The sequence below is a fragment of the Eulemur rufifrons genome, chromosome 2, assembly GCF_041146395.1.
Source record: "Eulemur rufifrons isolate Redbay chromosome 2, OSU_ERuf_1, whole genome shotgun sequence".
NCBI lineage: Eukaryota > Metazoa > Chordata > Mammalia > Primates > Lemuridae > Eulemur > Eulemur rufifrons.
This window is the reverse complement of record NC_090984.1, coordinates 42,489,759-42,553,549: the sequence shown is the minus strand read 5'-3', so window position 1 is coordinate 42,553,549 and position 63,791 is coordinate 42,489,759. Positions and strand designations below refer to the sequence as shown.

The window sequence follows — 63,791 nt, the reverse complement described above, 5'->3', positions numbered from 1 at the left end:
GACAGTTGGTTAAATACGTCTCCCTTTATTCTTACTCCACACATCAGACTGTTTGTAAGGCTTACTACCTCAAGAAAATGGTATGAATAATTTACTATTTAACCAGCTGTATGAATACATATTAGGAGGAAAATAATTCAATAGATTTTTATATTTGTATTTTGAATACTTAACAGAAGCATATGACAGAAAATGTAAAAGATATAAGAATATACATGGAACTAATCGATCAACACTTATGTGTACATATGGAAGTAAAACTCAACAGAAATCAAGCAGGTGTGGGGGGGGAGGGGATGGGTAAATTCACACCTAACAGGTACAATGCACACTATCTAGGTGAAGGGCACACCTATAACTCTGACTCAAACTGTACAAAAGCAAATTATGTAACCAAAACGTATGTACCCCCATAATATTCTAAATTTTTTTAAAAAAGAGTATACATGGAAAAAAGTCCCCTCACCCCTGTGCCCCCTGTGCCCTAGCCCTCTTACTCCCTCTCTCCCTAGAGACAGCCACTCTTTCCAGTTTCTTACATATCCTTCCAGATATATGGGCCTGTGGGATGAAACAAGGCTCCTCTGCATCAGGACACGGAGGGAAGAACAGGACTTTCTCAACACGTCATCAAGACAAACTACAGATACAGATCTAGACCACTCTCATCTGAGTTAAAAAGACAATATAATAGCAGCAAGGATCTTGATAATTTGTTGGAAACATCACCAAAAATGAAAATACTAGGAGTATTCATCACAAGACGTTTTTTTACTTTCTTGGTAAAAAAGAGTCTATACATACATTAATAAATATTTATTAAAGTGTTAGTATGTATCAATATAAATATCCAGTAAACTTCAATTATGAAATCCAGGTTTTAATAATTTGTCAGACCTAGAAAACTACACAATTTTATAAATGATCATTATTATTTTTGCATTATGAACATGCTCTAGTACGTTCATGTTACTGTTAGTTCATTTTCAATTATATTTTTACCATTCAAAATAAAACAAATTCAAATTTTATTTTAAAATAGAATTTATTGAATACCATAGTGAATTACACACATGAAAAAATTATTTTTCTTGTCAGTGTTGGCACATAATGAAGATAGTTTAAAGCACTGCTAAATTAACACTTCAAAAATTTTAAATCATATCCCATAAAAAAATAAAGCCCTAATAGTGTTATAAAAGTATTAATTTACACTAATTTACATATCAAAGTGTTTTAAAAAATCCCACACTTAAGCCAATCATCTAAGAAATAAAAATTCAATCATGTTTAAAAAGATTTTCGTTTGAACAAAATTCAACAGAAGGTATAAAATATGCCAAAACTACCTAATTTACATTGACTTGTCCTACTGGAAAATGCTGCAGGCTAACCAGATAAACTTTAGACATTAGAAAAATAAATTCATATTCCAAAAGAATAGAAAAGTTGTTTACAATTACTTTTTATGCCTAATCAAAGAACCACATGATGACATTAGTCTACATTTTTTAAGTTGCCCCTTTATTGTCAGTAATGGAGAACTACTCTAAAAATTTAGTGTAAAAAAGGTTTTCCCCCATGAGCATTTTCATATACAAAAGCTGTCCTGAGTATGAAAACATTAAACAAGTCAGTTTATATTTATTGTCTTCACTATAATATGGCCTACATGTACCCTGTCAATGAATTTTTTTTTTTTACTCTGAAAATTCGGTAATTTAACACAAGTACTACAGCAGAGGATCAAATTCCAAAAGGTTGAGTAATTTGATCTCTTGAATTCATAGAGCATCCTTTCTCCCGGAAGCATAAAGTGATTTATATTCAGTATTTTGATTTTATTTGTATTACCCAACCCTCTCTAGAATTATCCTCTGAGGTAAACAGGGCACTGAAAATAAAAATTTTAAACTGTAGAATTGCTTATCTGTTATCATCTTAAATAAATTCAACCAAATTTTTCCTTGTTAATGGGAAACTATAAAGCCTTTCAAATGAGTACATTCCACTAGTCTGAAATACAATTCCTGTGTTTTTGAAATTTCATTGGCTGAGATCAGGCTGAAATTTTAGATACCGAGCTTAAATAAATTAGTTATTTTTTAGTCAAATGTAAAATTAACTTTTGCTTATACCTAAAACAGAAATTTAAAGAGCAAAGAAAACTGGAAAGCTCATTTGTATTTACTGTAAATGTACCATTTTACCAAAATCTTTACAGACATATAACTAAAATATACGAATGCCAATAGCAGATGGGTTAAAATTCTCTTCTTTCAAAAGGGAAATAAGTTGCAGGCTCTACTAACAGGGAATTTCTAATCTAAAAAATCTACAAGCTAGAAGAAAATACATTGTTTTAGAATACCAAGGTCTTCTCCCACAAGCCTCATATTTATTTTTGCTGAACTAAACTGATGTAAGAATAATCTACATGACAATGTAAGATAGTAATTTTTGTCTGATAGACCATAAAAATGTTCATAGGGATTTTCTAACTAATTTTTTTGCAAAAAGTATTAATAAATACAATATATCACTGTTTTTAAGCATGTTTAGGGAAAAAAACAGCATCTGTTTCCTTTAAAGTTATTGGTGGTAGGAGGGTAAGAGAGGAAGCGATGATACAGCTTTTTAAAGCCAAATTTTCATTTTTCTTATCTTTTGTTCATTTTGATATCCAAAATATTTCTGTACTTTAATTTCTCTAAACTATTTTTAGCTCATTGCTAGAAGTTTAACTATAATATTGACACTAACGATGAAGAAACTTAAGGAATTTCACTTTTTAAAAATTTCTATTTAATCAATAAGATTTTAATAGCAAACTAGAACAAGGTTTTACCCCTTTGATAACTAATGGATGGATAAAGTAGAATTTGTATCAAATAATTCAGATTTCTAAATGTACAAGTTAATATGCTATTCTGGAGCAAAATCTATATTATGGATTAAAATATTAATTACTACTACTCTGGTTACATAAAACCAAATTATTTTGAGAAACTGTCTTATTTAAAAAAAAACCATTAATTTTAATATTCTTTATAAAATGTCATTGAGGCTTTTGAATATCATAAAGCTGGGATGAGAGTGCAGATAATTTTACTTAAAAAGCTGTATTTTGGCAAACATTTTATTAATGTTACAAATGAAAACATAGTTGGAGTTTTAAAATGGCACTTAATCTGTTCTTCTCTCTAACAGAGTCTGCCAAATAAATTAGATTCCTTGGAAAAAATTCAAACTTGATATAGTTGTGCAAAATTAAGATTAACCCTTATCTGTCAGTTAAGTCATTGCCTTAAACAAATGGACTTATTTTCAAGAATACAAATAGGCCCTAAAAATACCCCAGAAACCAAAAAAAAAAAAAAAAAAAAAAAAAAGACCTATAACTATTATTAAGCAGAAAGAGGGGGCTGTCAACGGAGCTTTTCTATTTACAATTTACTCAGCAAAAGTTAACAATTAAAAAAAGCACCTATACCTAAAGTTCATGTAAGGTGACAACAAAACAAAACAAAACAAAACACGTAATGCTAAATTTTGTTCAAATATCAAAGGTCTGATCCATCTGAAACAGCATTAGTTTTAACCGTTAATAAGTTGAACTGGCCTTAGAATAAAAGATAATAGATCTGTTCACATATTTTGTACATTATTTACAGAGAAATGCAAAATCCTGCTGCTTTTGCAATCACCTGTTATTTGGGTATTTCTTAGAGAAAACAAACAAACAAAAAATGGCCGGGCATGTTTGAACACACCTGTAATCCCAGCTACATTAGAGGCTGAGGCAGGAGGATAGCTTGAGTCTAAGGGTTTGAGACCATCCTGGGTAAGACAGCAAGACCTTGCAGTCTTTAAAAGAAAGGTAAAGAAAGGAAGGAAGGAAAGAAAGAAAGAACATGGAAAGATAATTTGACCCAATCTGGAGAATGTTGAAGGCCATATCTGTGATTTACCAGAGAATGAGAGAAAATGTTTTTCAAGTTGGAAAGTACTAGAGTGATTAACTGATCTAACCTATGCATCTTGTAGATGAGAAGGCTGAGATACAGTGTCTTGAGCTGAGGCAAATTACTCAAACTCTTTCTTATATTGTAATTAAACTGAGACTAACATCCAGTCTCTTGACTTTTGTCTCCAATTCTTTCCTCTGATCCACACTTTGTACTTTTTTTTTTTTTTTAAGACAGTTTCACTCTGTTGCCTGGGCTAGAGTGCCGTGGCATCAGCCTAGCTCACAGCAACCTCCAACTTTCAAGCAATCCTTCTGCCTCAGCCTCCCAAGTAGCTGGGACTACTGGCATGTGCCATCATGCCCAGCTAATTTCTTTCTATTTTTAGTAGAGACGGGGTCTCGCTCTTGCTCAGGGTGGTCTCGAACTCCTGACCTCGAGCGATCCTCCCGCCTTGGCCTCCCAGAGTGCTAGGATTACAGGCGTGAGCCACCTCGCCCAGCCCACACTTCGTACATTAATGCCATCCTCTACCAAGGTTAATAGTGGTTACCTATGGGGAAAGAAGTGGGAGTCAGGAAAAAAAAAAAGGTATTGGTGGGGATAGTTATGTAGGTTGCACTCAAACAATAAGCCATATGTATTGGTATATAATTTCTTAAGAAAAATAACTTTCAAAGAAGATCAAACCTTAACATCAACTGAACCAAATTTCAAGGATCAGAAATACCAAAGTGAAATTGAATGTTAGTATAGAATTTAAGCTATAATACATCTTCAAGGAAACAGCAGACCAATGAAAACTGCATTTTAGTTTTTGTGACCTTTCAGTGACTAGTTCTATATATTATGCTTCTCTATACCTGGAAAAATATTCTAATATAATACATATGCAGTTTTAAACCTCAAGTTTAAAAAAGGATTGGTTTGTTTTTTAAAAAAAAGTTATGCTATAAAATATGCATTTATATTTATTCCAAAATTATATATTTCTAACTCTGCAGTGATTTAAGGTCCAAATTTTCACTGTTGAACTGCCTTCTTGCACAGTCTTAAACAATTATTTCTACAGAGCAGATAAAATTTGCATGATTCTTTAACAGTAAAATCTGTTCAGAAACTCTCTTTGACACTAATACTTTTATCTGGCAGAGTTGAGAGAAACAGATTTCAGTAAGAAAAAGTAGAAGGGTGGGTCAAAGCATTTTTTTGAAAAATATACTGTATATATCTTAGTAATTAATTACACAGACCATATGCTTTTATTTAATGTGAAGGCACAACTTTAACATGATTAAAAGCAAATGCATTTGAATTATTTATGATGTAATTGTCAGTACGAGCTCATAAAAATATATGTTTGCAAGCATGTCATTGAAGATTCTTTCAGATTGTCAATTCAAAAGTTGATTTTAAAAGTCATTCTATTTGTAGAAAATCAATGACACATGATTGCAGGTCCACATACTATTATTGCTGGACAATCTGTTCACCAGCAATCACAGGGTTTTCTTCATTTGTTGCATAGTCCAGCTGGTCCATCATCTAGGCATAAATAAGAGATGTTAGGAAATGCAATTTTTCAACTTGCCCCCAGTATTCATTAATTTAGCCAAAGGATTCCCAGCTTTTAGAAAAGACAGATTATTCCATGGAACTGAGTATTCTTACTGGAGCACTGTTCTGGTTCAATATCCACACTCCTAAGGAGATGGTCAGGGTGACACTGAGCCTTCGGGAAGCCTAATCATGTGACTCAGGGCCAACGTGGTAACTGCTTTCTCTGGATCTTGCATTATCTCTATTTCCTAATACGAATATTCCCCTCCTTGGCAGTGAGAATTCCACCACAAAAGGAAGATATTCCTGACACTTATCCCAGGTCCACTTGTAGAAGTAGAAAACCTAAAAATGACCCCAGGAGTCACTGTGAGAATACCTGTTGGCTCTGAGACAGTGTAATGCTGCTGACACCTCAAACCGACCTTAAGATATTTTAAGGATAATAGATGAAATTTGGGGAACATTGTAACAAAAATTTCTACTAAAAAATAAACTTGAAGGCACTTAAAAGTCAAATGATATCTGAGAACAAAATCAAGAATACATTTGCTATAGACTATTTTAAAGGGATTACCAGTTAAACTTTTCTTTTAAATGGTCACATCAGCTCTGCTCATATTCCCATAAAAATTGTTTTATATTTGGGAATGAAGAAGAAACTGCTTAAATGCTTTCAGTGTTTTTATACCTGTTCTTCAGATAAAATTACCTAAAAACAGAAAATAATGCTCAATGTCTTTGTGAAGATTGTCAAAGACTATTAGACTAGTGATTAAATTTTAGTATGGTGATACGCTTTTTTCCTTCTCCAGTGTCAAGAATTAGAAGGAAAGATCAGCAAGATAAATGTTCCTATTTTTGTAAACTCGTTGTGAAGGCTTTAGTGTTTCTGGAGAGAAAGAGGAGGAAGGAATTGTTTCCAAACAGGGTCTATCGTCAGACAAAAAGAATACAACGTGAGCTGAGGCTTTCAGCTGACAACTGTATCAACTAATGGAGACAGCTTATAAAACCCAAGCCTGCTGATACTCTACAAGTCACCTCAAGTCCAGCCAGTTTTGAGGTCCTCTATTTACCAAAGATATTCCTTAGATTAAGGTAGCTACATGTTCATAGGACTTCTAGGGGAAAAAATAAAAGCCAAATCAAGACAGGTATCATTTATTAAGCACTTTACTACATGAAACATAAGGTGAAGCTGTTGAACAGTTAATGTTACTAACAATTTAAATGAGGGAGGGAAAAGAGATGCATCTAAGATATATTTAGATTTCTTCTCTTCTAGCAATTTAGAAGCAGGGTGTGAGAGGCCAGGGCTGTGGGAAGAGAAGCAGCCTCAGCAAAATGGACGGTGGGGAAACCCTCCTTCTTCCCAAAGACTGCTTACTCTGGCAACTGTAACCTGATGAAATAATAGCCCACACACCCTAAATTATAACATGCCTCTTCTTTCCTAATCCCCAGGTACCTCATTGGCACTACAATCTAATCTCTAAATACAGAAATATATTAATTAAAAAAACACTTTCGGAGTCAATTTATTGAGAAATAAGCATCTCTAGTCCCTATTTATTGACTTTTCAATAAAAATGATATAGAAACATAAAGAGCAAACTTGAAGTTTTTAAAAACACAACAAATTAACATAAATAATAAAATTAATTGGCAAAATTGGTATAAATTTTCATAATATTTATAAATAGGAAAGCTCGGTTTGGAAAGATATCCTCTGGAATAGGGTCAGCTAACCTGGCATTTTCTGACAGCTCTACTTATTTATACTTGAACCAATCTCCAGAAACAGTCTAATAAAAACAATACCCATTCATTAATGCAGAGTAACTGGAGAGTTGTTGATACTACAGCAGAGTCGTTCTAAGTTATCTCTGTATACTGACTTGTCAGTTACAGCTTGTGACTTCTAAAAATAATTAGAAGCATTAGTGACATTTAACAGAGACAACTCACTGTTTACTGGGTATCAATATACTGAAAACTTACTACTCACCCAAAGTAAAATAGCCCATTGGAGGTTGCTACATAAATCTAACTCCACTGGTTTAGTATTAAAAACAATATCTCCTAAGACTATGATTTCTCTTCATTGTTCTGTCAAAGTAATTATGACTGTTTGATTTTTTGCTCTAGAGAAAAAATATCTTTATTTATTTACACTACACTAATTAGAACTAAGACTTCAAATACAATCAAATAAAGAGAACTAAATACTGTATTTTTTGAAACATTCCAGAAGAAAAGTTCACAAGAAATATAGTACAACTACCTTTGGGCTATAGAAAAGAATTCACAATTAAGATTTCCAAATTAGTATCAATTTAGTGAAATCCTATAGAAATATTACTTCTTTTGATGATAGAAATTCACATAAGGGCCTGAAAGAATCCAAGTAAGATACTAAAGTATTTAAATGAAGTCTCCAAGTTACAAAAACAAATGAGGTATAATTTGTCCATGGAACACAGAATAAAAAGACTGGGATACTGATGACATTAAAAAGTCTCCAATGGGAAAGTCGTTTCTATCACCGCTATTCTTACATTCAACTCTAGTATCAGGCATTAGAATGGACCAAATGATTAACAGCATAAACAAATTTGCCATTACTTTAGATTCAAACTTTATTTTATATTACTTGTTTTATATTTGGTTATTCAAAACAGTAGCAAAAACTTTCAATACCTTAAAAAAAAAAGACTGTATAGAAAGATTATAGAGATATAAGTCTAGTTTGATGCTTCAGAAGTGCCTGACTTTTACAAATAGCATGTGACAATTCTAGTAATTTTATGAGGGCTGCTGAAACACAAAAGTGACTAAATGTCCGTGGATTAAGGATTGAACATTATAGTTGCATTGCATGAAAAATTCCAGTAACACTGAGAATTTATGGTATAAAAATACTGTTATAAGCACTGTGGGTTCCTAAGGAGCTAATAACTTGGAGAAAGAAACATACATAAATACCTACACTGCAGGGCAGATGTTAATAAGTATTTAAAGTACTAAGGCTAAAAAAATACAGGGAAAGGTGAAGCTAATTTCAACAGGAAGACCTAAATTCTTGGAGGTCTTTTTGGAGAAGGTAGATTGATTTGGGAGGTAAATAAGGGATATTCTGCAAATAAAGACTGACAAAGCTTCGGAAGTGATAAAGGTTGTGGGGAGAGGGGAAAAGGATTATTACACTGTTAGCCTAAGAGAAGAACCAGGGCTGACCCTCAGGCCTACCCCATAGAGGGCTCATACCAAGTCTACCTCTCTCTTACCAGGCTTTTGAGGTTCCTCACTCTACTTTCTTCTACTTTTGAAGTCTCTGCCTAGGCCTTACCTGATTTCAACATCTACCTGTCTCACTGAACCTTGGGCTAACCCAAAACTCCAGATTACTTATTCCCCTACCTGCCTATAGACTCAATCTCATTTTATGGATGAGGAGGCAGAGGCTTCAGAGATTAAGTAATTATCAGAACTGATGTCAAATACGATAATATACTCTCTCCCACAAATGATGACATTCAAGCTAAACTAATTTTGACTTTAGAGGCTGGACATAAGCAATGGGAGACTTTCTTTTTCAGATAAACAGGCAAATAATTTGGGAAAGGCATTATATAACTTTCAAAAATGCTAAATTTCTAAAAAATACTCTCCTGGCAGCAATTTTTAATATTCTGCAACTTGCCTAAAATTTCAGCAAATGTCCATTCTTCATATTTAAAAATTTAGTGCACAATGGGAAAAATCATGGAGTCTAAACAGAATTTTTTCTGAGGATTGTGATGGCTTTGAATTTGTTCTTTTACAAGTAAGTTAAAGGAACCAGATTTAACAAAAACCCAAAGTTTCAATTATCCAAACCAGGAAAACGAAAATCTAGTTAATAAATTGAAAAGTAACAACCAAACCAACAAATAAACTAAAACAAAAAATCCTAAGTCCTACACATAATGACAGCAAATGCAGTTACAGTGCTTATGCTACTGCACTGTTCTCAGCAGTCGGCATGTATGACCATATTTGTTACAACAACCCTCTGAAGTAGGTTGCTTGTTACCCCATTCTACAATGGAGGAAACTGTGGCAGCAAGAAGCCAAGTAACTTGCCCAAGGTCACACAGCTAATAATTAACAAAATAAGAATTCAAATTTAGGCCATCTGGCACCAGACTCCATGTTCTTTACTACTATGTGTTATTTTGTATTCTGAATGCCCTTGCCTAATAAAATTAAGATACCACACTGTAAAAGTGAGAAGTTTATAACCGAAGTTAGCCTACATCTTCAGACACTTTTTAATGGATTTTCCTACAATCAATCAATTGCCTTACTTAGCTACAATGTCATATAGCAAAGTCCCTGAAGTCTGCCCTTCTGGGGCCATTACTACTTTGTGTCCAGCTGCAGTGGTCTTTTCCTTTATGATTCTGTTATGAAGCAGAATCATGATTTTTGAGAATGAGACTGGGATGATCCAGGGCACAGAATTTGTTCATAGAGAATATAAATGCACCCCTTGGTTGAATTCCTTCCTTAACTACCATCCTCTCTATCTCTCAATAACCATCAGAGAGAGACAAAGGAGAAAAGGTATTAGAATAAACCAGAGAAAAATGAGATGCAGAATATTTCCAAAGAAATGTGACGTTAATATATTTACATATACAACAATTCTAAATATTTAACTATTTCCAGAGTAAATTAGCATAAAAAGATCTGGAAGCTATATACAAATGGTTCAAAGTAGCTGCTCCTTAAGAGTCTTCTCCACTACATTCTCGTTCACTTTACCTAGTAGGCTAATGACACTCCCAATTTTTATCTCTATCTCTAGCCAGGTCTATCTCTTGCACATCAGACTTATTCAACTGCCTATTGTTTCTCTTTTCCTGGTGGTCCTATAGGTACTTTGCAATGCCCAACACTGAATTCATTTCCATTATTTAACATGCCCAACATTGAATTCATCATCTTCTTCCTCAACCCTATTGCCCTTCATTTATCTCAGCAAACAGTGTCACCATCCACCCACTCAGTTTCCCAAGCCAAAAGCCCCAGAACTCCACTTCCTTTTCCTCTCCCCATACTGGATCCATTATCAGACCCCATTAATTATGCCTCTGAGGCTGGGCACAGTGGCTCACACCTGTAAAGCCAGCACTTTGGGAGGTCAAGGTGGGAGGATCGCTTGAGGTTAGTAGTTTGAGACCAGCCTGGGCAACAAAGCAAGACCCTGTCTCTCTAAAAAAAAAAAAAATTGGCTGGGTGTGGTGGCACATGCCTACAGTCCTGGTTACTTAGGAAAATGAGGCAAGAGGATCACTTGAGCTCAGGAGGTCAAGGCTGCAGCAATCCTTCTGCATCAGCCTCCCAAGTAGCTGGGACTATAGGCCTGTGCCACCACGCCCGGCTGATTTTTTCTATATATTTTTTAGTTGTCCAGCTCATTTTCTTTCTATTTTTAGTAGAGACCGGGGGGGGGGGGGGGGGGGGGGGGGGGGCTTCTCCTTCTTGCTCAGGCGGGTCTCGAACTCCTGACCTCAAACGATCCATCCACCAGGACTTCAAGGCTGCAGTGAACTATGATTGTGCTGCTGCACTCCAGCCTGGGAGACAGAGCAAGATCCTGTCTCAAAAAAAAAAAAAAAAAAAGAAAGAAAGAAAGAAAGAAAAAAATTAATTATGCCTCTAAATTTCTCTTGACTTTGTCCACTTCTATCTCATTACCTTACTAATTTAGGCGTCTACTGTATCTCATCACAATAAGTGCCCCCAGTTTTGCTCCCTTCTTTAATCCATTTTCTAGATTAAAAAAAAAAAAAAAACCCTTAAATGAGCCTCAGTGTTCTTAGGATAGAATTCAAACTCTTTAGTGTGGCTTACAAGACCCTACAAGGGGGCCAGGTGCAGTGGCTCACGCCTGTAATCCTAGCACTCTGGGAGGCCAAGGTGGGTGGATTGTTTGAGCTCAGAAGTTCGAGACCAGCCTGAGAAAGAAGGAGACCCCCATCTCTACTAAAAATAGAAAGAAAATGAGCTGAACAGCTAAAAAATATATAGAAAAAATCAGCTGGGCATGGTGGCACAGTCCTATAGTCCCAGCTACTTGGGAGGCTGATGCAGAAGGATTGCTTGAGCCCAGGAGTTTGAGGTTGCTGTGAGCTAGGCTGACGCCATGGCACTCTAGTATGGGCAACAGAGTGAGACTGTCTCAAAAAAAAAAAAAAAAAAAAAAAAAGACCCCACAAGGCTCTTACCCTTGCTTCTTTCTCATTTTCATTTCCTGCAACTCCCCTACCCTTATTCAATAATAGTCATCCTAAACTTCATTCAGTTCCTAGGACGTGCTATGCTCTTTTCCCTCTGAGCCTTTAAAGACATGGTTCCTTAAACATTGAACACATAGCTCAGTCTTAAAGTCTCAACATAAATTTAATGTTCTTTAGGAAGCCTTCCCCAAATCACCTATGACCCTGTCCGGAAACCACAAGCACTAGATGTCCCATTTCCAGCTTTCATGGCACCTACAATTAATACATTTATCACACTTTAATAGTTAGTGACTCTATCTGCATTCCCCACTAGACTGTAATTTCAAGAGGTCATGAGGATAGGCCTGTTTCTAACTTGATCATTTTGTATCACCAATACCTAAAATAGTACCCAGCTCATAGAACTGCTCAATAAACATTTGTTAAATGAAGAAATATAAAACTATGAAGAAAGGAAGAAAAGCAATTTTTGAGATGTGACTTTCAAAGATTAGTAGTAGAGTATGTGTACTATAGGGCACGCTTTTATTTTAAAAAATCTATAACAATAAAAAAATCTGGCGGGGTATAGTGTCTCATGCCTGTAATCCTAGCACTCTGAGAGGCCGAGGCAGGAGGATTGCTTGAGGTCACGAGTTCAAGACCAGCCTGAGCAAGAGCAAGACCTCATCTCTCTATTTAAAAAATAAACAAACAAATAAATATATAAATCTATGTGGGTGTCATCTTCGTGGAAAAGTTAAAAGCTATCTTACCAATTTAGTCAAAGACCTCAAATTCTATGTACATTAGTATAAGTTGAGACAATAGCTTTGTGAGGTAGGCAAGACAGGTACTAACTAAATCTCAAAGAAATTACAAGACTTCCCCAAAAGAATTCTAAACTAGTACTTTTTCTAATTATAGCAGCCTGACACTTAATGTATTAACCATCTCTTGTTAAATAACACTACAAATGACACTACAGACCAACCACGAGATGGACATAAACTTTGAACTGTTTATCTACTATCAGAATTGCAGCCACCCAACCCAAAGTGTCTCTCTTTTTGTTCATGTGATCGCTGACACACATGAATGTGGGTGGATGCAGGAGGGCTGTTTGTTGGAATAGGGCAAAGTAGAGGCTAACTGTCTCACAAAGTGCTTTCACTTTTTTTGGGGTCGATGCCATGGCCCTGACCTCAATAGGCTATGGTTTCTCAACCCTTCTTAATTTCAATGCAAACAGATTTTACTGGAGTACCAAGAACATTTATGAAAAAAAGAAAGGAGTTTAACTTCAATGAAGAAACAAACACAATAAGATTCTGTTATCAAGAGATTCTTTGTTCTAGGAATTTTAAAGAAAGGTCCACCTTGATCCATTTAAATCTGAAGTGAGTGCCCTGTCCAGTTTAGTTAGGCCTGTTTAGATGCTGGAAAGAGTATACTTTTTATTTGCAAAACATCAGGACTCTTACTATAAGTAGCTGATGTCAGTCTCAAAATAACTATGTTATTTTAAACAGTTTCTTCTTTCATGAAGTCTAGATTTTGAAGACGCATGTTGAAATATTGTTTTGTTTCCCTGATGCTCTCCCACTGCTTTTGATAGTACTGTCTTGAGTAGCAAGGCTTTTGGTATTAACTTGCAGTGGAGGTGAGAACTGATGATGCAACAGGTGGTCAGTGAGTAAGTAGTATAGCCATCCCTCAGTATCCACAGGGTATTATTAGTTCTAGGACCCCTGCGGACACCAAAATCCAAGGATGCTCAAGTCCCTTATATATAAGATGGCACCGCATTTACATATAACCTACGTACATCCTCCTATATATTTTTAATCATCTCTAGATTACTTATGATACCTGATATAATGTAAATGCTATGTAAATAACTGTGGTACTTTACAAAATATTTGTATTATTTTTTGTTGTTACATTGCTTTTTTAATTTTTCTCAAATATTTCTGATTCATGGTTGGTTTAATCTGCATATGTGGAACCCTTGGATATAGAGGGCCAACTATAGTGGAAAAACTTAGAACATTCTGACAGATCCAAGGTAACTTTTTGGTATATAAAAGCTTTGATACATATATACAGGCTATTCCCACTCAAACTCTGTCAGTGATTTATGTCATAACTTGGTAACCAAAATAGAAGCACATACCTGATAGCTGTTACCTTTCCAGAACTTTTTCATTTCCTTACGTCTCCAAGCAACAATTGAGGCAGTAATAAGTGTGCAAGGTACTAAATAGAGGAGAGCAGGTTGCCCCTTTTTCATCAGCACCAGAACAACGAATGTAAGTATCATGCCAACAGCATAGGCTGCAAGAAGAATACCAAGTTATCAGTCATTTCTATATGTTATCAAAGGTGGGTTTTTTATCCCTCATTGAAGTATTGGTTTTCTAATATTTCTGAGGACATTTTTGTACTATGATTTCTTATCATAATTTCATTATTCTTTTAGACAGTAATATGGAGAGATATTCTACAGAGGTTTTGAAAAATTTGGAAACCGGTTAGTATTTCAATTATTACTAACCTAACCATTAATCATTGATAAAGATAGTAATTCAAGAAAGTCTCAATTATCTGTCATTGTTAAGGACGTTGAGTGGTTCCACATTTTAGATAACTAAATGTGTACCCACAGGTACTAAAGGTTGTTTTGAAAAATCTTCCTAATATTTGTTATATACTTCATAACCTTCTTTAATAAGCTCACCCCAAACATCATTTGAACTTTTCGTAATGACTCAGGGTTTCATTATGTACACAGAATCTCAGAATATTGGAACTTTACAGACAATTTAATCTAGTTCCTTGTTTTAAAGATGAGGCAATGGAGGACCAGGGAGTTTAAAGTGAGTTGCCCAAATTTACACAGCAGAATGAATGACTACTCCTATAAGCTGCCTTTTCATTGAGTGTTCCTTTATTAAATCACATTCACTGGTACTAGACTCTAATACATTAATTACCTTAGAAAGTACCAATATTTAGTGGCCTCAAACTACTTTTCTTTTTTCTTTATAGTTTTTTTTTCCCCTTCATCTTCTCCCTCACTTAGCTATTTTCCTGCTGTCAAGGTAGTTATTTCTAGCAATACCCTTCTCTTCTACTAATATATACTTTTAATTTACTGGATTTAATTCCACCATGGACTTGAAAATCTTGCTAGAACAGTATCTAAATGGCTCTGGTACAGGACATTTATCTAAGTATAAAGAGCTTCGGTATATGGACTTTGAGATATCTATTTGATATGTTCAGATGTACCAGGGTATTTTTTGGCTTATTTACTGTTCTTAACTCTGTTTGCAATAATAGAAATAGAGGGATAAGTGATGACTACCTCTGCTATCCCAGATGAGATGTTATTTGTGCCATAAATTCATCTAAATAAATACATAATTACCAACATACTATTTTAAAAAATCTAGTAATATGCAATTTATTTCCTCTTTATGTGCCAGTGTTCTAACATTTATATATACAATCTAATTTTTTTCTTTTACATCCGATTTCCTTTTTAAATTTCCAAAACTTTATGATATAAATAGTAAAGTATAATTATCCCTTTTGATGGACGAACTTATTGATTAATAGCAAAGAATCAGAATCCTGGACTCCTTCATTTTAGACCTCTGTCTTTTCCTCCAGATGACACAATTCAACATAATAAAAAGAAAAAACAAAATTTACCAATTGTGGAGGAAATATAGTATATAGAAGAAGAACCAGTCTGAACATCAAATCTTCTACAGTATGCAACCAACAGGCCTGAAAAAAAAAACAAAAAAAACCCACCACATTATTTTCTTAAAGCAACAAACAACAACACAAATTCAATTATTAACTATGGTGACAGTATATGCTGTATTGTATATAATTTTCATTTTTGCCTTATGAGAACGTTAAAGTATCTTAAATTCTGGACAGAGTTTTCCATATTGATTTTTTAAAAATTTTAAGACCATATTTTGGGGCCAGGCATGGTGGCTCATGCCTATAATCCCTGCACTTTGGGAGGCCAAGATGGTAGGATTGTTTTATGACAAGAGTTTGAGACTAGCCTGGACAACACAGTGAGACCCTGTGTCTCCACAAAAAAATTTTAAAATTAGGCAGGCATAGTGGCACATGCCTATAATCCTAGCTACTTGGGAAGGTGACATAGGAGAATCACTTGAGTCCAGGAGTTTGAGGTTACAATAAGCTATAATTGTGTCATTACACTTATAAGAAATTCATTGAATTTTTAGTATATTTGCTGTCTAACCACATTTCCACATTTTTTTTTTAAAAAAATAGTACTTTCTTTTCTCCCCAAATTAGAATTTAGATCTTAGGATTATGTCATATATTGCTAGTAACTCTGCTCTTGGGGGAAATATTTCTGTTTGAGACCTTTGACATTCATTTACTTCAAGAATGTAAGGCCAGGCGCGGTGGCTCACGCCTGTAATCCTAGCACTCTGGGAGGCCGAGGCGGGTGGATCGCTTGAGGTCAGGAGTTCGAGACCAGCCTGAGCAAGAGCGAGACCCAGTCTCTACTAAAAATAGAAAGAAAGTATCTGGCCAACTAAAAATATATATAGAAAAAGAAATTAGCCGGGCATGGTGGTGCATGACTGTAGTCCCAGCTACTCGGGAGGCTGAGGCAGGAGGATCACTTGAGTCCAGGAGTTTGAGGTTGCTGTGAGCTAGGCTGATGCCACGGCACTCACTCTAGCCTGGGCAACAAAGCGAGACTTTGTCTCAAAAAAAAAAAAAAGAATGTAATATTTATATACTATCTTTACTACTTCTATGCTAAGTGCTATATACAAGATCCTGTATAGCTGCAGTCCCCAAACCACACGCTGCAGACTGGCACTGGTCTGCGGCCTGCCAAGAACCGGGCCACACAGCAGGAAGCCCCACCTGCACCCACAGCTGCTCCCCATCACTCGCATTACTGCCCATGCCCCGCCCCAGTCATATCAGCGGCATCAGAAACTTACAGGAGCGCAAACCCCACATTCAAGGGATCCAGGCTGCATGCTCTCTATGAGAATCCAACGATTGATGATCTGAGGTGGAGCCCAGGCAGCGACCCACCCCCCACCTACATCCGTAGAAAAACTGTCTTCCATGAAAGCAGTCCCTGGTGTCAAAAAGGTTGAGGACCATTGCTATATAGCACTTGGTGAGGAACTGGCAAAGTCATAGATAAGTTTAAAGATACTCAAGGAAGTGTAAGGTTACTCAATAGAATGTTTTCTCTACTTTATCAATTATGTGAATGGAGATTCATTGAACTAAGAGAGCTGTACACTGGACTTTGCCATGCCAACTCACAAAACAACACTGCTAGCTGGCTTCTCTCTCTACCTGGCTTTTACTATGTAAATAGAAGGGCTTTTTCAGAAAAGCCAGCACTCCTCACACACCCACAGGCGGTTAGTACATAGGGAGACTGTAAGAAAAGTGAAGAAAGAAAAACTCAGCCGGTAGAGAAATATTATTAATTACTTCTAAAATATATTACTACTGGGCGCAGATGACATTTATTCTACAGGCAGCCCAGTGAGGAAAATATGACAGAACTGAGATAACTGTCAGAGAAGACATGCTAGGATTGATTCCACCATACACTGAGTATTTTTGTATTATGAAGCCCTAAAAGCTGGTGTTCTATTATGTCTCTCCTCTTGATCATGACATAGCCTAGTATTCCTAAATCACTTTTCCTAAAACATAACTATTATTTTACAATAAAAATAATAGAAACTGTATGTTTGGCATTATTATATTCAACTTCTAAAAAGAGTCACAAAATATACTTTTCTTGGGGAAAAAGGTTAAACTGATCCTAGCTGCTTCCTCTAAGACACTCTTTGAGCCATGAGAGATACTACGATTATCTTGGCTGTTACCATTTGGGCTTTACCTTCTACCCCTCGATAAGTTTTTTCCCTATCTTTATCACTAATCCTAGCTCCAGCAACAGCCAGAATAATTACTACAGAGTAGGAAACTTTTAGCAGACATATGACAATTTAAAACCATCAGTATGTTTTTTACTAAAATTGTTACAATTGCTTACCTGGTACAATAATGTCTCCAAAACCCAATATGGAAACAGGCACAAGGCACACACTCATTACTGAGAAATAGATCAGCTTTGGTACCCTGATGACTACTGGTAACTGTAAAAAAAAAAAAAAGGAAAGAAAAAAAAAGAAAGCTGCCAATAAACCTCTTAGGAATTTTTTATCCATCTCTTTTAGAAAGGGAATGACTGACAGTAGAATAATTGTTTTAACATTTTAAAATTGACATTTTAAAAGAACTTGAAATTAGAGAACACAAACTAGGTGCATATACTCTGAATGTGTAGAAAGCTTGAAAGAAATAGATACATAGTTTTGAAAAAATGAAACCCAACACACATGTAGGATTAACAGTATTAATCCACTATCCCCACATTTAACCTTTTTTTTTCCTCTTTTTTACCAAGAATAGGACTCAGACCTTGAAACAGATTTTTATTTATTTATTTTTTATTTTTTGGCAATCTGGATTTTTCCCCAAAGAAGAATCTTGTCTCAGAGGATATGATTTAAAGTCCAATGAACATATCTGAAATACAATCCTTACTTTCTCATGGGGAGCTGAGGGTTGAGCAGTGGCTTCCACCAAGTTTCCATCATTCTAGGATGAAACCCAAGTCAACAGGTATTTAATAATTTAGAATAACTAAGAAAAGGGCTATATTTTGTGAGAAATAAGTTTTACAATACCTTAACATGCACTATGTGACCAATGAATTATACAGGAAGACAAAATGAGTAACTGGAAACACATACATACACTGGGCAGCCATTTCTATCTAATTGCCATCCCTACCTTTTCGTTATTTCCAAAAGGTCCAGCTGCAAGTTCAACCATGATACTCTCACCATTCTAAAATTGAGGAGGAAGATAAAAGAAGTTGTCCAATCACTTAAAGAGAACAATCTGCCACTATTCAAGAATGATTTAAGCCTCAAGGTACAACGCCTACTGTAAACTGATTGAAAATGGGCTATAGATGGCTTTTTTTCCTAAAATAGTCTTTGTAGGTAGCAAAAATTGAAGTCTTTTAAAACAAAATTCACCTAACACACTACTCCACTTTATCAGAGCTCAACAATTATCAGAAACTGACAAATGAACCATACACGGATTATTCAAGTGAACCCTGAGCTCTGACACATACTGACATATTCATATCTAACATTTGTAAGGGGTTATAAATTTTAGGTACAGTACTTTAAGTTATATTATGGCATGTACTATGGCTCTTAGTCATTTTTAGCAATATCAACGAAGGACATACTAAAATCTTTTATATTTAGCTTTGTAACAAATATTGGTAACTTAATTTGAAAAAATGTACATTTGACTTCTGCTACTCACCATGATAACAAAACAATAAAACCAAATTTGAAAAGACCCAACCCTATAGAACCTGAGAAGCTTCTCTAGCCTGATTCCCGTCCAATTTCAGCCCGGCCTGCTTTCCATGTTCCAATCAAAACATTAACTTTAGCTAAATTACCCTGCCTTATGTCTGGCTAAAGTCTTTTTATATAGGCTATGTGAGAAGTTCATGAAAAAGTTTTTTCCTGATAGCCAAGTCTGTTGTGGAGAAGGAAAAGGTTTCAAGATATCAAACTAAGATTGCATAAGACACCCATTTTATGTTTCACACTACGATAAATACATAACCAAAACAGGTGGGGAGAAGATAAACAAACGTCACGTTTTAGGAAAAGTTGACTAACTAAAATATTTTCCATGTGGGTGGAGTGCACAGGAGAAATCACTTGAGTGTTTTTAAAAGGACCTCACCTGAGGACAGTAGAAAGGATAAAATCCCTAGCTACAGAAATCTTTTCCTCATGTTAAGCTTTGGTTTACAAAAGCGTTAAGTCACAGGAGTTTAGGAAAATAACCTAATACTAAGTATAGTTCCTTAAAGCAAATTTCCAGGTTGTGATCAAATTTCCAGATAAAGAGTTCACTTTGGTTCTTTTTCTAATTGTCATTTAAAACACTTAACTAAGATCGTCATTGACATCCTGCTATAAATTCAGGTATCTGAGTAACTACTATCTGCAAGATACAATCTGAGTACAAGGGTGAATGAAAAAAATGAATGAGACAAGCTCTTACTGCTGTACTCCTATGGCGACCTGCCTGCCCTGCCAACTCACTAGAAGTCCATAACCCCTGGGTTAAGAACATGTTTAGGATTCCAATACTTAATCCTTCAAATTTATAGAGAAAACAAACCATGAAAATCAGCAATATCTGATTTTCATTTTAAGTTACCTACTAAAGTAAGGTCTATAGACTTAATAAAAACAAACAAATCAGACTGAGAAGAAGGTATTAAAGTAAATCTGCAATAGTGAACTCCAAAGAGAATGTCAGCTTTTTACACTGTATCAGATTATTAGAAATCGCATTCCTACTCAGTAGGAACTAAGATAGAAAACAGAAGATGAAGAGTTTCCTAAGCACATAAGAAAGAAAGGATGCTAAAAACCACCTTTATTATTAACTGTTAACTTTAAAATCTGAAACATTTCATGTGTAGGGAATGGAAATCATCTGCTGGCAGACATGTTTGGTATTCATAAAGTGATACTAATGTTAGAATGGAAAAATTATTATTATTTTATTTATTTTTTTTTTTGAGACAGAGTCTCACTCTGTTGCCCAGGCTAGAGTGAGTGCCGTGGCATCAGCCTAGCTCACAGCAACCTCAAACTCCTGAGCTCAAGCGATCCTCCTGTCTCAGCCTCCCGAGTAGCTGGGACTACAGGCATGCACTACCATGCCCGGCTAATTTTTTCTATATATATTTTTAGCTGTCCATATAATTTCTTTCTATTTTTAGTAGAGATGGGGTCTCGCTCTTGCTCAGGCTGGTCTCGAACTCCTGAGCTCAAACGATCTGCCCACCTCGGCCTCCCAGAGTGCTAGGATTACAGGCGTGAGCCACCGCGCCCGGCCGAAAAATTATTTTTAAAAAGAGTTTAGTTACAGTTTATAGCTATATCTACTGTGTCATATATGTGTCATATGTCATATATATATTATCTGCTGATTCATAGGAAAGGCTTGGTAGAGAGAACACTTTCACTGATGGGGTACCCTACAAAACGTATTTTTGAACTAAGTAAATGGATACAAGCTAGGATAGCTTTGGAAAGAACTAAAAAATGCTTTAATAAATTAACAATTTTAGTTATAGCCCATAATATGAATTCTATGCTTTTTTAGGTTACTATTACTCAATTAAGTCAATGAGTCAAATGGCTCATCATTAACGCATGGAAAGGTGCTACTAATACAGTCTGGGCAGTAGTAATTTGAGGCAGTTAACTATATTTGTTACCTAGTTGCGATTTTAGCTCCCCAATAGGGCATATGTTTGTCCTTATGCCATTACAGCAAATATCAGAAGTAGATTTTTACAGTGATTTCCGAGGTGGTAGAGTTCAAAGAATAGATAATAGAATGAATTGGAAGAAAAGTAGGGAATATCAAATACTAAGTATATGAGAGTGACAAAAGATAAAGGGATGAAGGGGGATGGTTTGACAGGGGGAAGAAAAAAGACAAAGAAGAAAAAAAGATAGAGGGATGATATAAAGTTACAGAGCAAGACTCAAAGTAGAGGAAAGTGGGAGAATTAAGCCATAATTAATAATATATTCAAGAGAGAAGAAAAGGGTCAAGGTAGAAAAAATTGGGCAAATAATGGACTACCATACCCCCCCAATACCCCTCCTCATTTTATTAAGGAGCTAGTGACAGAGCTGGGAATGTATGACCTAGGAGTTGCTAGATGGTATGATTCTGACCTCATGGAAAAAGCCAGTCTGAGAGAATAAACAAATGGACAGGGGCAAAAAGGGCAAGCATGTGGCCCTGGGTCAAGTTTCTCCTGAGGATAGCCCTACCCGGCCTCTACATGCAGCCTGGATACATGGGACCTTTTTATTTTTGCAAGAGTCTCACTCTGTTGCCTGGACTAGAATGCCGTGGCGTCAGCCTAGCTCACAGTAACCTCAAACTCCTGGGCTCAAGCAATCCTCCTGCCTCAGCCTCCCGAGTAGCTGGGACTACAGGCATGCACTACCATGCCCGCCTAATTTTCTCTCTCTCTCTCTCTCTATATATATATATATTTTTTAGCTGTTCATATAATTTCTTTCTATTTTTAGTAGAGACGGGGTCTCGCTCTTGCTCAGGCTGGTCTCGAACTCCTGAGCTCAAATGATCCGCCTGCCTCGGCCTCCCAGAGTGCTAGGATTACAGCTGTCAGTCACGGCACCCGGCCTATATGGGACCTTTTTAGTAAAGAAGGCTTAGGTTGGGTTCTGTCAGTTGCAAACAAAAGAACTCTATTGTTGGGGGTGAGAGGATGAAAAGCTAGGAATACTCTCACACAATGGATTAAGAAACTGAAGCAGAAAGAGTTCAGTAAATAGTCCAGGGTTGCAAGGTTACAGAGCTTGACTCCCGGCCTTCAGACATCCAATGTGCTCCTCTTTCTTAGTCTCAAGCTAGGGTTTCGGAAACGAAAGCATGAAAGCAGCAATGACGCTTTTTTTTTTTTCCTGTCTACAGTAAACATTAATAAGAAAAATCAAGGCCGGGCGCGGTGGCTCCTAGCACTCTGGGAGGCTGAGGCGGGTGGATCGCTTGAGGTCAGGAGTTCGAGATCAGCCTGAGCAAGAGCAAGACCCCATCTCTACTAAAATAGAAAGAAATTATCTGGCTAACTAAAAATATATATAGAAAAAAATTAGCCGGGCATGGTGGCACATGCCTGTAATCCCAGCTACTCGGGAGGCTGAGGCAGTAGGATTGCTTAAGCTCAGGAGTTTGAGGTTGCTGTGAGCTAGGCTGACGCCACGGCACTCACTCTAGCCCGGGCAACAGAGTGAGACTCTGACTCAAAAAAAAAAACCAAAATATTAATAAGAAAAATAAAAAAAAAATCACTTTAAAAAGGGAAGAAAAATTACAGACATTTTAATATTTACATCAGTCAGGAGATATTTTTCATCGAACAAAAATGGATTAAAGGCTTGAAAATACCCTCTATTAAAAAGCCAATTTCAATGACCTTGAAATTAATAACCTAAAATCATCATCTTTAGCATGTTTCTTAATGAATTTCAAAAATATAGTCATACCTTTGTGATGAATGGTGTTATGAAAACAAAAAATACATCATACAGGAGGAGAAGGCCTAGAAGTATCACACATGACTGTTGAAGACAGAAACAAATTTAAAGGTCAATCTTCCCATATCTAAATTAAGAGATTAAATTATTTTATAAATACAAATAAACATGTGAATATACATTTGAATACTATTTTTTAGAAAGATACTTTATAGTTATTACTATGTATAGTTTTATTCTATAAAACACATTAAAACCCTTATTTTGGCTGGGCACAGTGGCTCATGCCTATAATCCCAGCACTTTGGGAGGCTGAGGCAGGAGGATCCCTTGAGGACAGGGGTGAGACCAGCCTGGGCAATATAGTGAAACCCGCATCTCTACAAAAAATAGAAAAATTAGCCAGGCATGGTAGCACATGCCTGTAGTCCCAGCTACTCAAGAGGCTGAGGCACTCACTTGAGCCCAGAAGTTCGAGGCTGCAGTGAGCATGATCAGGCCATAGCACTCCAGTCTGGATGACACAGTGAGACCCTCTCTCTACAAAAAAAGCCCAAAGAAACCCTTATCTTCACCTCATTGTTTTAAATCACTGAATCAAAGCAATGTTTTCTGATTATTTAGTCTTGTAAAGATTTTATGAATTTGACATATTATATGAATGATTAAAAATATTTTACCTAGCAATCACTGGTTGCCCAGGCCTGGGATTAGGACTGGTCACAAAAGGCCATGATAGAACTTTCTGAAGAGGTGAAAAATGTTCTATAACTTCATTGGGATAGTGGTTACAAAGTTATACATTCGTAAAATTTCAACCAACAGTACACTTAAAATGGATGCTTTTAATTGTATGTAAATTATACCCTAATAAAGTTATTTTTAAAAAAAGACAGTTTACTTTACCTTGAAGTTGGGTAACTTTAGTGTTTTAATTAAATTCAGGCAGAAAGCAATCCCCAAGATATCCTGTAAAATCCAAGCCCACCTAAAATGAAGATATTATTTATTGCTTTATCTAGTTATTTTCAGATGAAACTTTTCAAAAGAAGTAATACCATTCAATTACTATAATTTGACTATTTAGCTTGAACATAAAGGGAATGAGAGCTATGCAACTTACTATATCAGAAACTGACATGCATAATTATCAATTCATTACCATACCTGAAGCTGCCTAAGTTGCATGAACTTTGTTTCTCAAATTTTAGGCCATTAAATCTTTAATAATTTTATTAATAAACCATTAAATAAACCTAAGTATATATTTTTTCTGGTTATTGTTTCTGTAAATGGTCAGACACCTGTATATTTTCTTATATCTCCTTCTTTCTTATATGAAAGGTAGTATACTCTACATATTTTCTGGACTTTGCTTTTTTCTCTTAAAAATATATCCTGGACCAGCCTGAGCAAGAGCAAGACCCCGTTTCTACTAAAAATAAAAAGAAATTATGTGGACAGCTAAAAATATATATAGAAAAAACTAGCCGGGCATGGTGGCACATGCCTGTAGTCCCAGCTACTTGGGAGGCTGAGGCAGGAGGACTGCCTAAGCCCAGGAGTTTGAGGTTGCTGTGAGCTAGGCTGATGCCACGGCACTGTAGCCCGGGCAACAGAGTGAAACTCTGTCTCAAAAAAATAAATAAAATAAAAATAAAATATATATATATATATATATCTCTCTCTCTCTCTCTCTCTCTCTCTCCTGGAAATCACTGCATATCAATTCATCTTCTTCATTCTTTAGAGCTGCACTGTACTCCATTGTGTGGTATACACACATATACAATTACGTATACTTTTAAAGTCTATTTCAGTTTAGATGTTTACATCATAATTCATATTTCCTTCCCTACATGAGTTCAAATCCATTAACATTAGATCTGCTTATTTAAAAAGTAGCTTGTGGCCGGGCAAGGTGGCTCACGCCTGTAATCCTAGCACTCTGGGAGGCCGAGATGGGAGGATTGCTCAAGGTGAGGAGTTTGAGAAAAGCCTGAGCAAGAACGAGACCCCGTCTCTACTAAAAATAGAAAGAAATTATCTGGACAACTAAAAATACATATAGAAAAAATTAGCCGGGCATGGTGGCGCATGCCTGTAGTCCCAGCTACTCGGGAGGCTAAGGCAGAAGGATTGCTTAAGCCCAAGAGTTTGAGGTTGCTGTGAGCTAGGCTGACGTCATGGCACTCTAGCCTGGAAAACAGAGAGAGACTCTGTCTCAAAATAAATAAATAAATAAATAAATAAAAAGTAGCTTGTTTCAAGACTGGTGTTCTGGGATAAAAGCGAAAAAAGGCCGGGCGCGGTGGCTCACGCCTGTAATCCTAGCACTCTGGGAGGCCGAGGCGGGTGGATCGCTCGAGGTCAGGAGTTCGAGACCAGCCTGAGCAAGAGCGAGACCCCGTCTCTACTAAAAAGAATAGAAAGAAATTATATGGACAACTAAAAATCTATATAGAAAAAATTAGCCGGGCATGGTGGCACACGCCTGTAGTCCCAGCTACTCGGGAGGCTGAGGCAGTAGGATCGCTTGAGCCCAGGAGTTTGAGGTTGCTGTGAGCTAGGCTGACGCCATGGCACTCACTCTAGCCCGGGCAACAAAGTGAGACTCTGTCTCAAAAAAAAAAAAAAAAAAAAGCGAAAAAAATGCCATGATAATCATAATGAATAAGTCTCAGGATAAGATATAAAAAAATCCATTCTTAATCTAAAAGCAAATACATTGAATATTCATACCTGTCTTCATTTCGAAATACAGCCCAAACAGCAGCTGTTGCTATGCATAGTCCAGAGAGAAAAATAAGTCTCACTTCAATGCTTTTTCCACGACATACAATCCTAAAAAAAAGATTGAAATAGTTTAGTTTACATTGCAGATGAAATACAATGTTCACTTGATATAAGAACTGGCAAATATTAACTACAGTCATAAGCAGTGACTGAAATATCAATTTAAGTCTTGATTTTAAGTAAAACAAATAAGACATAATAAAATATTTATCAGTGCAATAGAACTTTCTGTGATGATGAAAATGTACTGTATCTGTGCCATTCAATATAGTAGCTACTAGCCGCATGTGGCTATTGAGCACTTGAAATGAGGCTAATGAGAATGAGAAACTGAATTTTTAATTTTAACTTTAATTAATTTAAATTTAAACCATAAGTCCAATGTATATCGGACTGTACAGATTTAAAATGATACTCCTACTTTTCTTTGTATTTTTTTAAAATTATAATACCAACAGTAGAAGAGATACATACATGCATTGTCCACATGGTATCTTACGAATTAGTGCAGCAAGACAGTTGTACAGACTCATTGCTGACGCTATGCAGAAAATTGCTATCATGACATAAACTAGAAAAAAAGAAGACACTAAATGAGAACAGAAAGAAATGTGATAAGAAAATATTTAGACAAGCAATATTAATTCTTTGTCTTTCTTTATTGGATCATGATACTTTGAATGCAGTGACTATATTATTACCTGAATTAGTTACTAAGCTGAAAATATTTAGATCTTGAGTTTTAAGAGTGGCTACTTTGGCCGGGCGCGGTGGCTCACGCCTGTAATCCTAGCACTCTGGGAGGCCGAGGCGGGTGGATCGCTCGAGGTCAGGAGTTCGAGACCAGCCTGAGCAAGAGTGAGACCCCGTCTCTACTAAAAAATAAAAAGACATTATATGGACAACTAAAAATCTATATAGAAAAAATTAGCCGGGCATGGTGGCGCATGCCTGTAGTCCCAGCTACTCGGGAGGCTGAGGCAGGAGGATCGCTTAAGCCGAGGAGTCTGAGGTTGCTGTGAGCTAAGCTGACGCCATGGCACTCACTATAGCCTGGGCAACAAAGTGAGACTTTGTCTCAACAAAAAAAAAAAAAAAAAAAAAAAGAGTGGCTACTTTATGTGTTGTTTTGTTCCACTATACATTGGTAGGATTGTTTAAGGGGTCTAAGCTGGCTCTACATTTTCTATCATTCAATGATTCCAAGCTGACATGTTCGTTAAAGATCTTGATGAAGTGAGTTACAGACATTTATGAATATTTCATTTAAATGTAAGGAATGGAAGAATTAATAAACCACTAAGAAATATGCTTAAGAACGCAATTTAGGGATGAGAACTAACACCCACCTTAGACATTAACCATGCTAATAATATTTTCCTATGGGTGATTTATCTATAATAACTTGACCAGATAAAATCAAATCTGGCTGGTGCATTGGCTCACACCTGTAATCCTAGCACTTTGGGAGGCCAAGCGGGAGGACTGCTTGAGGTCAGGAGTTCAAGACCAGCCTGAGCAAGAGTGAGACCCTATCTCTACAAAAAATAGAAAAATTAACCAGGTGTGGTGGTACACACCTGCGATCACAGCCATTGGAGAGGCTGAGGCAACTGGATCGCTGGAGCAGTTTGAGGTTGCAGTGAGCTATGATAATGCCACTGCACTCTAGCCCAGGCAAGAGAGCGAGAGACTGTCTCAAAAAAAATTTAAAAATAAAATAAACAAATAAATAATTTGGCCTCTTTGTTGTTAAAAGGAGGGAGGGAATCATTATACTTTAAATAAAAACATTCTTCTTCCCAACTTTCTCAAAATCTCATCATGGAAATATAAATTATACTGGCATTTTTCAAATTCTATTATAGTTAACTTCAGAAAACTATAGCTCTGTTCTGTAGGTGAGAAAGAGAGAGTAATCTAGATAGCCATTTTCTTTTCTTTTGGTTTTTTTTTTGAGACAGAGTCTCACTCTGTTGCCCAGGCTAGCGTGTTGTGATGTCAGCCCAGCTCAGAGCAACCTCAAACTCCTGAGCTCAAGCAATCCTCCTGCCTCAGACTCCTGAGTAGCTGGGACTATAGGCACGAGCCACCACGCCTGACTAATGTTTTTCTATTTTTAGTAGAGACAGAGTCTCACTCTTGCTCAGGCTAGTCATGATTTTTTTTAATATTGGAAATACACGTCATAGGTCTAGTTTTTAAATTGCTGCCACAGGAGAGGAGAAATTGAACAATAAGCTGAAACTAATCCTAGGGCCTAAATTTTCTAGTCCAGAAATTTATGCTAATGTTCTCCAAATAAGCATTGTAGCTTTCAGTGGGTTTTACAAAGAGTTTTTTTTAGTTCTTACCAGGCACACTCTCCTTTTCCCTGGTCTCCCTTTTCTTTGTGCTGTGTACTGGCCCAGAGATGGCAAATTTCTACCCTGTCAGACTGTTAAGAAGATTGTCCAGGGGATGGGAAGGTCATTCCTACCCCTTCTTTCTTAAAGGGAAAGAAGTACCAGTTACTCTCTAAACTACAGGTAAGTATCTGTGTGTCTTCAGATATAGTATGATCTTAACTGCTTGTACAGTAAAACAAAATTCAAGCAATAGAACATGTTGATTTGTAAAAAGATAAAAGGATAAACTACACTTTGGGGGTAAGCAGAGGCAATAAATCAGTAATCTGAATAATACTCTATTTCATGTAACTAAATATAGCCACCGAGAACTCCTTAGTTCACTGCTTAGATACTGAGCTATGGTTCTTTATCTGCAGAGAGGGAAACTTAGGGTCCATAGCAATTCTTTGAAGTCATCCAGGAAGAAGTATTTTTATCTCAAAACTATATATTTTTAATCTGAAAATTTTTTTATCTCATAGTAATAGAGACCTTACACTCTGACAATTAAGCTTTAAAGGCAAAAGATAGGTCTGGTAAAGTCAATGAAAAGAATGTATGGTAAAAGTAGTAAACATAAAATATGAGTTCTTACCCAACCATTTGTAGAAGAAATAAAGTAAGATGATCATAACACAGCAGATGACCACAAATATTATAACTGTAAGAGGACTAAAAGTTAAATATTCTTCCCTCTTTTTCCTCATTTCTCTGTCTTCAGCGTTTGTTAATGCCTTCAAGTTTTCCCTGCATAAACACACATAGGAACTTCAGCAAATCTTAGCCAAGTAGTTATTTTAAAAATCTATCTCTTGCATCTAGATGATCATATTTAAAAAAATCTATCTCTAACACCAATTTGAATTTGTTTCTCATTTAAAAAGTAATGTACTTTTAAAAAACTGCACTCTAAAAAGAAATATTTAGTCTAAAAAGTAAACCCCCCTATAATTCTACCCTCCAGAGATCATCTGTCTTAAACCACTAACTTTTGAAACAGCATTTTTTTCCTGGAGACAAAATTGTTGAAATAGATGACATTTATTACATAAACAAATTAATGTTTGTGGATGTTTACATTACTTGATTTGGAAATTATTTATTTTGACATAGTAAATTTTAAATTATAACCAACGCTTCTTACAAATTTACTACTATCAACTTACAGATAGTAAAGTACTTCTAACACTAGCTTCTCTTAAATGCAAACACTAAATTCTCCTATCAACCAATTCAGCATTTACTATATGCCTATTCTATGCTCATCAATGTATTATGAAGGATTCAAAAGAAGTTCAACACATAGCTTTGCTCTATCTTTATTTAAGATAGCAAAATATTGTCTCTAATTCTCCCAAAAACTTTCTTAGGTCACAGAGCTAATAAAAGGCAGAGACAGAAGTCGAAGAGGAAAAGAACCGCAAGTATCATTGGTTGGGCAACGTCTGTTCTGTCAACCTTACTGTCTCCTCCTAGTTACAGCCTACTACATACTTTTCCAGCTCCAGTCTTTTCAACTCTGTTCTACTAAACTCCACTCCCTCCTGCGCGTATCTTGTGCTCATCAGGTCTGGGCTCAATACAAACTTAGGTTAAAAAAAGTTTACTTCGGCCGGGCGCGGTGGCTCACGCCTGTAATCCTAGCACTCTGGGAGGCCGAGGTGGGCGGATCGTTTGAGCTCAGGAGTTCGAGACCAGCCTGAGCAAGAGCGAGACCCCATCTCTACTAAAAATAGAAAGAAATTATATGGACAGCTAAAAAATATATATATATAGAAAAAATTAGCCGGGCATGGTGGTGCATGCCTGTAGTCCCAGCTACTCGGGAGGCTGAGACAGTAGGATCGCTTGAGCTCAGGAGTTTGAGGTTGCTGTGAGCTAGGCTGACGCCACGGCACTCACTCTAGCCTGGGCAACAGAGTGAGACTCTGTCTCAAAAAAAAAAAAAAAAAAAAAAAAAAAGTTTACTTCTATCAAACTGCACATTTGTCAGCAGTTTATTTACCAATATGCCACTTTCTTATTAGAAAATTGTTGATTGGGATGGTCACCATATTAAGCATCTGTAACCCTAAGTAGGTTGCCTGGGAAAAGAGCAGGGAGAGGGCGGTGGAGACACAACAGCACCTCCCCTGAAACTCTAGAGCTGGATGACAGGATATTAACGGAAGTGTCAATTAATGTGGTACCTGAGTAGGAGAAAAGTAGAGATTTACATATTCACAGTCAGTGTACTAAAAAGCAAAGGCAATTTCTTGAAAGGAACGCATACACTGTACTAGATTTATATCACATTAAAACACTACAATTCATCTTTTTAAAAAACTGTACTCTCAAATCAGCTTGGAGGGCCACATGGAATAGGAAGCTAAGTTTTCATCCATGCCATCTTAGGTTACAAAGCCCGAGGACCAGTGATCTTATTATAATAAGATTTTAACTCTCTGCTGAAAAGTCTTTCTATAGAACCAAGGCATCTTTCTCTTTTGCATATGGTCCATCTTTCATTTGGCAGCGTAATTTTGGGTTGTGAGGTCCTGTTCTGACAAATATTCCCTTCCCTAAGCCTTACTCTCTTTCCATTCAATTGTCTTTACTTGCTAAATGACAGTCTTTTGTTTTGTTTTTTTAAGAGACAGTCACACTCCATTGCCCCGCTAGAGTGTAGTGGCATCATCATAGCTCACTGCAACCTCAAACTCCTGGGCTCAGGTGATTTTCCTGCCTCAGCCTCCCAAATATAGCTGGGATTACAGGTATGTGCCATTACACCTGGCCCCTTATGTTTTTAATAATTCTTTTTATGGAACTTTTTCCTTTTTATCGCTGATTCATATTCTCTTTCTCCATATGGTCACCACCTCCCGCCCCTCCTACATACACTTCTTTCTATCTCTATTTTGCTCTTAGAATCAGCCCCCTCAATTTTAAAATCCATAATCCTGCATGTATGGAACATCTCTCACAATCTGGTTATTGAAGCCAACAAACTCTGTTTCTGCTCCATCATTATATTTTATGAATAAAAAAGCTGATATATATTTCTCTTCAATCTCTCGTTTTGTTGAGGAGGCGTCTGTCCTAACACGTATGTAAAGAAGTTTGCTTGCTAACTCAAAGTGTGGTCCATGGGTCAGCAAAATGACTTGGGAGTTTGCTTAAAAATACAGAATCTAGCCAGGCATGGTGGCTCATGCCTCTAATCCCATACTTTCGGAAGCTGGGGCAGGAGGATTGCTTGAGGCCAGGAGTTCAAGACCAGCCTGGGCAACATAGCAAGACCCTGTCTCTACAAAATAAAAAATAAAAAAATTAGCCAGGCATGCCTGTAGTCTCAGCTACTTGGGAGGCTGAGGCAGGAGATTGCTTGAGCCCAGGAGTTCAAGTGTACAGTGAGGTATAATGGCACCATTGCACTTCAGCCAAGGGTGACAGAGTGAGAGCCTGCCTCTAAAAATAAAATTTAAAAAAATGCAGAATCTTGGCCCCTATCCAAAACTTACTAAATTTGAATTTGTATTTTAACAAAATCTCCAGATAGTAAGTATGCACATGATGGTTTGAGAAGCACTACTCTAGAAAAGAAAAAATTTACACATACTCACAGTCAGTGTACTAAAAAGTAAAGGCAATTTGCTTTTATGTGAGAATCTACATAAATAGGAAAACATTTTCAATGAATCAATAGCTTTTTGAAAATTATTTCTAAAATTTCACCAAGTAATATAGAAAATGATTTTAGAGTTCTTAGAGATCTCACACACTCTGCTTTATAAAGATCAATAATGAAGAAAAAATTATGCATACTCTCATGAAAAATGCGACTGATATGTTGAAATTTGCTTTCCAAATATACAAAATGTTTACAGCTCTATACTCCAGGAACCTACATTTGTTAAACTCTAAGATTTCCCTCTTGATGTAAGTCAATCAAATGTTAGTATTTAAGAAATTGCAAATAAGTTTAGCTTCATTTAGTTACACATATGCCCTTTTTAATAGAACCTATAGATCAATTCACAAGGCAAACATATTGCCCTTTATATATGAATAATATGCTCTGCGCACATTTTTTTCATTCAGAGTTATGAATATAAACTGACTCTTCCATACTTACTATATTGTCTGTTTTAATCGAGAGCCAAAGGTATAAAACTATAGGGAGACTGCGTTTGGATTCCTATTAAACAAAAAATCCAAATTTTATGTACATTTGGAATTTCTATTATTTAAATTAAAATACAGGCATCCCTAATATCGTTAGAATGTCTAAAGCATTAACAGAATGATGAGGGCATACTGTAAAGACCCAACCCAGGAGGAGCTGAAAAACTCCCTACTTTTCTTGCTTATTTTCTTCCAATTTAAATAAATAGGCATGTTAAGATATTAAGTATTTTGACCTTTCCTGGGGGAGAGAATTAAACATTTTAACTTAAAAGAGTCCTTAATGTGACTTCAATGTTTTCTTGCCAGAAGAAGAGTTAAAGGAACCTCTGACCCTCTTCTTCTTGGTGAAATGTTAAATGACCAATATGAGAACAAACCTGCAATCTGGTCTTATTGGCACCATATTCTGAAGACAGGCAAAATTTTAAAATGCTGTTATATAATTAAAATGATTACAAAACAATTATTTTTTACCTACTTATTATAAAACACTAAAGTTTAATTAAACTTACAATTCAATTTGTCCACTCCAGTATCCACCTAATGCCACAGTGGACACAGCAATTACGAAAATAACCACCATGGTATAATCAAAGTTAGGCCATGATGGAGAATACATTTTCACGGTAATGTTATTTCCAAGAGTCTGAAAGGCAAAATAAAAGTTAAACACAGGAACAACTTTTCTCTCTACTGTAGAGTATGGCAGCAACAGTTCACGTTTCACTCTGGCATGGATACTACACATCAGACGGTCAAGAAGACTAGAACTATTGTCTGACCACATGATATATTCTCTAGTCAGAAGTATGAGAATATGCTTTGGTTTATAAGATCTTGAAAGTACAGTGTTCCACACAATCACATTTTGTCCAGGGATTTAAAGTTAGGATAAACGATAAGACACAAGAGATTTTAAAAGAACTCAAAACAAATAAACATCCTTTTTAAAGTTCAGGCTTTGAGGTACTTTGTGCCAAATGAGAGGCTAGTAATTTTTAGATAAAAACATGGTAGGCTTTTATAGCTTCTTGTTAACAAAAGGAGCATATATAATACTCAAAATTAAATATCAGTGACTAAAAGTAAAGAGCTGTACTATTTATAAACTTCATATAATATGTAATTGGTACTTTACCTGCTTCATATCACTAAAGTCTTTTTGGCTTACAAATGCAATTAGTATTTTTACATCATGAAATTCAGATCTGTTTCCTGAGGGAGGAAACTAAAAAAAAAAAACATTATGAAAACTTACTAACTACTAATATATTTACAGAACAAAATGCAAAGTATCCTATTAAATATAAACATTACATCTTTTTTTATGTTATAAAACAAAGTTTCAGGTATTCTTTCTTAATATTATATAAGCTCTCAAAATAAATGCCTTTTAACATGAACTTAAACTGATATATATGTATTACATAATGTATATATAATACACACATATCTATACATATACACATACATATATATATTTGTTCCTAACAAAGTCTTGTCTACTCTAGGAATAGAACAAAAACTACAAAACTTCCCAATTAAACGCCTATCAGATCTTGAATCTTTATTTACAAAGAATCATACTGTCAGATTATTCAAAATGCAGCCCCTAAACCACACACAAAGAAATTAATTCAATTTCTGTGAAATTTGATGTCACGAGCTCAAAAGAAGTTATGACAGTTTTATAACTTACTAGGACACTGTTATTGACAACCAACAATGCTTCAGCACCTCCTTTCTGTGCAATTCTGGCTTTTTCAAGAAAATGGCAGGCTCCCCAGTGTACCACAACTGCTTTGTTATTCACACCAACAGGAGGAATATCAGAAAGGTTGCATAGTGGTGTGGAGGTCAGATTCATCAAACTAATGGAAGTCTGAAAATAAGAAATGTCTTTAACATATCATAATTCACCCTAAATGCATTCATTTATAAGGTATCAATATTGGCTTAACACAATGTTCTTTAAAATTGGAAATAGTTCATGACAAACACCAAGTATTTTAAAATTCTCTCATTTTCTCAGAGAGATAAATACTTGAGAAAAATCTATAAAATACTTATTAATCACGATATATTATAACTATTTCAAATATTAAAACATAATTATCACTCATTCTTTGTCAATATTTTCATGTTTATGAATAATAACTGATTTACTTACTGCATTTTCTAGTGTACTTGGAAGAGTTGTCCAATGAGGGTTATACAGCATGCAGTAGTCCTTAGATGGTGAAGGTGTGCCATTTCCAGATGCATGCAGGATTGCTTCCTGAGCAGCTGTCTAGGACACAAACAATAACGTTCACACTGGCAATAATTTGGCTTGCCCACAAATAAGGATTTTCTTTTGAGACAGGGCTCACTCTGGATCATAGATTGCTGCAGCCTCAAACTCCTGGGCTTACATGATCCTCCTACCTCAACCCTCAGCCTCCCAAGTAGCTGGGACTACAGGTGAGCGTCACCACGCCCAGCTAAAAACTAAAGATTTTAATAAATCTATTTATTAATATATTCAGCTTTGATCACATCTCCTTAGGAGGGAAGGTCCTCTAATGAATTTATTTCTTCTTGTTTGAGGAAATGAAAAGAAGACTTGGGAATACTAAAACTATACACATTTACCCAGAATACATTCTTTAAGGAGGGTAGGTCACTTTCTTACAGGAATAGCAATCATGGCCCTTGTTATAAAAGCCATAGTCCAGGGAGGATCTTGCTATGATGTAACAACTTCAATACTCCTTTACAGCCTGAAACTTTCTTTTTCAATTTCCTATAAGTTATTACTTCATTGCTTATGTTCTATAAAAGAAAATGCACTCAAAATCCCTCAACCTGTCTTACCTTCCATATTCTATTAGTAACTAGAGTAAAAAAAAAAAAGTACATTATTATTTCTAAGTGCTATCTTTAGAAGAGAACCAGCTGGAACATGAAGTAAATTATTCTGGCTTACATTTTCAAGATTCTGCAATTGCCTATTTTTTTTTTTTTTTTTTGAGACAGTCTCACTCTATTGCCCAGGCTAGAGTGCCCTGGCGTCAGCCTAGCTCACAGCAACCTCAAACTCCTGGGCTCAAGCAATCCTCCTGCCTCAGCCTCCCGAGTAGCTGGGACTACAGGCATGCGCCACCATGCCCGGCTAACTTTTCTGTATATTTTAGTTGTTTGGCTAATTTCTTTCTATTTTTAGTAGAGACAGCGTCTCCCTCTTGCTCAGGCTGGTCTCGAACTCCTGAGCTCAAATGATCCGCCCTCCTCGGCCTCCCAGAGTGCTAGGATTACAGGCGTGAGCCACCACGCCCGGCCTGCAATTGCCTATTAAAAAAAGACCAATCTAGAGTTTACAGTAAGGAAAAAGAAGAGGTAGAATAATTTTCTTCCCCTTTTTTTTTTTCTTTCCCACTACTTGAAAAGGCAAGAGGTAAGAAGTGATTGAAAAGAATAACTACCATACATGGGATGGGTAGTGGGAAAGGAAGAGTATGAAATGAAGAAACATCTTAAAATATTTAAAATACCACTCCATATCACAATTTCCTTCACACTTGGCTCAGTACAAATCCTGCCTGTCTCCTCCTTTGAGCAAATCTTTTTCTAAAACCATAAGGAAGGAAAAAAAAGGTTATTTGGCAAATAAAGATGATGCACCAAGCCTCTGCCACTAAAGTACGAATTAGGTTAAACCACATGAAACTACTGATATTTGACCATTTTTAATCTACAAAATCAGTATTTTCATAGAAGTCAACCTAAATTTCATATATATATATATATATATGTTTTTTTGTTTTTTTTTTTTTTTGAGACAGAGTCTCGCTCTTGTTGCCCAGGCTAGAGTGCCATAGCATCAAGCTCACAGCAACCTCAAACTCCTGGGCTTAAGCAATCCTTCTGCCTCAGCCTCCCGAGGAGCTGGGACTACAGGCATGTGCCACCATGCCCGGCTAATTTTTTTCTATATATATTTTTAGCTGTCCAGATCATTTCTTTCTATTTTTAGTAGAGACGGGGTCTCACTCTTGCTCAGGCTGGTCTCGAACTCCTGACCTCAAGTGATCCTCCCAACTCGGCCTCCCAGAGTGCTAGGATTACAGACGTGAGCCACTGCACCCGGCCTAAATTTCTAACCAATATAGAAATGTTCAAATGCATGCTCTCCTACCTAAAATGTCCCTAGAACATTTTAGATTAGAGGGCTTTATGGCATACTTGGGGCTTCATTAGCTTATGGATATAAGCAAGTGTAGGGAATTCACAAAATATGCCATCAAATTATATAGATAAGGAAATTAGGGCCGGGCGCGGTGGCTCACGCCTGTAATCCTAGCACTCTGGGAGGCCGAGGCGGGTGGATCGCTCAAGGTCAGGAGTTCGAGACCAGCCTGAGCAATGAGCGAGACCTCGTCTCTACTAAAAATAGAAAGAAATTATCTGGCCAACTAAAATATATAGAGAAAAAAAAATTAGCCGGGCATGGTGGCGCATGCCTGTAGTCCCAGCTACTCGGGAGGCTGAGGCAGTAGGATTGCTTAAGCCCAGGCGTTTGAGGTTGCTGTGAGCTAGGCTGACGCCACGGTACTCACTCTAGCCTGGGCAACAAAGCGACACTCTGTCTCAAAAAAAAAAAGGAAATTAGATGTAAAAAAGAGAAATGTAGTTTTTATAATATTCAGCTACTTACTTGGTGGCCATAAATGGATTCTAACAGCCAAGCTGAACTAATACATTACGTTCTTACTATATAACAAACTACATGCTAGGTTATTTTCATACATTTATCTGATTCAGTGTCACTGTTTTACAAACAAGCACTCTGAGACTCAAGTTACTCACATAATCTACATAAGGTCATATAGTCTACAATTCTAACTACAGAAGCTAATCCTGCAGATAAACATGAGAGTTGATTAAATTTAGGTTAAACATTTTTGGAGAGAATATTTCATAAGTGAACTGGGTGCTTCTTCCTGCATCCAACAAAATGGCACATAACATTAGGATTTCCCATCATTAGTGATGTAGAGTTTGATCATCTGGTTAAGGTACTGGTTAAGGTAGTACCTGGAGGATTTCTCTAGCGTAAAGGTATATTTTTTCCCTTTGTGATTGGTGGTACCATGGGAAAAGCCCAACAACTTCTCACCAAGGCTTTAGTCTTTATGATGATCCTTGCCTGAACTTAATTTTACATATTGCATCAGGGGTTGCAAAATGGTGAATGTTTTTTTAATATTATCATTCCTACTACATTTATTAGTTAGCATTCTTCTTAAAATAGCTTTATTCTCTCCTTCCATCATCTTTGTTTACTATCACTAGAAACTCATTGATTTTTTTAAAAAAATCCAATGTGGTATAATTACAATTCATTGTTTGATATTGAAATTTTCCCAAATTTGGCCATTAGAGCCTCATCCAGCTGGCTCTTTGTATCCGTTATACAAGATCCCATTAGTCTTTGAGGACTTCTTGTTTTTTTTGGCATAAGATATCTTAGGCTGAGCTTGTCCTTAGTGGAACCAGCCATTCCACTAAACTCCTTTTGAAGAGGTAGGGTATTTAGATCAGGATCTGGGTTCTAATTGTGCACACTGCTGATGAAATGGTATAACCTTTTCAATAGACAATTAGCAGCATCTATCAAAAATTTTAATACACAGTATCCTCTGATTCATATTACACAAATGCACAAAGATAAATGTATAAGAACACTCACTGCAATATTATGTTATAGCAAAAAAAAAAAAAAGAAAAAACAACTTCTACCAATAAGGTGCTTATTACGTTATGATGTGCATAGTACACAGCTATTCAAATAAAGAGCTAGATCTATTTCTAGAAACAGAAGCTGTCCATAGTGAGAAAAGCAAGTTCCAGAGAGATATTTATAGTGTAATCCCATTTTTATATAATGATCTCCCCAAAAGCCCCTACATACATCTGTACATTTATATGAGCCTGAAGAAAGGTGTGGAGACATACACAAAGAGGCTATTAAACGAAAGGAGTGAGAGGAAATCAAAGGCAAAGGTGAGAGTGTGAAAAGATTGGGAAGGGGAGAGAAATAGGAAAAACACTCAGACAAAATAGAAGGGTATACATAAATTCCTTTCCTCTCATCTTGGCTCTCACAATCACACTGTCGGGGGGTTCTTTTATATCTTTCTCGACACTATGAATATTTAAGATGTATATATACACACATATATTTGTTTTACACATATGGAGTCCATATTATACATATTCTCTATAGCTTTTCTAAAATTTAAATTTTATGTATTAGATTTTCCATATTGATAAATATACACTACCTCCTTTCGTACAACTGCATAATATTCTGTGTCACTTTTTTTTTTTTTTTTTGAGACAGAGTCTTGCTCTTTTGCCCTGGCTAGAGTGCCGTGGCATCAGCCTAGCTCACAGCCACCTCAAACTCCTGGGCTCAAGTGATCCTTCTGACTCAGCCTCCCGAGTAGCTGGGGCTACAGGCATGCGCCACCATCCTGGCTAATTTTTTCTATATATTTTAGTTGTCCAGCTAATTTCTTTCTATTTTTAGTAGAGACAGGGTCTCACTCTTGCTCAGGCTGGTCTTGAACTCCTGAGCTCAAATGATCTACCCGCCTTGGCTTCCCAAAGTGCTAGGATTACAGGCATCAGCCACCGCGCCCGGCCAGTGTGTCACTTTTTAATTACAAAAACTATGAAATATTTTTGAAAGGCTTAAATGTCCAAGGATGTACGAAGAAATTCAAATTGAGTAAGATTTAGTGCCATAAAGGAATTACATAATTTTTTCTACAATTGTAGAAAATTCATTAATGATAAAAGCAAAACTCATTGATATGGGAATTACTATGACAAAACACAAATTTTAGTGGAAGACTAGTATAAAAGATGAAAGTACAAACATATGTAATCCTGTAATAGTGCCAAATGTGGAACATGCAGCAAATTTCATGAGCGAGCTAGCATGCCCAACAACCTAAGCATTTCCACTACTTTTAAAATATCTTGGTGAAATTTCTCATAGAGACTGTGTAGCTTCAAAAATTCAGTTTGCCACAATACATATTATGGTATAAAGGTTAAGAGCATGAGTTGTGGGATTAGAGACCTAAGATACAATGCCAGTTTCACCATTTACTGGTTATGTTACAAATTATTTAACCTACCTTAAATTTCAATATCTTCAGCTTTGAGATGACAATAACACTTGGAGTTGTCGTGAGGATTAAGTTAGATGATGCAATTGTTTCTACAAATTAAGCTCTTAAAAATAATAATACACCTGGCACCTTGCCAAGTACTTGTACAATGCAAAAGAAATACAAAGATTAATGATTGGAAAATTAGTGGTTATGTAGGGCTTGGTGGGATGCAGAGATGGGGGAATGACAGCTAAAGGGTATGAGGTTTCTTTCTTTTTTAATGGACTTTATTTTAGAGCAGTTTTAGGTTCACAGCAAAATGAGCAGAAAGTAAAGAGTTCTAATATATCCCCCTATCCTACACATGCACAGGCCTCCTCCACTATCAACATTTCACAGCAGAGTGGTACATTTGTAAAAACTGATAAACCTACATGACACATCATTATCACCCAAAGTCCACAGTTTACATTAAGGTTCACTGTTTTTTAATTTTAATTTTTTTTTTGAGACAGGGTCTGTTAAATGGGCTAGAGTATAGTGGCATCATCACAGCTCACTGCAACCTCAAACTACTGGGCTTTAGCAATTCTCCTGCCTCAGTCTCCCAAGTAGCTGGGACTACAGGCACTCGCCACCATGCCCGGCTAATTTTTTCTATATTTAATAGAGACCAGGTCTTGCTATAGCTCAGGCTGGCCTTGAATTCCTGACCTCAAGTGATCAGATCGGCCTCCCAGAGTGTTAGGATTACAGGTGTGAGCCACCACGCCTGGCCTAGGGTTCATTTTCTATGGGTATTGAAAAATGTACAATGACATATGTCCACCGTTACATCATACTGAATAGTTTCACTGCCCTAAAAATCCTCTGTGTTCTGCATATTGGTTTCTTTAAGAAATGATGAAAATGTTCTAAATTGGCTGCGGTGATAGTTGCATGTAGCTGTGAATATAATAAAATCATTGAATTGTACACTTTAAATGGGTGAATTATGTAGTATGTGAATTGTAGCTTAATAAAGCTGCCAAAAAAAGAAACACAAGAAAGTATAGTCATACTGGGGAGATTAAAAACAAACCTGAAATAGATAATTGTAAACAGAATGTGATTAAAGTCAAAGAGTCCCTAGTAAAAATTTTAATAGTTAAGGTATTAAAAATGCAAATTCTTGGGCCCCATTCCAGACCTACTGAATCAGAAACTCTGCCAGTTTATGTTTTAACAAGTGCTTCTGATAATTCTGATGCCTGTTAAAGTTTGAGAACCACCGCTATAGAAGCAGTGATTCTGAAGATTTAATGTGCATACAAATCACTTAGTGATCATTTTAAAATGCAGATTTTGATTCAGTAGGTATGAGTAGAGTGTGAGATTCTGCATTTCTAACAAGCTCCCAGGTGATGCTGATACAGGAAAGGCTGAGTTGAAATTATGTATCTGGAAGACACATGTTCCCAAGTAACTCTCTGATCATTCACTCTTTCCTCCCTAATAATTTACATAATAATCAAGACAACCTACACTGTTTCTACTCCTACTTCTCATATTCAAGATTTATGGAAATGGTGCCCTGAAAGTGACTAGAATCAGACCCACAGAGATTAAGTGTAATCTTCATTATTTAAATAGTGCCTGAGTGGGAGCTAGGGCATCAAACAGGGATTTAACAGGGAAACAGAGCAGTCTGTGGGCCATTGAAAAAGTATGGCCAGGATCATTCCTCCCATTTGGAGATTCTGGGAACATAGAATGCACAGACTAAGGCGCATTAGGGTGTTGTGGAGGAGACAAGGTAGCCATTCATTCATTCATTCAATACTCTGCAGTCTATGAGATGCCTGGGGAGACAGAGAGAATGAGTCAGGCAGGGTTCCTCCTCCATGGCGCTTACATTCCACTTGTTGCCTGGATCTAGCCTTCTTGCTTTTCCCTAAGTAATCTTACTACTTAATGATACATCTCAACTTTTACAGAATTTATGATTTACCCTAGAATTTACAAACTCAAATGACTATAAGGCCAGGCAGGTAATATAAATGAACAAACCAGAGAAGATTTGAGATTGTAGGGCACGGTAAAGCTTAGCAAATTCTTGCCTAAAGGCAATCGCCTGTTTAAAAAAATTTTAATATCTTAGGGAAAGGGCCTCTATCTGGAGAATTTATGGTCCAGATTTTCATAAATGGACCAAATTTCAGGTGACTTTTAACAAACAATTTATCAAATACACACTAAACATAACTTTTCCTACCTTTAAACCTTTTTTTATAAGCAAAATTAACAAATTTATCATATGAGTCTTCTGTCCTATTTTTCATTCAGGGAAAAAATTATCACTGCATAAGTTAGTGGAAAAACATCAAAACACTTAGGTTCTAGTCTTATCTTTCATAACTTTCTATATGATCTGGACAAATCGTAATTTTCCTGAACATTCTCAGGATTATTTTGAGTTTCAAAGGAAATTTACTTATAGGTGTCACATTTTGGGAAGGAGCCATCAGTGATTTAGCAAGCAGTCAATGGGATGCAGAAAGTCAGAGACAGCTCAGAGGCAAGAAGGTAAAACAAAAACTGTGAAGAACCTGAAAGCTAAAGGAAGATTTTAACAAAACCAGTAAGTCTTAGCTCAGGCTGCCATAACAATGTACCATAGACTGGGTGGCTTACATAATAGAAATTTATTTTCTCATAGTTCTGGAGGCTAGAAGTTCAAGATCAAGGTGCCACCAGGGTCAGTTTTTAGTGAGGGCTCTCTCCCTGGCTTGTAGATGGTCACTTTCTCACAGTATCATCACATGGTAAGGAGAGAAAGAGAGCAAGCTCTCCAGCATCTCTTCTTATAAGGCCCTTAATCCCATCATGGCCGGGCGCGGCGGCTCACGCCTGTAATCCTAGCACTCTGGGAGGCCGAGGCGGGAGGATCGCTCGAGGTCAGGAGTTTGAGACCAGCCTGAGCAAGAGCGAGACCCTGTCTCTACTAAAAAATAGAAAGAAATGATTTGGACAGCTAAAAATATATATAGAAAAAATTAGCTGGGCATGGTGGAGCATGTCTGTAGTCCCAGCTCCTCGGGAGGCTGAGGGAGAAGGATTGCTTGAGCCCAGGAGTTTGAGGTTGTTGTGAGCTGGGCTGACTCCATGGCACTCTAGCCCGGGCAACAGAGGGAGACTCTGTCTCAAAAAAAAAATAAATAAATAAATCCCATCACGAGAGTGAAACCCTCATGACCTGATCTAAACCTAATTATCTCCCCAAAGCCCCAATCTCTACAGTATTTCTCCATATGAAATACTATCACGTTGGGGGTTAGAATTTCAACATATGAATTTTTGAGGATACAATTCAGTCCATAGCATGCCTCCTCCCTTTCCCTAAATTCAGGTCCTTCTAGCAGGAAAAATACATTCATTCCATTCCAACAGCCCTAAAAATCTTAACTCATTCCATGGGATGCCGTAACATAATACCATAGACTAGGGGTCTTAAACAATAAAACCATAGTTTTCCACAGTTCTGGAGGCCAGAAGTCCAAGATCAAGGTTTCAGAAGGGTCAGTTTCCATTGTGGGCTCTCCTCCTGGTTTGTAGATGGCTACCTGCTCACTGTGTCCTAACATGGCAAAGAGAGAGAGAAAGCTCTCTGGTGTCTTTTCTTATAGGGGCACTAATCCTATCATGAGGGTCCCATCCTCATGACCTTCTCTAAACCTAATTATCTCTCAAAGGTCCCATCTCCCAATATACCACACAGGAGGTTAAGGCTTCAGCATATGAATTTGGGGTGGGAAGGTGACACAATTCATTCCATAGCACAGCAGCTCAGCTTGGGTAACAGAACACACCTACTTTCTCCTAGTGGTTGAGAGAAGAGAAATAATTAAAGAAGACTCTTTCCCAAGTCAGTGAAAAGACCAATAGAAAAAATAAATAAATAAAATAAAAAAGAAGATTCTTTGAGTTGGTGCAGTACAAAAGGAATGCAAATTTTCAGCAAGAGATTTTTCTGCAGGGGATCCTGATTATCACTTCATTGTAGTAAGTTCAAGATGCAGCTGAATAATATTTCAAATTCTTCAAAGTAAAGAAAAAATGAACGGAAGTTTTATAAAAACATTAGGAGAAAGACTCGGGATTCTTTAGAGAACTTTTAAGCAATTTTAAGACAGAGCCAGACTAAACATCACTCATTCCCTTTGAGACAGAACGCCATGACTGGGTCCACTCTGTGAAATAAAGGCCTAACAACTGGGGCTGGGGGTGGGGTTGGATCGGGTAAGGACAAGTGTGAAATGGAATTATGACAGTGCCAAGACAGAGCTAACCACCTGCTAGGCACTAACAGCTAGATGAGTTGAAAATACACAGTGACGTCACTCTGATGTGAAGATGATCAAGAGGAGGAGGACAGGCTAAATGATCACTAAAGGCTTTTCCAATACTAGATCCTCTGCCTCTTCTACAAGGATGTGGCAGTAGTTTCTGAAGATTATGGGCTGCTTCTAGATAAGGATGTTGGCCCTGTTATTACATGACTAAGGGGAAGTAATGCCAGCTTCAAGAGCCCAGAGGGGAGAAATGAAATGATTGAGCTGTTATCGTTCATTCAAATGAACTTAGAGAGGCCACCTAGAGCTGTTAGATTAGGGAAGAGGAATAAACAAGGGCTTCAGGTAGAAAATGGTACAGGACTTCGGATGGTGTTGGAGGAAAGGAACCAGGTATCTAGCAAGAAAGAAGACAGGAGAGAGAGCTCTAGCTGAGGAAAAGGAAACCAGATTTATCCAAGTTCCTCAGAAAAGAAAAGGAATGAGAAAGAGACCTCCTCAGGAAATTAAAAGATGAGTTAAGAAGAAAACAGATCCATAGAGAAATCAATAAGAAATAGAAAATCAATACTAGTTGGTATTAAAAAAATCTTTACAATTTAAAGAGATCTTGTCAGTTTATTCATAGTTATCAGCACAGTACCTGGCATATAATAGACGCACATCAAATATTTGCGGAGTAAAAGAATATTACCTAATCCCCACAACATCCCTGAAACTGAGGAATATAGAATCCAAGATTAACATGATGAGATACAACAAACTATATAAATGTAATTTTAAAAAGCCTAAAATCCAGAATGTGGAAAAGACTTGCTATTAATATATTTTAGAATAGGGATGAGTTTTAGATTTGTGAACCCTATGAAATCACATGACTATTTTGCTTAAATTTTTCATGTGGGGTGGGGAGAGAGGGCAGGGCTTTTAATAAGAATGTCCACGTGAGTTTATGAGGAATTGATGTATTATTGGACAATTTATTAATTTATGTTGAGAAAGGATTAGTGGGAATGTGACATATATATTATTACCATCACCTTAAAAGATTCAAATGAGTTCAAAAACACTTCGATAACTTTGCTTGATTACATAGTAAACACCTCAAAGACTCAGACTAACACTGCTATTTTGTTATTTTTTATATTATACTCCTCTCCCCCAAGCAATCTTTAAATACATTCTCATTCATGTTCCTTATGTTGCCTAGCAAAATTATGAATGCAACAAAGGCACTAAATACTGTTTTGATTTCTCAATAAATGTTAAAGACATTCTCATATGAATATATTCATTAATACTAACCCTTTAAACTGGAGAGTAAACAAAACATACTCTTCCAGAAAAATGACACATTCTAATGGAAAGAACTGGACAGGCTTACACCACATCAATTCTGTATAAATACTACTCATAAAAGTTTCCAACCTGAAACTCCCTAAATGAAAGTCACTAGAAACAAAAACTGAAACACTGGCTTTCTCACCCCCAACCGAAGCTCAAATTACTTGATGCTGAATTTTAAAACATTATTACTTTTCGGTAATTATGAAACCAAACTTATGAACACATATTTGTCATTTTTACTTAATCCACTCACATCCCTTTAAAGTAGGCAGAAAACTGAAAACCACTAAAGTCATTACATTTGGGGTGTTCTTTTAAAAGTTATTTTAAATTGTTACTATTACAAAACAAAACAAACCCTCAGAACAGCATCAAAGAAGCCCCAAGGCGAAGCAGGAACTACAAAAGGGAAGGGGAATAAAAAAAGAAATCTGTATTGGTGCAATTGAAGTTCAGTCCTGGAACCGTTAAACGCCCCTGAGGCCTTTTATATATATTTTTTTTCTTCCCAGGGGAAAGAGGTTAAGAAGCAGGCTTAGATAATAAAACCCAGAGATCAATTTTTTAAAAATGCTAGGACAGTGAAAAACTATAAAGCAGCACCAAGGTCAATGTAGCATAAGGCGCTCTGCAGATATCTTTCTGGGAGGGCAGGTATTTCGCCAGGAACGGGAGGTGGGCAGGAGGACTGGAGGAAAGAGGGTGAACCACTCGCGGCTGGAAGGAAAGGAGTAACGGGAAGGGGAGGAGGATGAAAGGGGGAAAGGGGAGCAGGCCTCGTGGGAGGAGGCCGGGCGGGAGCCGGGTGGGGAGGGGAGGGGGACAGGAGCCCCAGCCCGGCCCCGCCCCGCCCCGGGGAGGCCCGAGCGCCCGTCCGCCTCCCTTACCAGCGGGAGCAGGAAGCCCCAGAACAGGGCGGCCGCGGCGGGGAGCAGCCGCCGCTGCGGTCCCATCGGACTAGCGGGTGCCGGGTGCTGCGGCGCGGCGCGGCTCGGGGGGAAGCTCGGGATCCTGCCGGCGCGCTGCCTCCGTGGCCCGGCGGGACAAGGGCGGGCGGGCGTGCTCGGTCGGGACAGCTGTGCTGCCGGGGCCGCCACAGCAGCGCCGACTTCCTCTTCCGGCCCCGCCCGCGAGCTGCGGAAACCGCCGGCGGGGCTCGGAGAGTCCCTGGCTGGTCGGCGTGGGCACGCGCCCTCTCTCTGCGTCCCGGCGCCGGGTCGCCGCTGGCTGCGGGCCTGGGCGTGTCGCCCTCCAGCTGCCTTCCTTTAATCTTGCCGGAGGCGGCAGGCGAAGGGACTTTCTCAAGGCCCTCCTAGAAGTGGCTGAGCGTCCGCTGGGTTCCGCGGTAATTACTCAACTGCTCCATGGAGCCAAAAATCTAAGGGTCATCCTTAATTCATCTGGCTATCGATAGGTTCTGGCCACGCTAACTCACACATATAACCGAAATCCATCCACTTTCTCCAAAACCACCACCGTGTCCGGGCCACCAACGTTTCTCTTCAACAAGCTGGACTCACTTTCCCCTCTGGACAGCCCATTAGCCACACACAAGTCCCAGGATGATCTTTTAAAAAACACAGAGCATGTCACTCTTCATCATACTTGGAACAAAATCAAAACTCTACTCTGGCCTACTAAGTTTACACAGTCTGGCCCCTGCGTTCCTTTCTATCCCCATCTTTACTGCTTTTCCCACGCACTAAGCCACAAGGGTCTTCTTTGGTCCCTCTGGCCTTTGTGCTGGTAGTCCTCTTGGCTGGAATGCTCTTCTCTCTGAAGCCCAGAATTCCTGCCTTGTTGGCATTCACTTGTCAGCTTAAAAGTTACTTCTCCTGAGGGAACTTCCTGACATACCCAATCTGAAGTACCCCTCCAGTCACTTTTATATCATGTTTTATTTTAATTCTCTGCATAGCATTTTTCATTCTTTCATATTGTCTTATTTATCTGTTTATTTATTAATTATGTTGCCTCCCACTTGATATAAGAAGTGTCTTTGCTTTGTTCACTGCTATGCCCCTTACACCTACAACATTTGGCATATCGTAAGTCCTCAAATATTTGTTGGATGAATATTTAATACCAAAGACTGGACAGGACAGTGTCCCTGCCATCCCACAGCTCATAGTTTAGTGAGGGACACAGATGTGTGAACGAACATAGTTCAGGATGAATAGTGACTCTTGTTTGCCCAGGATATTATGGGAGTAGCAAAGGGAAGTATAAAAGGGGTGCCAGGATGAATTCCAGCCTGAGCCAGTCCAGAATGTCAGTTAATTTTAGCCAGGCAAAGGGTAGAGAAAGGAGGGGCACTTCCAGGAAGAGTGAACCATTAGTGTCAAAGCGAAAGGTGGCATTGAAGGAACTGCAAAACTTGGGCTTGGCTGAAGTTATGAGTGGAGAAAGATGAAGTGTGAGAAGAGGGCAGAGCCAAATCACAAATAGATTGGGACAGCTTGGGACTTTAGGCTTCATCCTTTTGGTGGTGGAGAGCAATGAATGATAAATAGAGCAATGACATGCAATTTCTGTTTTAGAAAGCTCTCTGTGGTGGCTGGCAGGGTGGCAGATGGGTTTAAAACAGGACAAGCAGTGGAAGCCAGGAGACCTGTTAGATAACTGCAATACCCAAACCCAGGCCAGGGAGAATGTGGGCCTGAACTAAGACAGCTGAGGCAGAAGAAATGGGGAGAAGGAGATGGATCCGAAAGGTTTGTAGCAGAATTTGGTAGCCCAGGAGATAAAGGAAGAAGGATGATTCCCAGAATCCTGCCCTGAGCTATGTATTTAGTTGGCTGCCAGAGGAGAGAAGTGGGGTGGGGAGTGAATGGGAGAAGGGAAATACTTTTGGACATAAGTTTGAAATGCTTGTGGGATGTGCAAGTGCAAATGTTGATGGCTATGTGGGTTGTCTGAAGCTTAATGGCACAATGAGGCCAGAACTCAGGTCTTCTGCCTGTCAATCCTGGACTCTTGTCACACTCTCTAGTTGCCTAGGACAAACCAGTTTCCCCTTTTCATCTCCAAATATTCCCTTCCACCTCTCATGGCCCTCTGCCTAGTGAAGCTCTAAAGTGGCACCTGGGGCTGTCTCAAGATCTCTGGTTTTCCTGCCTACATTTGTGCTCATTCTTCCTTCCCCTTGGCTGAAAAAAATTTTATGCTTGCAAAATTATAGGCTAGTTCCTTGTGCAGTCTCTCTTTATCTGCTTTAGTTTTTTCTGCTGAAAAATGTGAACGGTAATACCTGTTCTGCTTACCTTGCACAACTGTCATAAAAGTTACATAATTTGTAATGTGAGTAAAATTACTGTGAAAATTGTTTAAAAGGAGGAGGAGGAGGGGTATACAAGGAGAAGAAAAATAGAAGGCTGTAGTCTAAAGTGTCAGCACTGTTTGTCATAATTTTTCTGCCAGAATGGTTTTTCCTTAGTCAAAGTCCCTGTGTAGGATGAAGTGAAGGAAAATGGGAGGATTAATGGAAGATTAAAAGATTCTTGTTTAATGACTTTACTGCTGGAAAGGCTGTTAACGGTTATTTGGAGTACACTGCTGTTACACATGAATTTCCCTGCAAGTATTAAGTAGGATAAAGAGTACCTGGAGATTTTTTAGTCAATATCTTTCTTCTCTAAGGAAACTATGTATAGGCCGGGCGCGGTGGCTCACGCCTGTAATCCTAGCACTCTGAGAGGCCAAGGCGGGAGGATCACTCAAGGTCAGAAGTTCGAGACCAGCCTGAGCAAGAGCGAGACCCCCGTCTCTACTAAAAATAGAAAGAAATTAGCTGGACAACTAAAAATATATATAGAAAAAATTAGCTGGGCATGGTGGCGCATGCCTGTAGTCCCAGCTACTCGGGAAGCTGAGGCAGGAGGATGGCTTGAGCCCAGGAGTTTGAGGTTGCTGTGAGCTAGGCTGACGCCACGGCACTCTAGCCTGGGCAACAGAGTTAGACTCTGTCTCACAAAAAAAAAAACAAAAAACACTATGTATAAAAACCCAATTATGGAAAATAAATATTAAAGTAAAGATCATTTTGATTTGTAAATATATTTAGTTGATATTATAGAATTTCTTTTTTTCCCAATGATAAAAGATAGAATATTATTTGTTGCCTTTCTATATTCTAGGAAGTAGGAAAGAGATGCTGGCTTCATTTTGCAAAAGAGGAAACTGCCAGGTTGACAGCAGAAGAGGAGGAGCTGAAACTCAGTACTCTGCCCCTGCACACTAGATCATTCATATGACCTGTTGTTTGCCGGCACTGCACAGTGTTTTGTACCCAGGAGATGCTGATGAAATGTTAACAACATGCTCCAAAGGCTTTCCTGAGCAACTGGATAAGTTCTTTAGTACAGATGGTCTCTGACTTATAATGGGTCGACTTGCAATTTTTCAGCTTTGTAATGTTGCAAAAGCCATATGCATTCAGTATAAACTGTACTTCGAGTACCCATACAGCTATTCTGTTTTTCTCTTCCAGTATCGTTTTTAATAAATTACATGAGATATCAACACTTTATTATACAATAGGCTTTGTGTTAGGTGATTTTGCCCAACTGCAGGCTAAAGTAAGTGCTCTGAGCATGTTTAAGGTAGGCTAGACTAAGCTATGATATTAGAGATTAGGTTAGAGGTATTGAATGCATTTTTGACTTAAAATACTTTAACTTATGATGAATTTTTCAGGAGGTAACCCCATTGTAAGTGAAGGAGTATCGGTATAGAACAGAGATTATCAATCTTGGCTTCCTATTCAAATCATCTGAGAAATTAAAATGAAAAACAAAACCTATGCTCCAACACTAATAAAACTGAAAGGAAAAGTAAATTCATCCATAATTATAGTTAAAGATTTCAATACTTCTCTCTCAGTATCTGAAACAAGTAGACAGAAAATCAGCAAGAATACTGAAGATTTGATCACCATCAACCAACTTGACCTAATTGGCATTTATAGAACACTCCACCCAAGAACCGCATAATTTCAAGTGTACACGAGACCTTTACCAAATAAACTATTTGGCCATAAAACTCATCTTGATAAATTTAAGAGGTTTCAGATCATACAAAGTATGTTCTCTGACCACAAAATAATTAAATTGGAAATCAATAACAGAAAGATATTTGGAAAATCCTCAAATAATTAGAAATTAAACATGCATTTCTGAATAACCCATAGGTCAAAGAAGAAATCACAGGGAATTAAGAAATATTTTAAAACTGAAGAAAGTGTAAACATGACATATCAGATATGGTGGGATAGAGCTATAGCTTTAAAAAGTGCTTAAAAAGCCAGCCTGAGCAAGAGCAAGACCCCACCTCTACAAAGAGTAGAAAAGTTAACCAGGTGTGATGGTGCTCGCCTGTAGTCCCAGCTACTAGGGAGGCTGAGACAGGAAGATCACTTGAGCCTAGGAGTTTGAGGTTGCAATGAGCTATGATGATGCCACTGTACTCTCTCTAGCCTGGGCTACAGAGTGAGACCCTGACAAAAAAAAAAAAAAAAAAAAAAAGCCTAAAAAGAAATTTGTAGCACTTAACACTTAGAAAATTATACACCTTTAAAATCAATGACCTAAGCTTTTACCTTAAGAAACTAGTAAAGAAAAGCAAATTAAATCCAAAGTGAGCAGAAGAAAGTCAAAAGACTAGCTTTTTGAGAAGATTGATAGAATTGAGAAAACTCTAGCCAAACTGGTATAAGAAAAAAGAGAGAAGATACACATTGCCAACATCAGGAACAAAAGAGGGAATAGTACTCAAGATCTTAAAGACATTTAAAGGATAGCAAGTAAAGATTATAGACAACTTTGTGCCAATAAATTTGACTTAAATGAAATATAGAAATTTCTTGAAAGACACAGACTACTCAAAAAGAATAGATATTAATGATAGTCAGATTATCTATTCTAAAAATTGAATTTGTCATCAAAAACCTTCCCACAAACCGGTGTGGTGGTTCATGCCTAGAATCCTAGCATTTTGGGAGGCTGAGGTGGGAGTATCTTTAGAGGACAAGAGTTCAAGACCAGCCTGAGCCAATAAAAAAAAAAAAAGGACAAAACAACAAAAAGCCTTCCCACAAAGAAAACTGCAGCCCACATGACTTCAATGATGGTGAATTTTACCAAATGTTTAAGGAAGAAATAATACCAATTCTACACAAACACTTTCAAAGACTTGAAGCGGGGGAATGCTTCCCAAGTCATTTTATGGATCTAGCATTACCATGATGCCAAAACCAGACAGACATTGAAGAAAACTGTAGGCCAATATTCTGCATTAACATAGATACTAAAATCCTTAACACACTTTTAGAAAATTGAATCCAGCAAAATATACAAATAATAATATATCGTCCCTAATTAGAATTCATCCCCAAAATGCAAGATTTGACTCAATATTTGTAAAATAGTCAAGGTAACTCACCACATCAACACTACAAGACCAATATGCAAAAATCAACTATGTTCCTATATACTGGCAATACACAATTGGAAATTGAAATAGAAAATATGATTTATGATAACATCAAAACATATCAAATACTTAAGATAAATTTGGCAAAAGATGTGCAAGACTGGAACATTGAAAACTGTAAAACATTGCTGTGAGTATTAAAGGGGACCTAAATAAATAGGGAGATATACTATGCTTATAGATTGGGAGATTTAATATTGTTAAAATGTCAGTTATTTCTAAATTGATCTTTAGAAATAATGCTATCCCAATCAAAATACTAATAATAGCAAACTGTTTTTGGTAGAAAGTGGTACGCCAATTCCAAAATTTATATGGAAATGTGAAGGAGCTAGAATGGCCAAAACAATTTCAAATAAAAAATAGAACCAAATTCAAGAAGTTAAAACCTGATTTCAAAACTTACTTAAAGCTACAGTAATTGGGATAGTGTGGTGTTGACATAAAATAAATATCAGTGAAACAGAATGGAGAGTCCATAATTAGACCTCCACATAGGTCCAATGTACACATTGACCTTACATATAGCCAAATGGTTTTTGAGAAAGGTGCCGAGGCAATTCAATGGGGAAAGGATACTATTTTCAGAAACAACTGGTGGTGCGTAAGGATATCCATGTCTGAAAAAATCAGACTCAGTCCTTACCTCACACTGTATTCTAAACATAACTCCAAATAGATCATAGACCTGAATGAAAGAGCTAAAACTGAAAACTTTCTAAGCGAAAACGTAGGAGAAAATCTTAGTAACCCTTTGTTCGGTGAAGATTTCTTAATAGGACACTGAAAGCAAAAACTATAAAAGAATAAAAATCAATAAACTGGACTTCATCAAAATAAAAACTGCTTTTTGGAAGATACTGTTCAGAGAATGAAAGTCTAGCCTAGACTGGGAGAAAATATTTGTAAAACATACATCCAGCAACAACAACAACAAAATGAACCCAGAATATATAAACAACTCTTATAATGCAATAAGACAAAAAAAAAATGAAGAAAATATTTTAACAGATTAATTCACGAAAAAATGGAATACCTATGATCTCATCTATATGTAGAATCTAAAAATGTTGACCTCATAAAGGTGGAGAGTAGAATGATAGTTACCAAGGGCTTGGGTGGGAGTTGCTGGGGAGATACAGGTCAAACAATCCAAAATTTCAGTTAGATAGGAGGAATAATTTCAGTAACTGTGTTGTACAACATGGTGACCATAATAATTAATAACAATGTATTCCTGAAAATTGTTTAGATTTCACCCATAAGTGAGATGATAAGGTATTTGTCTTTCGGTGCCTGGTTTATTTCACTTAGCATAACGTCCCTCTAGGTTCATCCATGTTGTGACAAATGACAGAATTTTCTGCTTTTTAAAGGCTGGATAGGATAGTATTCCATTGTGCATATATGCCACATTTTTTAATACATTTGTCTGTTGATGGGCACTCTGGTTGTGTCTATATCTTGGCTATTGTGAATAATGCTGCAATGAACATGGAGTGCAATTATCTCCTTGACATACTGATTTCAATTCCTTTGGAAATATGCCCCAAAATGGGATTGCTGGATCCCACCAGTTTTCATTTAGTGGTAGTGCTGTTGGGGTTAGGTTCATGTGTGAATATTTATCTCTGAACACAACTTCTAGGAGACAATGTGTGTATTACCCTTTTAATGGGAATAATGTTACCGCCTCAGTCTCAGTAATTACCTTGCCCACAGATGAAAAAGCTGCTCACAGTTTCCTGGTGTTGACTACCTGATTTTGGTTAAATGCTCTCCTCCTCTCATACCTGTTTATGAGACATTTCTCCTTGAGCAGAGCATGTGACATGAATGTTTCCTGGTTCACAAGAGGTGTCTAGGAGCAGAGAGGCAAGCTGTCAGCTGTGGTTTTATCACTATATCTTGTGTTTACCTATTCATATATGTTTATTATTGTTCTTGACTGAGCTACCTCCCCTTTGGAATTGTGTCAACAGTGAAACATAGTAGACACTTCCTACATTATATGTGAATTGAAATGTTGATTCTAATGGCCAAATTCGGAAGAGAAATATTCAGTAGATGGAAAGATTAGGAGAAAAGGTTTCACATAGTTCACAGTTTGAGAGTAGCACATTACTCAAGGTAATAGACCAAAATTCAGGCTTGAGTCACCTTCTCTTAGGAAATCTTTATTAAGCTCTAAGCAAGAGAAAGAACTTCTTGAATGCAAAGCCATGCAATGTTTTGTAATATCCTATAAATTATTATTTTTTAAAGCTGGTATCCACTGCTTTAAGTACTTTGTATACATTATCTAATTTAATTCATTTGAAGCAATTTTATGAACTAAATTATTACTCCTACTATGCATATAAAATCTGCCAGCAAGATATGGGGCAGGAAATTAAATCACATCAATTGGATTCCCATTTGTATCATTGTAGGTGCTCAACAAATGTTTATTAAATTAAGAACTAGTACTAATAACTAAGAAGACTGTGTTGTAGTTTTGAATATTTTTCAGTTTGACTAAATTACCTCTGAAGTGTCTGATAAAACAGAAACAGTCTAGTCTTGCGAGGAATAGCTGGATCTAATTTTAAACAAAATCAGTTCTTTGGATTTTGATTTGCCTAAAAAGTCCAAGAGTTTCTTTACTGACTGATAACAAGGAAGAAGAAATTTAAGTTGCAGATTCAATTAAGTTGCATATCAATATGGTTTTTTTGATCATACAGATTATTAAACTAAAAATTATATATTTTAAAGTTACAGAACTTTCTGGGACAGCTTTAATTTACGAAGTTCATCCCTAATAAAAGCTTGAATTGTTTTTCCCTTCAGGGTATATTTCCACACTAAAAATGAATAAAAAGAACCTGATATACAAGGTAACATTAAAGAAGAATTTTATGTATATACATATACAAGGGCCATCCGGAAAGTATCCAGCCATTGTTAATATAACAAAAATAGTTACATGGCTGGATAACCTTCTGGACAGCCCCTGTATATTCTTTTGTATGAATTAATTGTTTTTAAATAAAACATTTTTTAAAAATTTATTTTTAATTATTATAAGTACATGATAGTTGTATATATTTATAAAAAAATTTTTAAAGTGATAACCTATTGTAAGCTGAAGTTATATTATCCTTGGTGTTGAGGTATAGTAAGTGGTGATTTTCCATGTTTCTGGGAAAAGCAAAACCTAGTCCATTTCCAAACTTCTCAGGTGTAGCAAATTGACTCACATATTATTAAAATTCCCCTCTGGCTCCAGATGAATTAATTGACATGGTTTTCTTGGTTGGATACTACAGTATTATCTATGGCCATGTTGAAACTACTCTGGGCTTTTAAAACCAAAATTGCTTATTTACAGGTGCCCCCAAATTAATAAACTATCACCCAGAGTAAGTAAATACAGTCAGATGCTTATTGATGCATAAAGATACTTTTAGGTTTCCAAGGTGCCATTTGTTATTTGACAGTATACTTTCCACATGACTTTTCGGGCTCTGTTTTACTACGATTCTATGAACTATTGCCGGCTCAGCCGAAAACAGACTCAGGATTTTTGACTAATAGTGCAATTCAACTAACAGCCCCTGTTACGTGCAAGATGAATAAGGAATATTTTTGGTGATAAACCAGTGCTCCCCTGTCCAGATCAATAATGACACCAATTCATAAAAATAAATTAACATCTTAAATCAGTCTTTTATCAATTGTCTGATTTGGCAGGAATGTTACATTCCTAACAGTGTATAGACTGGGTAGGCCCATGAGTTCTTTGCTGGAAATACAAAGTATATAATTATATTTTCTCATTAACAGGTCTTGACATTATTAGCCCACCTCCCCTAGTTTTTCTTGTTTTTCATTAACCTACACCTGGCATTCTGTGTCAAGTGTACATGCCAGAGATCAAAAAGATAGGGCCACGTGATGTAGCCTGCCTAGTCTAGGCATTAGTGTGTGACCCCGTCAGCAAGTGCAGCCAGTCATTTCCAGCTACTTGGATTAGCTGAGACGGGAACACCAGTTCAAATGAAAGCGTATTTAGGGAGGTGACCCACTGTCACGAGTTAAAGACTTAAGGCCATGAGTTTAAAATTCAATAATAAACAGGTGGAGCTCAGGCAATTAGGAGGAGTAAAAGAAGTATTTTACATCTTACGAAGATAAAAGAGCACTATGTAATCTGTACATTTACTTTTTCTTGAAGTATAATATACAGACAGGGAAGTGTGCATATTGTAAGAGCACACTTTGATGAGCTTTCACAAACTCAACATACCTGTGTGACCAGCATTCTCTCAAGAAACCGAGCATTGCTAGCTACTCAGAAGTCCCTCTCGTGTTCTCTTCTAGCTCGTATTTGCTCCCAAGAAAAACTGCTTTCTGACTTCTATCACCACGTGTTAGTTTTGTGTCTTCTTAAACTTTGGATTATGTGTGTTCAGTAACTTTTTGTCGATTGCTTGAAATTGGCCACAGTGGGAGTATTTACATCACAGAAATTGGCAAATGCTACACATCAGGGTGTCCTCCACCCCAATGAAGAGCTAGCTGTGAAACATTTATGAGTACAGCATAAATTGTTTTTTACAGAAGTAAACAAAACAAACAAAATCCTTGCCCTCGTGGAGTTCACATTCTGGGTGGAGAGATAGACAAATGTAAGTGAATTATGTTAGAAGTCTATTAGAAGGTGATCAACACTAAAGAGAGAAATAAAGTTGAAGAAAAAAATAAGGAGTGTGGGTGGTGGTGGACATTACAATTTGAAATAGACTGGTCAGGAAAGCACTGAGAGCACAATATTTGAGCATTAATTTGAAGAAAGAGAGGGAGCAAGCCATGCATACAGGTAAGAGAAAAGTGGTCTAGGCAGAAAGAACAGTGATTGCAAAGGCCCAAGCAGGAATCCTGCAAGGGGGCCACTAGAGCTGGGGCTAAGCGAGTCATGGTAGAGGAGTAGGAGCTGAGATCATAGTGGTAATGGGTGAAGGTGGGAGGGGTGGAAGGGCCTAGAAGGCCATTGCAAAGACTTGAGAGAATATAATAGAGGCAAATGTAGTTTTTTACACAGTAAAAATTGTGTTGTTAAGTGTTGTCTTGTCAGATTCCTTCCTGAATTTAAAAGTGACTTCTGGATTGCTTTCTTTAGGCTGTTTTAGCCTCTAGATTTGTGCTGTCAATAAGATAGCCATTAGTCACATTTGGCTATTTGAATTTAAATTAATTAAAATAAAATTAAGAATTCAGTCCTGTTGCCTTAGCCACATTTCAAGTGTTCAATAGCCACACCTGCCTAATAGCTACTATGTCAGACAGCACAGATATAGAACATTTCCCTAATTGCATAAGGTTCTGTTGGACATGGCTGTTCTATACGGCAAAGCTTGCAGGGGTGGACCTTGTTTCTTAGCCATTTTTATGAATGGTGCATTTGCCCCAGCAGACCTTTTTAGCAAAGACACCCTGGGTCAGGCATCCTGGAGCCATTTGATTTCTGCTCAGATTGTAAGTTTCTATTTCAGGACCTTATTTCTCAAAGTACCTTTCCATAAAACCTGTAATCTTCTCCAGAGACATCCTCCAGTTCATTTATATATTCATAAAAAGTGAGTGATCACTAGCTATTACCTTGCTTGTATAACCTGTTGTGAAAAGCAAGGATGGGGTTGATGAAAATTGCTGGTCAAAAATGGCCCAAATTACACCCTAGAGACGTTATTCATTTATTTATTTTGTGGTTGTTTTTAATACTATGGATTCATGTTAAATAGTGATTAAATCTGAGATATAAATTTCTCAGAGTCAAATGGTACAAAACAATCCCTTAATCTTTTCTGTGAGAAAGGATGTTTTTTGTAGGGTTAACTCAGGGTTCTTCACCCCATTCTTCCCCAGAGCTTCCACTCTGAGTGTGGTGTGGGGCCCTTAACACTTGGTGGTCTGACCAGGGACTTTTCTCTAGCTGGTTCTGTGAAGTGAAGGGAACTCAACTTCATAAAAATGGCAATTATCCTGTGGGATTCTGAGTTGGCTTATTTGGAGCAGGATAATGCACGAGCAGCTGGGAGCTCATTCTCTATATCCTGATAGAGATGGGATCTTTGAGGGAACATGTGTGTCCCCTGCACCTAGGTAAGCATAGATCCTCTAGGCTGAGAAGACTTGGCTGACACCTGTGTTTGCATGTGGATACTTCTCTGGCTTGAGGTGGGTCTTAGTGACCAAGGGCATCCTCAGACTTCTCCAATTTTCTCATCCATTGCTTCCCGCCACCCCCCCCCCCCCCCCCCCCCCCCGCCCTCTGTTAGCCAAAAATAGTTCAGGGTTTTACAGACTGGCTACAGACACTTTCCAAACTTGCCCTCTGGGAAGACTCTGAAAAGTCTGTTCATATTAAAATATAAATGATGGATAAGGCTTAACGATTACTTCTCCCAGGAAACTGAGCCAATTGCCTTATTGGCTTAAGTCAAAGGAATACAACTGTAATGGTGGAATTTCATACATCAGTCAGCCAAGTCTCTTTCTAGTGCCCCTGAACTAGCACCATGTTTACAGTTGGGGGAACTATACATCCAGTTTCCCTGGGACAGTCCTGGTTTATACCTCTTGCCCTTGCTTGTTTATTAACAGTGCTCCCTTTCACTCTCAAAATATCTGGATGATAAATTAAATAGTCTCCTTACTTTATAGCCCTTTCTCTGCCTAAACCCTAAATAATAGGTGCAAGGCAGAATCTTTTCAAAATTACTTCTTGGAGTTGACCTCTCCTAACAATCGCTGCACCTGTCTCTCCTTTTTCAAATTTTATTCCCAAATTGAAAGATACCAGGAGACAAATGACATTGCCTACAATATTATTTTTTTCAGCAATTGGTTAAATAATGTAATAAGTCTTGGTCCTTGAGTAAAATCCTTAAGATGCACATCTTTCCTAGGCTACTCCTTATCAATTTGGTAATCTTATTTTCAAATACTTCCCCTTTCTGTTTGTCTAGGAAAATGTGCTGCCTCTGTGAACTCCTTTTATTGAATTATTTCTTCATACTGCCATTTTGATTGCCTATTTCTAGAACTGCAGTGACTTTGTTTACAGCTTTTGTCTTGTGGGCATGTAATTAGAATTTGTTACAGTTTTACCTTTGGGCCCTATATCTCACGGGAGATAAGGGCCTGGAGTATCTGGCATCTGCAAAATTCACTCCCAGCTAGTCTAGCCTAGAGGAAAACTGAATCACCAGTCACCAGCAGTGAGCTACACCTGCACGCATATAAATGGCATTTTAAGAGAAAGAAAGTATAAAGCCACAAAGTCATAATGTTCCTTTAGAGCTGGACTGGAGCTATAAAAAGCACATAATGTAGACACTTACATTTTTAGCTGTTCTAAGTTCTCTACTGGTTATTATGAAAGTATATGTATATTCATTTGGATTTTTTTATCAGGCAGATATTTTAACATTTCACTGCACTTGGGCAGCTATTTTTCTTAAATGTATTGGTTATACATCTTATACACTTGCCTTTATGAAAAGCCAGGCTAAAAAGGATTTGTCTTGACCTTTTCCTTAGCACTTTAGATTATAGAATTTCCAGATTCAAGCATGACCTAAGAATTTTCATAATTTTGCACCTCTTGCCCTTTGATTCCAAATGGTTAGAAGTTAACCAATTTAATGTCCTTGGGAGCAAAGGGTTAAATTCTAGCATTAAGGTTAATTTAAAAACAACAGTTGGCTTCCCTGTGCAAACATTCTCTTCCATTTATGGACACACTCCTTTTTTTCCCCTTTTTTCCATTCTAAATGCCAGTTTACAATTCAGTGAGAGAGTTTTCTATTTATAGTGTCTTCACCTTAAATGCTGTCCCTCAAATGTCAGAAGTTATTTCTAAAGCACAAAAAAGGGTATCGACTTTCACTCCCCCAAAATCTACATTGACTTAGACAATTATCTACAATAGTATTAGTGGCAACGTGAAAACTATTAGTGCAAATGAGAAGTTTATCTATTGTTAATAACAAACAGCCTAACTCTTCCCATCAACTGAAGAACTTAAAAAGACGACAGTAACTGAGTAGAAATAAAAATGAAAATATATAACTTCCTGTCTGAAAGAAAGGAAAGATGCATTCTAACTAGACAGAAAGATAAAATCCAACTTTAATAACTAAAATCTTCCAAACTTATGGTTGTAGTTAGAAAGAGATGTGATGTTCGTGGACCAGTATTAGGAGGACTGGGTTTTGTTGAGTCTCCATGCCCAGGCTCTGATTCAGTTCTGCAGGCCCTGAGACTCAATTTTGTCAGGACATCTATAAGAAATCACAAGAAAACTAACGAGTGAATAAGAATCTTCAAGTGTTCCTTTTTAACTTTAAAAATTTATATCTATATATGTATCTCTATAGGTATCTATAGATAAATATGTCTGTATATGTGCATGCCTGCCTGTGTTAATTTATGTATTTAGATCTTAGGTGCAGAGGGTTGTTAATGACATTCTTCAGTTACTGGCATGTTACCACTGTTGGTTCCACCAAGACCCCTCTGTCCTATTTATATATCTACCCATTTATGCATTCATTCTATTTTATCACCATACTCTACTCTTATTCCCCTTACCCCCACTGGCAATTTAATGCATAGCTTTTTATTTGAATGTGTTATGCAAAATGTGTGTTATTTTATGTGCTTGTATTTTAGTTTGTATAAACAGTATTGTTTTATATATCTTTTGTCACTAAGTACTGTTTTTACTATTTTAAAGATCTATTCAAGTTGATATAGAAGACACTTAATTGATTGCATCCAACCTACTCAAACTCTTAGTGATGGCCACCCAAGTTGCTTCCAACTCCCCAGCACCATAAACATTGCTTCAGTGAACACTCTCTTACACATTCCCTGAGAGACCAATCTACTCCATGTAAAATGATTTCTCATTGTGTTTTTAAAATATTGTTTAAAAACTCATTCTTTGCCCCTAAGTTACAAATATACTGGTCTATATTTCTGTCTGCTAACTTTATTTCTTTACCATTCACATTTAGGTCTTTAAATGATCTAGGTTCCATATGTGACGTTAGATATGGAGTATGTTTCATTTTCTTCCATGTGGTAAGCCAGTTTCCTAACATTTCCTAAACAATCTGTTTCTTCACAGTGATTTGTGGTTCCACTTTTATTGCATATTAAGTTTCAATTTGGACATGGGTGTGTCTCTGAGTCTTCTCTCTGTCCAAGTGTTTATTACCAATGGGAACTATGCACATTCAGGGGAAAAAAAATTTGTGTAGACGAACCAGAGAACCCTGCCTTCCTCCCCTTTGTGGTATCCGATTACCTGGCAAGTTGAATGAAGAATCAGAAATTTTCTTGATGAGCATGGAGAAAGATGAATCTTTTTAAGTGATACTAATACTTTCATGGGTACATCTAACCCAGCTGAATAATCCCTGCCCCATAACAGAACAGCTCTCTGCTGAGCAGAATCGTAACTAGACAATGTTTACTTGGCTCTTCACTTCTAGGCTCCAAGCAAATCCATTCCTTTTTTTTTTTTTTAATAGTACATTTATTCTTCAGGCTGGCATGGTACAAGTCATTGGAGTTGAACATGTTTAGAACAATCATCTTCTTGGCTTGCCTTCTGAGATTATGCCAAGTCACTTCAGCTGTGGTTAATTCAACAGATGGGAGCTAATATAGCTTTGGACACTGATTTGAATTCTTTTTTTTTCACAAGAGTATGAAATATTTATTAAAAAATCATGCATCAGATTGTACAGTCTAGAAATAAAAGAAAATTTAAATTCAGTAATAAAGGTAAGAGCCATACTTGCTCTACATGTTTAAGAAAGACCTTGGAGTCCCAGAAGGTCCTCGGCTCAATTATCCTTTTCTGTTTGCAGAGTAGCAGTAGCTCTGTGACTGGTTGGGCAATTCCATGGAGCTGCATCTTTGCAAGTTTCTTCTGTTCACATTCTGTGACCAAACGGTTCAACTCCGCTTCACTGTATCCAATAAGAGTCTTCAAGTCACAGACAAACTTGTATACAAATCTCTTGCCTTGAACTTTACAAATCATGTCCCCCATCATAATAATACCTTAATGCACGACTGAGTTTCTCATAGTTCATTGTAGGTTTATTTTTACATTGTCCCCATTTTTGTGCACCCAGTTCAGGCTGATTTAGCTTAAACTCGCCTTCATCACCAAGCCAAGAAATAGTCTCAAGCATCCTTGTCAGTAAGAAGTTCTAGCAAAAATTGCCATAGTTGGATTTGGCCATTGTTTCCTGTCCTGTTCCCAGGTGAGCGTCTATCTTCTCCTGAGATCCCTGGAGCTCTTTGTACTTTAGCTGCCTTTATACTACTATTTATAACTTTAATAGTACTTGGTGTGGCAGACTGTACTGATGCTGGAATAATCTGCACAGGTTGATCAATTGTAACTATTTCATTCATCTGTTGTTCTTGGCTTGCCAATACATATTTTTGAAGAAGCTCCAGATGACTCCAGAGAATTTCCCCTCGAGGGACCCGCTGAAAAAAATCTTCTTGGTTGAGACTACATAATTCTCTTCCAGAAATGTTGAGTGTGGTGAGGTCTATATCGGTCATGCTGAATTCCTTCATTACCCAAACCACCCAATGCAGGACTTGGTCTGTGGACCACTGTATGGGATCGTAGGGTATCCCAAGGCGTTCTTGTTCTTTCCTATAACCTTCCAGTGCGGCAGCCCATCTTGTCACTTGTTCTGAGGTTTCATCTGAAATGGTTGTGATGTGTTTTGTGCCATCCAGAGTTATGACTTGAGCTTCCTCAACAAGATGTGCTTCTGATTCAGCATGGTGGGCATCTGGATCAATAACTACTTCAATGGTGTCCACAGGTTTAACAATTTCAAGGATGTTTAGCTTTGACTTAATTCCTTAGTAGGAAATTACCGGTACACTAAGCTGTACAGTTCCATCTGTCTTTACTCCTTGGTCAAATAAACTTCTTTCTGGATCCAGCTGGATATCTTGCAGGCAAATTTCATGAGCATCCAATGAACACTGTAGTCTTGGTTCTAATAGTTTCTTTAAATTGCCTATTGGTTCATTGATGTCTATGGCCTGGCTTACACATTCAGCTGGGGCATAAGTTTGTTCTACAGTGCTTTCTTCTGTGCACTCTGGTTTCTCTGTTCCTTCAATCTCAATTTCTATCAGCTCCTCTGCTTCTCTTTTAGTCATGGTTGAAGAATTTCCAAAGACCAGTCCCGCTCCGGAATCGGCCCTGTTGCCCCCGCCCGCGCTCCAGAGCCGGCTGAGAACGGCAGCGGCGTGGGCTCCGCGTGCAGCGTCTCTCCGGGTAAGACCTGAAGCTCCCACGACTCGAAGTGCGAGGCCCCGGGCCCTTCCCGTGAAATCGGCGCTGAGAAACCCCAACCTCCTCCCCTGATTTGAATTCTGACTATATTATTTCTTAGCTATGGCAGACACTATTTAATACCTACCCATCAGCTTTTTTACCCTTCACTTCTTCTACCTCCAATTCCATCCACCCCTGTGTCTTCCTTGCTAGATTTTTTTTCAGTTAGCGATGTGCTCAGGCTCAGGGAATGAATCACATTTATAGCTACGTGAAGATACAATGCTTGGAGCAGAACTGGCCGTCTTGTGACCATGAGGAAATAGCCTAAGATCAAAAAGTCAATTTACTTATGATGGCACATCAGAAAGATGGAAAAAGTCTGAATCTTGAAGGAAATTTTAAAGCTGCTGAATCAATCCTGGAACCACCTACCTCCAAACCTCTCATTAGCTAAGCAATAAGTATTCTTGTGGCTTAAGCAGTTGGTACTCAAAGTATGGTCTGCAGACCAGCATTGGCATCATTTGGTTGCTTATTAGAAATGCAGAACCTCACTCCTTAATCTGCAGTTTAACAGAATCCCAAGTGATTTTTATACACATTAAATTTTGAAAAGCACTGGTACAAACCATTCCTCATACGTTTTTATTTCTTGTAGCCAAATCCATAA

The 63,791-nt window shown here is 37.3% G+C and overlaps 1 protein-coding gene and 1 pseudogene across 1 annotated transcript; both read right to left on the bottom strand.

Annotated features, from left to right (window-relative positions):
- Positions 1-3,099: 3,099 nt before the first annotated feature.
- Positions 3,100-46,333, bottom strand: SPPL2A (signal peptide peptidase like 2A). The gene is made up of 15 exons (XM_069460003.1): positions 46,140-46,333; positions 34,579-34,698; positions 34,108-34,290; positions 33,547-33,636; positions 32,921-33,054; positions 28,834-28,985; positions 26,323-26,419; positions 25,795-25,896; positions 23,959-24,040; positions 23,062-23,136; positions 18,710-18,766; positions 17,907-18,009; positions 15,521-15,598; positions 13,977-14,137; positions 3,100-5,513 (listed from the first exon to the last, which is right to left on the bottom strand). Exons 1-15 carry the CDS (start codon positions 46,203-46,205, stop codon positions 5,439-5,441), a joined length of 1,575 nt encoding a protein of 524 aa, XP_069316104.1. The 5' UTR covers positions 46,206-46,333; the 3' UTR covers positions 3,100-5,438.
- A 15,313-nt stretch (positions 46,334-61,646) lies between these two features.
- Positions 61,647-63,000, bottom strand: LOC138376035 (GA-binding protein alpha chain pseudogene; annotated as a pseudogene).
- Between the last annotated feature and the right edge of the window lie 791 nt (positions 63,001-63,791).

Coding starts and splice junctions, on each gene's coding strand:
- SPPL2A (XM_069460003.1), bottom strand. CDS start 46,205: ATGGGACCGCAGCGGCGGCTGCTCCCCGCCGCGGCCGCCCTGTTCTGG. Junction 26,420..28,833: donor TTTCTTCTACAAATGGTTGG/GTAAGAACTCAT, acceptor CTTTTTTTCTAG/TTTATGTCATGATAGCAATT. Junction 15,599..17,906: donor TGGAGACATTATTGTACCAG/GTAAGCAATTGT, acceptor TTTTTTTTTCAG/GCCTGTTGGTTGCATACTGT.